At 45.7% G+C, this 72089-nt stretch overlaps 4 protein-coding genes and 1 pseudogene across 4 annotated transcripts; 3 read left to right on the plus strand and 2 right to left on the minus strand.

The window, feature by feature from the left end:
* Window positions 1-505: 505 nt before the first annotated feature.
* Window positions 506-8023, minus strand: LOC144485371 (uncharacterized). Its single transcript, XM_078203566.1, has 2 exons — window positions 7103-8023; window positions 506-2190 (listed from the first exon to the last, which is right to left on the minus strand). The coding sequence occupies exons 1-2, from the start codon at window positions 8021-8023 to the stop codon at window positions 1756-1758; spliced, it is 1356 nt and encodes a 451-aa protein (XP_078059692.1). The 3' UTR covers window positions 506-1755.
* A 7427-nt stretch (window positions 8024-15450) lies between these two features.
* LOC144485372 (uncharacterized) lies at window positions 15451-16353 on the plus strand (annotated as a pseudogene).
* Window positions 16354-26390: 10037 nt separating this feature from the next.
* On the plus strand, window positions 26391-28156 carry LOC144485373 (uncharacterized). The gene is made up of 2 exons (XM_078203567.1): window positions 26391-26449; window positions 26566-28156. The coding sequence occupies exons 1-2, from the start codon at window positions 26391-26393 to the stop codon at window positions 28154-28156; spliced, it is 1650 nt and encodes a 549-aa protein (XP_078059693.1).
* A 12251-nt stretch (window positions 28157-40407) lies between these two features.
* Window positions 40408-41082, minus strand: LOC144485374 (uncharacterized). The gene has a single exon (XM_078203568.1). The coding sequence runs from the start codon at window positions 41080-41082 to the stop codon at window positions 40408-40410; it is 675 nt and encodes a 224-aa protein (XP_078059694.1).
* A 9813-nt stretch (window positions 41083-50895) lies between these two features.
* LOC144485375 (uncharacterized) lies at window positions 50896-52194 on the plus strand. Its single transcript, XM_078203569.1, has one exon. It carries the CDS (start codon window positions 50896-50898, stop codon window positions 52192-52194), a length of 1299 nt encoding a protein of 432 aa, XP_078059695.1.
* The last annotated feature ends 19895 nt before the right edge of the window (window positions 52195-72089 follow it).

Consider the following 72089-nt stretch of genomic DNA (forward strand, 5'->3'; position numbering starts at 1 on the left):
CATTTTGATGGGAATTAAATGGCTAGTTTCATTTTTTAAAACTTTTATTCACATTGCATGTGTCAGAAAGGATCATTTAATTAACAACTTTTCTGTAAAGTTCCATAAAATGAGGTTGGAACATGTCTGTCTGGTTTTTCATTATTATTGACATTTGATGAACAGCAATACAACTCAAACGATATTGTATTGGTGACTAATGTTTAAAAATGGCTCTTCCTTGTATTAAAGTTCCCGCCCCCTTGCACTAACCCCTTGGTTCCCCATTATTAGAATTTTTCTTTTGTCTTCTACCATGAAGACAGATAGATACAAAGTATTTGTTGCATTTCTCTGCCATTTCCTTGTTCCCCATTATATGTTGACTTTTATCTGCCTCTCATAGAGAATGTTTACTTTCACTCGCTTCTTCCTGTTCACATACCGACAGAAACATTTAAAAATCTACTTTCTAAACTCTTACTGGTCTGCACCCAAAAAGGGAATTGAGCTCAGAAGCGATTTTAAAACAGTTTATTGAGAAGCAACAGTTAAAACAAGATGTGTGAGTTAAATAGATAGGAAAAGCACCTGACCTGTGACAGGTGAGAGAGATTTACAGATCCCAGAGGACAAGCAGACGGATGAAGCCAAGTGAATGTTGATGTCCATAACTGGTGCCTATGGAAGGTTCACTTCAATGAGCCTGATTGTGGGTGTTGGGGAGAAGACAGTCAATTTGAAATCTCCTTGCTCTTGAGGGCCTGTTTTAACCTTTACATGGAGTTAGTTACTATAAGAGCCAATGGTATCAGGATTAAAAATGTCTTGCTTCAGGGCCTGTGCTAGAGACAGGTCCTTGGCAGGGAGAAAGGCTTGTCCTGTGTTTGTCAGCCAGCAAGCTTTCTTCCGAAGACAGAGGGAAAGCTCTTTCTATAATATTCCATCAGTATCCAAAGATTTTATAAGGCTATTAGATGGTGATTTCTTACAATCTGTTACTTGGATTTGACTTTTCTCCATTCCTGTGCTGAGGGGATTTCTGTATCAGACGGGAAGGGTGATATTTGGAGACTCTCGATTCTCCACCAATTCCCATTCCCCTTCTTTCTGGGGGATACTGGAGGTGTCACTGTGTGTAGGTCAGTAAGAATTCTCAGCAAGGATTAATCAGCACTTTCTAATTGGAGATGTTCATCAGTGGAACCTCTCAGACACTGAATTGTAGAATTCGGGCCAAAGATAAATAGGGCGGCAGAGTGGTTCGCACTGCTGCCTCACAGCGCCAGGACCCGGGTTCGATTCCTGATTTAGGTCACGATCAGTGCGGAGTCTGCATGTTCTCCCCGTGTCTGTGTGGGTTTCCTCCGGGTGCTCCGGTTTCCTCACAAGTCCGAAAGATGTGCTGGTTAGTTGCATTGGCTATGCTGAATTCTCCCTCAGTGTACCCGAACAGGCAACTAGTGTGGCGACTCGTGGATTTTCACAGTAACTTCATTGCAGTGTTAATGTAAGCCTACTTGTGACACTAATAAATAAACTTAACTTAAACAATTTGAGATTGAAGTAAAAGTTCTGAATCTTGTTGTAAACTAATTTCAGATGGACCGCGGTAACTGCAGCCCCAGGAACACAATCACCTCTAGATCCAGAATATTAAACTCCAGCCCAGTTACCGGCTGTATTAACATCAGCAGAAACAAACTCCAGCTGTCAGAATGAAAGGGCCTGGTTGTCATTAACAGCAGCAATAACAGCAGAATCCAATCCCCGCCCTCACTTGTGAACTCGCTGGTGTTTCAGCAGCTGAGATGAATCAATGAATCCCTTCCCACACTCGGAGCAGGTGAACGGCCTCTCCCCGGTGTGAACTCGTTCATGTCTCAGCAGTTGGCATGAATCAGTGAATCCCTTCCCACACTCGGAGCAGGTGAATGGCCTCTCCCCAGTGTGAGCTCGCTGGTGTACAGTGAGACTGCCTGAGTGTCTGAAACTCTTTCCACAGTCAGTGCAGCTGAATGGCCTCTCCCCAGTGTGAACTCGCTGGTGTTTCAGCAGGGTGGATGAAAGCCTAAAGCTCATTCCACAGTCAGTGCAGCTGAATGGTTTCTCCCCGGAGTGAACTCGCTGGTGTGCCACTAGGTTAGAGGAATTAATGAATCCCTTCCCACACACGGAGCAGGTGAACGGTCTCTCCCCAGTGTGAACTCGCTGATGTAATGCTAGATTGTATGACTGAATGAACCTTTTCCCACACACAGAGCAGCTGAACGGCCTCTCCCCAGTGTGAACACGCTGATGTAATGCTAAGTTGGATGACTGAGTGAAATCCTTCCCACATATGGGGCAGGTGAAGGGTCTCTCCCCAGTGTGGGTGCGTCGATGAGTTTCCAGTTTGGATGGGCAAGTGAATGCTTTCCCACAGTCCCCACATATCCACGGTTTCTCTGTGGTGTCAGTGTCATCATGTCTCTCCATGTTGATGATCAGTTGAAGCTTCGTCCACACACACAACACGTGTACAGTTTCTCCTCACTGTGAATGGTGATGTTTTTTCAGGCTGTGTAACTGGTTAAAGCTCTTTCCACAGTCAGTTCACTGGAACACTCTCACTCGGGTGTGTGTGTGTCTCGGTCCTTTTCCAGTCACACTGATGTTTGAAATCTTTTCCCACAGACAAAACAAGCAAACATTTCTCCTTCCACTTTCCAAGTACGATGATATCCAGGTCCTAATGAATCGAGTGATTCTGTCAGATCTTGATGTGATGTCTAGTTTGAGATTCCCGTCTGCAATCCTCAACTTCTAATAGCTGTAAAAACCATCAATAAAAGTCATCACTGACAGTCCAGGATAGAAATTCTCAACAGACAATTCTAGTTTCTCTGGAATTTTTTCCTCTCGAATCTCCAAAGTTGCAGATCCCATCCCACACACTCTCCCTCCTCCCTGAACTGAAATCCAAATAAATAGACAGACAATCATTTCAGTTTCCTCTTAAAAAATTCATACAACTAGAGATAGTATTTTTGATGTTTCACCTCATTCATAACACATGAGAAAACATTAATCTGAATCACCCTGACCCGATCAGTCAGAATAGCAGATGTTAACTTTGTGTCCAGAACTGACTGTTTAGAGATTTGATGAAAAATTGTGAAGGGGGTTTCTCCAAACCGCCCTCTCTAACTAAGTTAAACCTGGTATCAGTGTCAGGGCCCATTCTGCTTCTCTTCCTGCTGACTATTAACCTCAATAAAATATCAAGAATTGGGTTATAGAATCATAGAATCATAGAAACCCTACAGTGCAGAAGGAGGCCATTAGGCCCATCGAGTCTGCACCGACCACAATCCCACCCAGGCCCTACCTCCACATATTTACCCGCTTATCCCTCTAACTACACATCTCAGGGACAATTTTTAACCTGGCCAATCAACCTAACCCGCACATCTTTGGACTGTGGGAGGAAACCGGAGCACCCGGAGGAAACCCACGCAGACACGAGGAGAATGTGCAAACTCCACACAGACAGTGACCCGAGCCGGGAATCGAACCCGGGACCCTGGAGCTGTGAAGCAGCAGTGCTAACCACTGTGCTACCGTGCCATTTGGTTTTGCCCTTAATAAAGATGGCAGATGTTAACGTCTGAGGATTTTGCCTCACAAATTGAGGGATTAAAGTTTAATTATTAGTGTCACAAGTAGTCTTACATTAACACTGCAATTAAGTTACTGTGAAAATCCCCCAGTTGCCACACTCCGACACCTATTCAGGTAATACTGAGGGAGAATTCAGCATGGCCAATGCACCCTAACCAGCACATCTTTCAGACTGTGGGAGGAAACCGGAGCACCCGGAGGAAACCCGCGCAGACACGGGGAGAATGTGCAGACTCCACACAGACAGTGACCCAGGCTGGGGATTGAACCCGGCTCCCTGGAGCTGTGAGGCAGCAGTGTTAACCATTGTGTCACCCTGACCCGAGATCCGGCATCTGGCCGACACCGGGTGTTTATGAAGCCTCACCGCCCGGATCCATTTATGTTTTCTTTCGGGCTCTGGATCCGGGCCATTGAAAACCCGCCGGCTCGAGCTCCTTCCCGCCTGCGGATCCACAAAGTGTTTCCAAATCCTCCCAGCCATCGCCTAACGCTGACTCCGCTTCTCCGGGACAAACAAGCGCCAAGGACAGCAATGACACTGCGCATGCTCCATATCACTATGCCCGGGGACTGATTGACGGCAGCTCCTGACCAATAGGAAGAGGGGGCGGGGCTGGAGGACCGAGCGGGAGCGGCTGGTCCTCCAACCAATTGGAGTGAATGAGGGGCGGGATTGGAGGACCGAGCGTGAGCGGCTGGTCCTCCAACCAATCAGAATAAATGAGGGGCGGAGCTGGAGGACTGAGCCGGAGCGGCTGATCCTCCAACCAATCGGAGTGAATGAGAGGCGGGTCCAGGCTGGGAGTGGAGCATGCGCAAAGATGATCAGGCGCTGGGGAGCCTGGGAACGCACTGCGCAGGTGTGGTGTGCACAGTAACAAGTCACAACACCAGGTGATAGTCCGACAGGTTTATTTGGAATCAGGAGCTTTCGGAGCTCCGCCCCTTTATCAGGTGACTCACCCAGTCCAACACCGGCATCTCCACATCAGGTGGTGTGGGTGCACGCTCTGAGCATGCTCAGTGTCAGTCATGGTATTGGTGAGGGTTCGGGAAGGAAGGAAACCCTGGGAGGTGGGCGGGGAGGATTCACAAACACCCGCTGGAGGCCCCAACACCCCCAATAAGACCCATTGGTTTTATTGTCAGTCTGCAGACAGCAGCTGGAGAACTGAACCCAGACAGAGGAGAGGGAGGGAGAAAACTGGGAGTGGAGTTTGAAAACTGCTTTTACACATTGTTACAAGTTGACGATTTACACAAGAGGAATGTTTGTCTCTCTGTGATTTCTATTCTGCATTGACTGTGATTATTTTTGTAACAAAAGCCACACAAGCTTTCGAAGCTCTAAGCCCCTTCTTCAGGTGTTTACCCCAGTCCAACGCCGGCATTTCCACACTCACCTGAAGAAGGGGCTTCGAGCTTCGAAAGCTTGTGTGGCTTTTGCTACCAAATAAACCTGTTGGACTTTAACCTGGTGTTGTTAAACTTCTTACTGTGTTTACCCCAGTCCAACGCCGGCATTTCCACATCATTATTTTTGTAAACAGAGATTACAGCTTTCAGGAAAGATTAAATGGATTGAAGTTTTTTCTTATAGAGCAGTGACCTGTTAGAAGTCTTTAAAATTATTAGTGGCTTGGACAGGGGAAATGTGGGGAGAATGTTTCCACTCATGACAGAGTCTAAAAGAAGGAATGATCAATAAACAAAGAGTCATAAATGCCAGATAGTTACTAATAAATCCAAGAAGGCAATAAGGACAAATTTCATCACTCACAGGTTTAGAATCACCATAGAAATGATTGAAGAAAGTGCTGAGATTGTTTCAAAAGGAAATGGGAGAAACACACGAGAGAAAAAGAAATAGAAAAATCAACTGAAAGGCTGAGATGAGGAATATGGGACAGGAGAAGACGTGTCAAGTATAAAGAATTAAACTGAATGGCTTGTTTGTGTCTTGTATATTCAAAGTAATTCACTGTAAACTCCTTTTCCAGAATATCTGCAGACGGGCGATTCAAACCAAACGTCTCGGGATCTGACAGTGTGACATGGTTCTTCAAGATCTGAATTTCAAAGGCCTATGAATGTGGAAGGAGAAACGTTTGCCTATTTTGTCTTTGGGAAATTATTCAACATCAGTGTGACTGGAAAAGCCCCGAGACACAGACATCTCAGTTATTTTTCCACAGTCAGCTGGAACAGAGCTTTAACCAGTCACACAGTGTGAAAAGAAATAGCACATTTACACCAGGGAGACACCATACTCGTGTTCTCTGTGTGGACCTGGTTTCAACTGATTATATAACCTGGAGAGACAGGAGGACACCGGCACCATGTGAACAAGGAGCAGCAATAGGCCATTCGGCCCCACGAGCTCTATTTAAATAAAATGCTGATTTTCTATTCTTCCCAACAATGCGGATAACCTTTATCCCCAAATTATACTTTATCATTCCCACGTTCCCATTTACTTATCCTATAGTGTGATGTATTTTCAGGCTGTGTAACTGGTTAAAGCTCTTTCCACACTCAGTTCACTGGGACACTCTCACTCGGGTGTGTGTGTCTCAGTGTCTCCAGTCACAATTATATCTGAAATCTTATCCCATGGACAGAATAGATGTAACATTGCTCCTTCCACATTCAAAGGCCAGTGATGTTCAGGGCTGTTACGGGGTTTCTTTCAGAGAGAAAGTATTGCCAAAACTTTAGTTAATACAAAGACTTGCGATACAGCATCCTGGTGAAAGGCATTTTTATTGACCAATATGAAACAAAACACCTGGAAAATGTGTACAAGGAAGGCCCGAGATGGCACGGGTGGATAGTATCAGAATGTGGACTGGCCTCTCGATGGGACAGGCAGTGAGAGCAGCTGAGAAATCAGTGGAGAAAGATTGTTCAGAGTGCGGCCAACCCTCAGAACGAGGACGGATAAAAGACAAGACACCTGTAGTGGGAGGAAAAAGACTATTTATTTCCAGGATAAAATTAATGTACTCGATAGAAACTAGGAGCAGGCCATTCGAGTCTGCTCCACCATTCAATATGATCATGGCTGATCCTCGATCTCAATGCCATATTCTCCCCACACCGCTTGAAGCCATTAAAATCTAAAAAAAAATCTATTCCTTGAACATATTCAGTGACTTGGATTCCACAGCCTTCTGTGGTGGAGAATTCCACAGGTTCACTACCCTTTGAGTTAAGAATTTTTTCATCATCTCAGTCTCATCTGACATCTGCTTTTGTGGATCATTTCAGTGGAAATGTGCCCTCGCTCAAAGGGAATCAGCCACTGGAATGAAAATTGAGAGACTGGCCAGTCCAGCAGAAAGAAATCCTTCGACCCTCCCACTTCACCAACTGTCAGAATGAACATGGTTCAGTCCTGGATGTGATCAACAGCAGCAATAACAGCAGAATCCAACCCCAGTCATCACTTGTGAACCCGCTGGTGTCTCAGCAGGTGAGATGACTGAGTGAATCCCTTCCCACAGTCAGAGCAGGTGAATGGTCTCTCCCCAGTGTGAACTCGCTGGTGTGTCAGCAGGTTGGATGACCGATTGAATCTCTTCCCACACACGGAGCAGGTAAATGGCTTCTCCCCGGTGTGAACTCGCTGGTGTGTCAGCAGGGTAGGTAAATCACTGAATCGCTTCTCACACTCTGAGCAGGTGAAAGGCCTCTCCCCGTCCCCGCTGTGAATTTGCTGGTGTCTCAGCAGGTTGGCTAACTGAGTGAATCCCTTCCCACAATTGGAGTAGGTGAACGGCCTCTCCCCAGTGTGAACTCGTTGGTGTGTCAGCAGGGTGGAGGAATCTCCGAATCCTTTCCCACACACGGAGCAGATGAACGGCCTCTCCCCAGTGTGAACTCGCTGATGTGCCAGCAGGTCAGATGAATCTCTGAATCCTTTCCCACACTCTGAGCAGGTGAATGGTCTCTCCCCAGTGTGAACGCGATGGTGTCTCTGCAGACTGGATAACCGAGTGAATCCCTTCCCACACTCAGAACAAGTGAACAGCCTCTCCTTGGTGTGAACTTGCTGGTGTACCAGCAGGGTGGATGAATCTCTGCATCTTTTTCCACACACTGAGCAGGTGAATGGTCTCTCCCCAGAGTGAACTCGACGGTGTCTCACTAGATTGGATGAAATACTAAATTTCTTCCCACAATCAGAGCAGGTGAATGGCCTCTCCCCAGTGTGAACTCGCTGGTGTGTCAGCAGGTCGGATGAATTAGTAAATCTCTTTCCACACTGATAGCAGGTGAATGGCCTCTCCCCAGTGTGACTGCGTCGATGTGTTTCCAGCTCAGATGGGGATCTGAATCCCTTTCCACAATCCCCACATTTCCACGGTTTTCCCATGGTGTGGGTGACTGTGTCTTGGTGCTTTTCCTGTCACTCTGATGGTAAAATGGGTGATGGTTTTCCCCGTCCTAATGAGAGACTCTGTCAAAGCTTGACGTGAAGTTTCGTTTGAGATTTCTTCTGGCAAATCCTCCCCTTTTAATATCCTGTAAAAGGAGTTTACAAATGTCATCACTGTCAGTACAGCTCAGAAACTGAGAACAGACAATTCTAGTTGCTGTGGAACACTCTTTCCTCACTGGCTTAGAGTGAATAATGAATTTGAAACATCATTGCGAGCCATCAAATCAATCAAAATGCTCACAAAGGAGTGGAATTTATCTCCAGATGTACGGAAATCAGAAATAGTGAAATTATCTTCAATTCAGACAGAATTTTAAGAATCCGTGGAACCCCTGCAGTGTAGAAAGAGACTATTCAGCCCATCAAATCTGCATCGATGATTCAGATTAATGAACATGGTTCAGTCCTGAATGTGATTTAACAGCAGCAAAACAGCAAAATCCAACCCCTGTAACCACTTGTGAACTCGCTGGTGTCTCAGCAGGTGGATGACTGACTGAATCCCTTCCCACACACAACGCAGGTGAACAGCCTCTCCCCAGTGTGAACTCACTGGTGAATCACACCAGCCCCAGAGCCATGAAACCTCTCGCAGATAACAGAGCAAAGCACTAAAAACTCTAAACTGTAGATGAATGCGCAATAATACTCACCTCTGGAACAATTTCACTGTTTTCAAATTTAAAACCTCCTGCTGGAGCCTGCAGCTGGAAAGATGCCAGAAGCACTGGAGTCGGAGAACAATTGCAGTCTTCAAATCTTCTAATTCCCTGTGAAAGGAGGCTGGAGGAAAACTGAGTTATGACAATGAACAGATGAGCTCTGACGAAGGGTCATCCAGACTTGAAACTTCAGCTCTATTCTCTCTCCACAGATGCTGTTACACCTGAGATTTTCCAGCATTTTCTTGATCAGATGAGCCATGAGTTTATTGAATCGCAGAGCAACCTTGATGGGTCGAATGGCCTCCTCATGCTCCTAATTCTGATTATATTTTCTTCTGTTATTCGGATGGCCGCACATTCGCCCTGCAGCACCTTCCCTCTCTGAAGAGAGCGCCAATTAACCCGCTCTGTCAGTCAGTGAGTCAAACCTTTCCTCTCCTGGTCACCGGGACCCTGAAGCACCGCCTACTGGCCGCGCATGCGCCCTCTGCTCCCCGCTGAACAAAGATGGCGGTCGCTGCACTGGGCCTGATCCCGGATAAAATCCCCGCAGCTGCAAACCCGGGACCCGCAGGCTCTGATTCGGACCTTGCGGCCTACAGCAGGTGTTTGTGAAGCCTCCGCTCCCTCCCCACCCCGACTCCCAGCTCCATTCCTCCCTCCGCCCCACAGACTCTCACCCGTTGAAAAAAGCAACTCCCGCACTCGCAGGGCTCCGAGCAAAGTGACATTGCGCATGCTCCACATACAACACCGCGCATGCGCTGTGGGCTCCTGTGGAGTGAATAGGGTACTTTCACAACCGCAAGGAATGGTGGTTAACAGCAGCGCCATTGTAACCTCAAACAGTGAATATAAAATAACATTGTTAGGTATTGAGATAAATTAATTTTAAAAAAACGCAAATTATTGCGAATTGATGATCTGCTATGTTAAATTACTCAAATTCTCCTGTGGGAAGCTTTTACACTGTCTCCTCTCTTTCCCTTTCCCTGATGGTGCTGACTCTGTCTGGATTCAATCGCACAGTCACTGGTTCCTCTCGTTCTGTCTCATCCTGATTCTGAATATTCATTGTTTTACAGAATGATACAGATGGATGGAAACCATTCAGCTCAGTATGTCTGTGCTGGCCTTTGGAAGATCTATCCAATAAATTCCACAGCCCTGTTGGCAAAGTCAGAACAATAAGACCCCGTTTGGAATACTGTGTGCAATTCTGGTCACCCTATTATAGAAAGGATATGATTAAACTAGAAAGATTGCAGAAAAGATTTACTCGGATGCTACCGGGACTTGATGGATTGAGTTATAAGGAGAGGCTGGATAGATGGGACTTTTTTCTCTGGAGCATAGGAGGCCGAGGGGTGATCTTATCGAGGTCTATAAAATAATGAGGGACACAGATCAGCTGGATAGTCAATATCTTTTCCCAAAAGTAGGGGAGTCTAAAACTAGAGGGCATAGGTTTAAGGTGAGAGGGGAGAGATACAAAAGTGTCCAGAGGGGCAATCTTTTCACACAGAGGGTGGTGAGTGTCTGGAACAATCTGCCAGAGGTAGTCATAGAGGCGGGTACAATTTTGTCTTTAATAAGCTTAGAGAAGTTACATGGGTACGATGGGTGTAGAGGGATATGGGCCAAATGCGGGCAATTGGGATTAGCTTTGGGGTTTTTTAAAAAAGGGCAAGTTGGGCCGAACCTGCTGTAAACCTCTCTGACTAATATATATATGCTCTCGTGAACTGAGAGCTTAATGGAAAAGGTATTCCAGGTTGATGCATCTCAGACACATTCATCTGTGCACGCGGCCAAAGCCATCCTAGACCTTAGGACGGTCGTGCTCGGCCCCGAAACTGCACGCAAACTTGAGACGGCGCAGGCGTGCGGTGGGATCCCGCCCGAGCGTTCCCCTGTTCGGGCGGAATTCCACATTGGCCCAAAGCCTCAGCCCCCTCCCCTGGGTGAGGTACCCCACAGCCTGAGCCGTCTCGCGGAAATGCCCTCCGTGCCTTTTTCTACCGCGCGGAGGCGTTTCCTGTGCGGGCTGCTGCTGCACACCTTCCATCACTGCCTCCTCGCCTGTCGCCCGGATACACCTTGGCGGGCCTTGTTGCCGCCGGGCGGCGGAGGTCCCCGCTGGAGGTCCCTCTACGGAGGGATCTCCCCCAATTACGTCGGGGACCTGGGGTGGAGGGTGATGCATGCAGCAGTTCCGCACAACCGTAGGGTTCACTGGTTCACGGGCTCCGAAGACTGCCCTTTCTGCGGCCGTGTGGAGTCCGTGGACCACGTCTTTGTTGTGTGTCTTAGGCTGCACTCCCTTTATGTTCTCCTGAAGAACCTTTTGTTGATGTTTTGTCTGCACTTCAGTCCCACGCTCCTGATCTACGGACACCCGGTGCGGAGAGGGGAGGGTCGGGATGGCGACCTCCTCGTGAACCTGCTCCTGGGCCTGGCGAAACGCGCCATTTACCGGTCCAGGCTGCGGGCGATCGAGGGGGCCGTCCATCCTGACTGTCTTCCCCTCTACCGCGGCTACGTTCGCGGCCAGGTGTCCCTGGAGAGGGAGCATGCGGTGTCCACGGGCGAGGTTGACGCTTTCCGCGCCCGCTGGGCACCGCAGGGGTTGGGGTGCATCATTGACCCCAATAATCACATTTTAATTTGATATTTTTAAGTTTCCTTTGTACTTTGATTTCTGTTCGGGCTGTTCCCCCTCCTTTTTGGGGAGCTGCCCCTTTTACTTTGTCCTGATTTAATCTGAGTTTGTTTACTTGGTTTGGTTTGACCTAAAAAGAGGGCAAAGATTGATTGTCCCGTTTATTAAGCATATATTAAATGCTCACTTGAGTGAAATGCACAGAGTACCTGTTAGACTTTAATTGGATGATTCTACAGATTGGACAAGCCCTGGTAACATTGTGAATAAAGGGAGTGTTCCTGGTGTTAAAGAGTAGACGAATTGTGAGATTACAAAGTAAAGACATTAATATCCTGAAACTTCACAGTTATCACTAGGCTGGGACATTGTAGCATGAAAGAATTCCACATACCTAACAGAAGAAAGAGACAAAGTCCAATCCTGTTAAAGCCATATCCCTGTTTGACTGTATTAGAGTTCGTAGATTGATCTGGGTTTTATGAATCAGGTCCATATCAGTCTGGCGCTGTGTCTTTGATTTCCAGTGACAGTATGTGGCATCCTTATTAAATTGGCACCACAATATTTAGCCCAGAAATCTGAGGACATCATCAACACAGCCCATTACTGATAGAATCACCAACTATTCTGAAAGTTTCATTAGTTGGACCTCCTTCACTGGAAACAACTTCTCTGGCAAAAAAAAAATCGCCCACCATTTCAAACTCTGAATGATTGGGGATGTTGCTGGTAAGTGTCCGGGACAAATTGCTATTTGTAAGGTGAAGGTAGATCAGCAGCAGGAGTTAGTGAAGAGGGTGATGGTAAGAACCAGGCAGACTGACTCACCAAGAAAGCTGCTTTCGAGGAGATTCCATGGGCTTCACCCAAAACATAATCATTGGCACTGGTCTGACAGACTCCAGTTAAACCTGATTTTAAAACTCGTCACGATCCTGACTCTGACGTGACTGTGGTCAGATAGGCCGTACACCATAGGAACAACTTTCTCTTATGGCTCACAGCGAGTAAGGACTGGACAATCCAACAAGGTGGATTGAATTTAACTTGCTGCATTGTGATGTCTTACAAAACAACTAGTTTAGGGATTATATTATATTAGGAAGTGTTTCTCTTTTGATTCATCCTGATGTTCATAATTACTACCGGTGGCTGAGGAAACAGGAGGATGTTCCTTACCACTTGAATCTGTGTCCAAATTAATCTGGCTCTGTGAAATATAATGTCCAAATGGACACATCCCATCTGAATGATATTCCCTGGGAAACTTTGCAGGTTGATTATACAGGCCCATTATCCACAGTAAAAGGAGGGAGCGGGTATATCCTAGTAGGTCGCTTGGTGGATTGAAGCTTTTGCAGTCTGAAAAAAAAGAGACCCAGCTTGTCAATCCTTTCCTAGTATCTAGTACCTACACATTTCTGATATAATTATTGTAAATTTTCTCTTCCCTTTCTAATGCCTCAACTTTTTTTTAATATGGCAACTAGAAGTGCACGCAGTGTTTGGTAAGACGTGATCCAGGGGAATCTGATTACCCAAAAGAGGGACTTCAGCTCATGTGTGAGTTTTAGATTGGTTTATTATGAAACAACAGTTAATAATGATGCATAATGGAATGAAAACAAAATTGATCTATGACAGTGAGAGCGGTTTCCCAGTTCCCGAGGACAAACCAATGACACAGATTAAATGTTGGTCTCCATTGCTAATAGCTTCAGTCTACTCTGAACTGTTCACTGGTGTGAACCAGAGAATGGATGTTGGGCTGAAGCCAGTGTGGATCACTTTGAAATCTCTTCCTTGTCCAAAGTGATGGTTATTTTCCTTGAGAGCGTGTTTTAACCTTAACACAAATAGGTTAACAAAGAACAATACAGCACAGGAACAGGCCCTTCGGCCCTCCAAGCCCGTGCCGTTCCCTGGTCCAAACTAGACCATTCTTTTGTATCCCTCCATTCCCACTCCGTTCATGTGGCTATCTAGATAAGTCTTAAATGTTCCCAGTGTGTCCGCTCCACCACCTTGCCTGGCAGCGCATTCCAGGCCCCCACCACCCTCTGTGTAAAATACGTCCTTCTGATATCCGTGTTAAACCTCCCCCCCCCTCAACTTGAACCTATGACCCCTCGTGAATGTCACCATGGACCTGGGAAAAAGCTTCCCACCGTTCACCCTATCTATGCCTTTCATAATTTTATACACCTCTATTAGGTCACCCCTCATCCTCCATCTTTCCGGTGAGAACAACCCCAGTTTACCCAATCTCTCCTCATAACTAAGCCCTTCCATACCAGGCAACATCCTGGTAAACCTCCTCTGCACTCTCTTTACTTGTAGAAACAGAGAAAATAGGAGCAGGAGGAGGCCATTTGGCCCTACAAGCCTGCTCCACCATTCATGAGGATCATGGCTGGCCATCCAAGTCATGAGATCAAATCGTATCAGAGTTAGAAATATCTTGTTTCATTGTCTGTGAGGGAGACATATCCTGGACAGTGATAACAGGCCTGTCCTGTGTTTGTCACCCAGCAACTGCTATGGAAGCTTTCTTCATAAGCGAGAGGGGGAATGAACCATTCCTGTAATATTAAATAAATGCCTTCATATTTTATCAGTTATCAATCTCCCCACCTTGAGAAGGGAAAATCCTTATTGATTCTCACAAACTGATTTCTGATTAATGCAGCTATTCCGAAGCTACAATTGTTTTTCCCTAATTTCTTGATTACTTAATATTGATGACATATTAAAGCAACGAGAATGATCAGAATCAGTAACAGAAACACATTTTCACTAAAATGTGATACCGGTTGATGTTGATTCATCCTCAACTGTAGATCATCACTTGCAAATCTATATTACTGATTTGTGGTAAGTCCCTCTGGTTGAAACAAAAGTTCAACTTTAAAGATTCTCAACTCCCTTTTCACCCAAATCCATCTTGTGGATATTTTCTATATGCCTCTTCAGTTTAATTTTACTCTTCTGATCGATTTCAGTGTCTTTAATTCTGTCCTGATTATTTTAAAGTCAGTTTGTCTGTGGAGTCTGTGTCAATACCTTGATGATTTAAAATGTTGCCCCATTCTACTGACCACATTAATCAGTCAATGTTGTTCTGTTAGATCAGCTGAGCATATCAGGGACCCGTTCTTCAATGCAGCTTCACCAGGCATTTCCACAGGTTAATTACACCACATATAACATATCACATCTACACACTAACACTGCTATCCCAGTATAATGTCCCATGTGCCACCTGATAAAAGCCAGCTTCTGGGGTTTCAGGAAATCTTACCAACAGATCATGAAGTGCATGTGTGTGCGGGTGCATGTGCGCGTGTGTGTTTGGGGGTGGGGGGGTGGTGTCTCTGTCTGAAGATCTTATCATCCCTGCGTGGTTCCAATACTTCAGGCAGTGGCCAGATTTTCAAATTCAGTTTTTTTGTTCAGAGGTATCTAATCCACGCATCCCAGGACACTAAGGGGCAATTTTAGCATGGCCAATCAACCTAACCCGCACATCTTTGGACTGTGGGAGGAAACTGGAGCACCCGGAGGAAACCCATGCAGACATGAGGAAAATGTGCAAACTCCACACAGATGGTGACCCGAGCCAGGAATCGAACCCAGGTCCCTGGAGCTGTGAAGCAGCAGTGCTAACCACTGTGCTACTGTGTCGTTAGAGGGAGAGGAGTTCCAGATGGGAAAGTCAGAACAAACGTCATGTCAAAATCTGACAGAATCACTCGATTCATCAGGGACTGAATATCATCGACCTCTGAATGTGGAAGGAGAAATGTTAGTTCTGTCTGCGGGAAAAGATTTCAAACATCAGTGTGACTGGAAAAGCATCAAGACACACACACTCACCTGAGAGAGAGTGTTCCAGTGACCTGACTGTGGAAAGACCAGTTACACAGCCTGAAAAAACATCATACCTTTCACAATGCGGAGAAATGTACATGTGTCCAGTGTGAGGCTCCAACTGAACATCCAACCTGGAGAGACAAATGAATAACTGAATTATGGAGAAAGCATGGACATGTGGTGATTGTGGGATGGGATTAATGTTCCCATTTGAACTGGGAAATGATCAATGCAGTCACACTGCGGAGGGACCGTTCACCTTCTCCATGTGTGGAGATGGATTTACTCAGTTATCCAGTCTGTCGACACACCAGCCAGTTCGTTCCGGGGAGAGGCCGTTCAGATGCTCCATGTGTGGGAAGGAATTTGCTGACTCGTGACCTGCTGGCGCATGAGCAAGTTCACACCGAGGAGAGCGCATTCACCAGGCCTGTGTGTGGCAACGAATTCACTCAGTCATCCCAGCTCACTGAGCATCAACATGTACACAGTGATCAGAGACTTTTTAAATGTTCTGACTGAGATAAGAGCTTTAAGAGCAAAAGGTATCTGCAAATACACCAACGACTTCACACTGGGGAGAGACTGTTCATCTGCTCTGAGTGTGGGAAGAGATTTGTTCAGTCATCTGACTTGCTCACACACCAGCGAAGTCACACTGGGCGAGGCCATTCATCTGCTCTGTGTGTGGAAAGTGGTTCACTCAACCACACCACCTTCGGACACACCAGCAGGTTCACACTGGGGAGAGGCCATTCATCTGCTCTGAGTGTGGGAAGGGATTCACTCAGTCATACCAGCTTCTGTTGCACCAGCGAGTTTACACTGGGGAGGGGCCATTCACCTGCTCCGTATGTGGGAAAAGATTCTCTCAGTCATCCCAACTCCTGAAACACCAGAAAGTTCACACTGGGGAGAGGCCGTTCACCTGCTCTGACTGTGGGAAGGGATTCACTCAGTCATCCCATCTGCTGAGACACCAGCGAGTTCACACTGGGGAGAGGCCGTTCACCTGCTCAATGTGTGGGAAGGGAATGGAGGGATACAAACGATTGGTCTAGTTGGACCAAGGAGCGGCACAGGCTTGGAGGGCCGAAGGGCCTGTTTCCTGTGCTGTACTGTTCTTTGTTCTTTGATTCACTCAGTCATCACAGCTTGTGACACACCAGCGAGTTCACAAATGACTGCAAGAATTAGATTCTGCTTTCAATCATATTGAAGACTGAATGTGTGGGTTAATCCTGATGTGTGTAAGAAAGCCACTCTCTTCCATGGTTTAGAGCTCTTAGATATGGAACAGAAGCTCCTTTACAACTATATTTAGAGTCAGAAAGAATGCTGGAAACATGATGTCAAATCAGAGATTGGTGTAAAACTGGGATCTGTTCCTGACAAAGTAAAACGGCAGGTTTAACTTTACAGTCTGAAAATAGTACGAAGATTGAAAATGTTTGTGTGACATTCCTGAATCTACCAATGTAAGGTAATGATAACATCAAGTTACATTTCTATCTGGAACCTTTGGCCATCTCTCACCTGCCATTGACTTCAGTGATAGAAACTGACTTGAAATCTGTCAACATTAGAAAACTATTTATAAATAATTTGAGGGTTCTTTACAGTTGGGATCTTTCTCTGTTCTCTCCACTCAAGGTATTAGATGACAGACTTTCTCCTGTGAATATCCAGCTGGAGTATTGGGCCCTGATGTGTTTCTTTGTTCATCGTATTGACTCTAAATATTGAACCTTGTGGTTTCAGCCGCTGATAATCAAGCTCCCAACAACAGATTGTCTTTTACTGACTTTATTAACAGCGCTGCAATAATACAGACAGAGTAATTCCTCACATGGTTCCAGTACTCAGTGAAGTACTTTTTAAAAATTCATTCATGGGATGTGGATGTCACTGGCTTGGCCAGCATTTAGTAGCCACCCTAATTACCCTTGAACTGAGCGGATTGCTAGGCCATTGCAGAGGGCATTTAAGAGTCAACCACATTGCTGTGGATCTGGAGTCAAAGATGTGCCAGACCAGGTAAGGACGGCAGATTTCCTTCCCTAAACACATTCGTGAACCAGATGGTTTTCTTTTATAACAATCGACAACAGTTTCCTGGTCATTAGACTTTTAACTCCAGATTTTTATTGAATTCAGATTTCGCCACCTGCCGTGGTGGGATTCGAACCCTGGTCCCTGAAGTATTACCTGGGACTCTTGATTACTAGTCCAGCGACAATATCACTACGCCACTGCCTGCCTTTTATATGAAATTTATATGCATCTCCGAGCCTGTAATGGTGTATTGGTCTGTAATTTTAACATAATCCTAATTCAATATTCCTTCTTTAATATCCTGTTTACCACTTTCCTATTACCTGATGAATTTGTTAATTGTTATTATTACTGGATTGTCACAGTTTCCATGTGTTTAACATGATTATTTAGTCTGTACCTGAATTTTATGATTTTTTGATATAAGTTACAAAGCAATTCAGCCTTTTGGCTGTGATCCTGTTTCTTGAATGAAATATCATTCGATTTAAAAAGTTACCCAGTCTGGAGAACAGAGATAATACAGTGGATTCAGAACTCTCTCCTCCTCAGCTCTGATCTAACAAGCTGCAGCTACATGAGAGATATTCATGTTTAAATTGTTCACGACAGTTGTGATCTGACCCTGTTCAAACTGTAACCAGAATGATATCTGTGCATTGTTCTGAGTGTGAGCACAGGCTGTGTCACTGTCACAAACACATACCATTTCCTTGGTTCACATCTTCACACAAAGACCAGCTCTTTACACATCCCCTTTCTGCACAATCACAGCAACATGAGCAAGGATATGAGGCTCATTACTTTTCACCCACATTTCATAACAGCAAAGGCTCCACCGTACAGGAGCACACTGACCGGAGAAGAGTCTAATCAGCCTGCAGGCTCCTGTTAAATACAGAGCAGTACAGGAACACACTGACAGTGTAACACTGTCTCATCAGCCTGCAGGCTCCTGTTAAATACAGAGCAGCAGAGGAACACACTGACAGTGTAACACAGTCTCATCAGCCTGCAGGCTCCTGTTAAATACAGAGCAGCAGAGGAACACGCTGACAGTGTAACACTGTCTCATCAGCCTGCAGGCTCCTGTTAAATACAGAGCAGTACAGGAACACACTGACAGTGTAACACAGTCTCATCAGCCTGCAGGCTCCTGTTAAATACAGAGCAGTACAGGAACACACTGACAGTTTACACTGTCTCATCAGCCTGCAGGTTCCTGTTAAATACAGAGCAGTACAGGAACACACTGACAGTTTACACTGTCTCATCAGCCTGCAGGCTCCTGTTAAATACAGAGCAGTACAGGAACACACTGACAGTGTAACACTGTCTCATCAGCCTGCAGGTTCCTGTTAAATACAGAGCAGTACAGGAACACACTGACAGTTTACACTGTCTCATCAGCCTGCAGGCTCCTGTTAAATACAGAGCAGTACAGGAACACACTGATAGTGTTACACTGTCTCATCAGCCTGCAGGCTCCTGTTAAATACAGAGCAGTACAGGAACACACTGATAGTGTTACACTGTCTCATCAGCCTGCAGGCTCCTGTTAAATACAGAGCAGTACAGGAACACACTGACAGTGTAACACAGTCTCATCAGCCTGCAGGCTCCTGTTAAATACAGAGCAGCAGAGGAACACGCCGACAGTGTAACACAATCTCATCAGCCTGCAGGCTCCTGTTAAATACAGAGCAGTACAGGAACACACTGACAGTGTAACACAGTCTCATCAGCCTGCAGGCTCCTGTTAAATACAGAGCAGTACAGGAACACACTGACAGTGTAACACAATCTCATCAGCCTGCAGGCTCCTGTTAAATACAGAGCAGTACAGGAACACACTGACAGTGTTACACTGTCTCATCAGCCTGCAGGCTCCTGTTAAATACAGAGCAGTACAGGAACACACTGACAGTGTAACACAGTCTCATCAGCCTGCAGGCTCCTGTTAAATTTGCTGAGACAATTTCAATTTAAACCAGGTTTGCAGGCATCATGTTCCATTCACATGTCAAAGAAGAGAGAGATGTTTTGGGACAGGGGTGAAGTCCAAGAGTCAAAAACAACAAGCAGACTTGGTTTTAGCTTTATTGATCACAGGACTGTGACCGATAACTTCCCTGGATCCCAGCACCAGGAGAGACACTCTGGAAAATATGGGGAGCTGAGAATTGTCCACGAGAATAACCGAAGGCGTGAGAACTGAAATAATCTAGAGTTCGAAATGAGCAAAGGCCCCAAATGAAGCTGGTAGCAGGACATCAATTCGTCTCCTCTTCCATTGGAGAAATATTAACACAGCACTGCGCATTTCCATAAAAACTGACTTAGTGACATTTATCTAGAATATCAATAACTCCTATAACAGGGTTGGAGTTTAACATGAGCAGAAACACACAATGGAAGTGATTGACAGAATCCCACCCTTGCACAAAAACTTACTGATGTCTCAATAGGTGTTGTGACTGAATAAGTCCCTTCCCACAGACAGAGCAGGTGAGCATCCACTCTTCAACACAAATGCATTGGTGTGTCTGCAACTCACTCTTCTCTCATTCGTAATGTTTAAAAAGTAATTTTTCAGTGTGAACATGTTGATGCAAACTGAGAGTGTCTAACCGAGTGAATTCCTTCCCACACTTGGAGCAAGGGAACGGCCTCTCCCCAGTGTGAACTCGCTGATGCCTCAGCAGGGTGGATGACTGAATGAATCCTTTCCCACACACTGAGCAGGTGAACGGCCTTTTTCCCGTGTGAGTCTGCTGGTGTCTCATCAGTGTGGCTGACTGAGTGAATCCCTTCCCACACACAGAGCAGATGAATGGCCTCTCTCCAGTGTGTGTGTGTTGGTGCTGTTTCAAGTGCTTTTTGCTCTTAAAGCTCTTCTCACAGTTGGAACATTTTAAATGTCTCTTATTGGAATGAGAGCGTTGGTGTGACTGCAGGTGTTGTGACTGAACAAAACCTTTTCCACACACACAGCAGATGAACGGTCTCTCTCCTGTGTGACTGCGACGATGAGTTTCGAGATGGGAAGGATAATTGAATCCCTTCCCACAGTCCTCACATTTCCATGGTTTCTCCATAGTGCCAGTGTCCTTGTGTCTCTCCAGGTTGGATGATCAGTTGAAGTCTTGTCCACACACACAACATATGTACAGTTTCTCCCAGCTGTGAATGGTGTGATGTTTTTTCAGGCTGTGTAACTGGTTTAAGCTTTTTCCACAGTCAGTTCACTGGAACACTCTCACTTGGGTGTGTGTCTCAGTGCTTTTCCAGTCACATTGGTGTTTGAAATCTTCTCCTCCAGGCAGAACAGACAAACATTTCTCCTTCCAAGTTCAAAGTCTCAGGATATTCAGGTCCAAATAAGCCGATACTCAATCTGATTTTTATGTGATGTTTTCTCACCTCACCTGTAAAAGGAGTTAACAAAAATCGTCATGGTCAATCGAGATAGAAATTCAGTCCAAAGATGTGCGAGTTAGTTTGATTGGCCATGCTAAAAAAAAATTGCCCTTCGTGTCCTGAGATGCGAAGGTTAGAGGGATTATTGGGTAAATATGTAGGGATTTGGGTGTAGGGCCTGGGTGGGATTGTGGTCGGTGCAGACTCGATGGGCCGAATGGGCTCTTTCTGTACTGTAGGGTTTCTATGATTCTATGAAATTCTGAACAGACAATTCGAGTTTGTCTGGAACATATTTTCCTCTCTTGTTCCCCCAAATCAGTAAATCCCTGTACCACACACTCTCCCTCCTCCCTGGGCTGAAATCCAAACCCATCTCACCATTTCTTTCCTCCACTCCCAGTTTTCTCCCTCCCTCTCCTCTGTCTGGGTTCAGTTCTCCAGCTGCTGTCTGCCGAATGACAATAAAACCAATGGGTCTTATTGGGGGTGTTGGGGCCTCCAGCGGGTGTTTGTGAATCCTCCCCGCCCACCTCCCAGGGTTTCCTTCCTTCCCAGAGATCAGAGTCCTCATTGATTTGAGGCCAAAGTGTAACCTCTTATTTATTGTCCCCCTCCCCCATCCTCTGATGTGAACCATCCTCCAGTGGCTGAGCCAGGATGGGGCCGTTAACCTGGGCCTGTTCTCGGGAGGGAGAAGCCCCGCAGCTGCAAACCAGGGAGCTGACAATGATTCTGAAGGGTTTCCGGATCCACAAAGTGTTTCCAAATCCTCCCAGCCACCGCCGAACGCTGACTCCGCTTCTCCGGGACAAACAAGCGCCAAGGACGGCAATGACACTGCGCATGCTCCACATCACAATGCCCGGGGATTGATTGACAGCAACTCCGGACCAATAGGAAGAGGGGGCGGGGCTGGAGGACCGAGCATGAGCGGCTGGTCCTCCATCCAATCGGAGGGAATGGGGGGCGGGGCTGAGGTGTCCCCATGGAACGCACAATAAGGGGTTCGCATGCGCAGTAATGTTAGTCTGGAGCATGCGCAGTAAGCAACGGCGTTTGCAGCACGCCGTGTGGGTGATAGCAATCGGAGAGAAGTTCCTCTGTCTCATCAGCAGCCGGTAAGGATGCAGAAACGTAGAGGGAGCAATGGAACCGGCGGATGGACGTAGAGGGTTTCTAAATACCTGGTCAAGGCCCCAAATCTCGAAAATGAGCCCGTCGGTCTGTGTTTGCAGCTTCCGGTCTTTTTTCCGAGACGAGACTTAGGTTAACGGCCGCCATCTTGATTCAGCAGGGAGGAGAGCGCATGCTCTCGGTGACGCAACACAGTGGGCGGGGCGTCATGTTTCTGCTTCCCCTCCAGGTCCTAGCTCCCGGCCCTATAATACAATGACCAATAGGTTTCCAAACAGCTTCACCCACCCTCAGACTGTAGCTGCTGTTTGCAGCCTCGATGAGTCCATGGGCCATGTACATATTCAGTGTGAGAGGTTGCAAACTCTGTATAGTTACCTAAAGCGGTTACACAGCTTTTGGTTACACTTCAGCCCCAGGCTCCTCATGTTTACATAGAAACATACATAGAAAATAGAAGCTGGAAGTCGGCCGTTCGGCCCTTCGAGCGTGCGCCGCCATTCATTATTGTCATGGCTGATTATCAAATTCAATACCCTGATCCCTGTCACCCCAAGATATTTATCTCATTGAAATCAGGCTCTACTTCCACTTTTGAAGAACGTGAATCCAAAGATTCATGACCCTCTGAGAGAAAAACATCTCGTCTCTGTTTTCAATGGGCAATGCTGTTTTTAAAAACAGCGACCCCCGAGATTCTCCCCTGAGAGTAAACATCCTCTCCAGATCCAAAAGAGAAAATGCTGGAAAGTCTCAGCAGGTCAGGCAGCACCTTTTCTCCCCCTTTGCTTCCCCTTTCCCCCTTTTTCTCAATTTTACCTCCCTCCAATCCACCCCCCCTCCCCCACATCTTCATCCATCACAACTGATGAAATTCAACATGGGCAAGTGCGAGGTCTTGCACTTTGGAAAAAAGAATAGAGGCATGGACTATTTTCTAAACGGTGACAAAATTCATAATGCTAAAGTGCAAAGGGACTTGGGAGTCCTAGTCCAGGATTCTCTAAAGGTAAACTTGCAGGTTGAGTCCGTAATTAAGAAAGCAAATGTAATGTTGTCATTTATCTCAAGAGGCTTGGAATACAAAAGCAGGGATGTACTTCTGAGGCTTTATAAAGCACTGGTTAGGCCCCATCTGGAGTACTGTGAGCAATTTTGGGCCCCACACCTCAGGAAGGACATACTGGCACTGGAGCGGGTCCAGCGGAGATTCACACGGATGATCCCGGGAATGGTAGGCCTGACATACGATGAACGTCTGAGGATCGTGGGATTGTATTCATTGGAGTTTAGGAGGTTGAGGGGAGATCTAATAGAAACTTACAAGATAATGAACAGCTTAGATAGGATGGACGTAGGGAAGTTGTTTCCATTAGCAGGGGAGACTAGGACGCGGGGGCACAGCCTTAGAATAAAAGGGAGTCACTTTAGAACAGAGATGAGGAGAAATTTCTTCAGCCAGAGAGTGGTAGGTCTGTGGAATTCATTGCCACAGAGGGCTGTGGAGGCCGAGATGTTAAGCGTCTTCAAGACAGAAATTGATAAATTCTTGATTTCTCGAGGAATTAAGGGCTATGGGGAGAGAGCGGGTAAATGGAGTTGAAATCAACCATGATTGAATGGTGGAGTGGACTCGATGGGCCGAATGGCCTTACTTCCGCTCCTATGTCTTATGGTCTTATGGTCTTAACTTCTTCAGCTTCTCTGCTGTTTGGCCATTCACACTTTTTATTCTCTCTATGGATTGCCATTAGCATCTTTTCCCCTGGTTCCTGTGGCTTGGACCCATCTTTCCTTCCCTCACAGTGTAAATATCTCCCACTTTCTATGCCTTTTCTAAGCTTTGACAAAAGGTCATCTGGACTCGAAGCTTCAGCTCTTTTCTCTCCTCACAGATGCTGCCAGATCTGCTGAGATTTTCCAGCATTTTCTCTTTTGGTTTCAGATTCCAGCATCCGCAGTAATTTGCTTTTACCCTTCTCTCCATATCCATCCTGTCAAGAGTTTTCAGAATCTTGAAGGTTTAAATTAAGTTGCCTCTTACTCTTTTGAAGTCGAGCAGAAGCGAAACTCAAGCAGAGACTGTCTCACTGCTCCTCATCAGACAATCCACCTATTCCAGGTATTAGTCTACTAAACCTTCTATGAACTGCTTCTCATAAAGCAGTTAAGGAATAATATGCACTCATATTTTTCCTTAAATAAGGAAACCAATAATGTACACACTGCTCCAGATATGTCTAACCAATGCCCTGTGCAACTGAAACATAACTTCCTTGCTTTTACTCAATTCCCCTCATAATAAATAATAGCTTTCTGAATTACTTGTACCTGAGACAATCTTGCGATTTTCTATCGTGATGCATTTTGGACACTTTTTAAACAGGGAGTTAGAAAGGGAGTTAGAAGGGCGGCACGGTAGCACAGTGGTTCACACTGCTGCTTCACAGCTCCAGGGACCTGGATTCGATTCCCGGCTTGGGTCACTGTCTGTGTGGAGTTTGCACATTCTCCTCGTGTCTGCGTGGGTTTCCTCCGGGTGCTCCGGTTTCCTCCCACAGTCCAAAGATGTGCGGGTTAGGTTGATTGGCCATGCTAAAATTGCCCTTAGTGTCCTGGGATGCGTAGGTTAGAGGGATTAGTGGGTAAATATGTAGGGATATGGGGGTAGGGCCTGGGTGGAATTGTGGTCGCGGCCGAATGGCCTCCTTCTGCACTGTAGGGTTTCTATGATTCTATGATTCTGCTCACCTCAACTCAGCTTTTCAGCTCAACTTTTTAATCCTTTTTCTCTCATGTTCTCATCTGGTTTCCTTTTTAAAGCATCTAAAGTATTTGTCTCAACCACTTCCAGTCGCAGTGAGTTCCATATTCTAACAACTGTCTGAAGAAATAAATATCTCCTCCTGTTTGATTTATTTGTCTCTGTTGTCTGTTCATGGTTCCCAGTATTGGAAACACCAACAAGTGGAAACATTCCATTCACATCGACCTACTTATCCCATTCAGAAAGCCTATATCAGAAGAGACAACATTTTACTCTTGGTTTGAGCTTGTTGTGTATAAATCTTAGAATCTTAGAAACCCTACAGCACAGAAAGAGACCATTCGGCCCATCGAGTCTGCACCGACCACAATCCCACCCAGGCTCTACCCCCATATCCCTACATATTTACCCACTAATCCCTCTAACCTACGCATCTCAGGACACTAAGGGCAATTTTAGCATGGCCAATCAACCTAACCCGCACATCTTTGGACTGTGGGAGGAAACCGGAGCACCCGGAGGAAACCCACGCAGACACGAGGAGAATGTGCAAACTCCACACAGACAGTGACCCAAGCCAGGAATCGAACCCGGGTCCCTGGAGCTGTGAAGCAGCAGTGTTAACCACTGTGCTACCGTGCCGCAGAATGAGAGGAGATTTGTGTGGAGTAGAAATTCCAGTACAGATCAGGGCAGGGGTGGGAGGGTGGCGGCGGAGGCAGTGGCACAGTGGAACTATCACTGGACTAGCAACGCAGAGACCCAGGATAATGTTCTGGGGACCTAGGTTCGAATCCCACCACAGCAGATGGTGAAATTTAAATTCAATTAGAAGTCTGATATTGACCATGAAACCATTGTTGATTGTCGTAAAACCCCATCTGGTTCACTGAGGTCCTTTAAGGATGGAAATCTGCTGTCCTTAACTGGTCTGACCTACATGTAACCCACAGCAATGTGGTTGACTCTCAAATGCCCTGTGAAATGGAGGGCAGTTGGGGATGGGCAGTAAATGCTGTCCCAGTTGGCGACGCCCACACCCCGTTAAAAATGAATTAAAAAAAATAGACTGGCCTGTTTGTGTTTTGTGTATCTCATGTATTCATAGAATCCCTACAGTGCAGAAGGAGGCCTTTCAGACCACCCCACCCAGGCTATTCCCGTAACCCCACATATTTACCCCGCTAATCTCCCTAACCTACACATCTTGGGACAGAAAGGGGCAACCACCTAACCCGAACATCTTTGGAGAGTGGGAGGAAACTGGAGCACCCGGAGGAAACCCACACAGACATGAGGAGAATGTGCAAACTCCATACAGACAGGTAACCAAGGCTACAATCGAACCCAGGTCCCTGGTGCTGTGAGGCAGGAGTACTAGCCACTGTGCCATCCATGTAATTCTTTGTAAACTTATTTTGCAGGAAATTGAAGAGAAGGATTTGCAGTCTGGATGATCGAATCTCACGTCAGACAGAGTCAATCGGTTCATCGGGATCTGAAAATTTGTGCATCTGAAGGGATTTAATTGACCATCTCAGTTGGAAACTGGTGAGAATCTGTTTCCTTGCTCCTCCTGTGGGGAGGGATTGATACAGCTGGAAAACATGCTGACACGACAGCGAGCTCGCAACAGTGAGAGTTCATTCACCTGCTCCGTGTGTGGGAAGAAATTCATGTGTTCGTCCAACCTGCTGGCTCACCAACTCGATCACATTGATGAGAAGCCTCTTCAAAGCTCTGGCTCTGGGGACAGCGTTGAGACGCCTGAGGAACAGGCCCAACACCAGCTCCTTCACACTGACGAGAGACCGTTCAGCTGCTCCCACTGCGGGATGAGGTTCAGCCAGTCCTCCCGCCTTGCAGAGCACCAGCTCCTTCACACACACGAGAGACCGTTCAGCTGCTCTCACTGTGGAGAGTCGTTCAGCAACTCAGTGCATCTCACTGAGCATCAACCAGTTCATACCAAGGACAGGCCATTCAGCTGCTCCCAGTGTGGGAAGAGATTCACTCAGTCCTCCCACTGCACCGTTCACCAACTGGTTCATTCTCAGAAGAGACATTTTAAATGTTTTAAATGTGAGAAGACCTTCAAAAGAAGCATTAGTCTGCTGAGACACCAGGACACTCACACCGGGGAGAAGCCGTACCCCTGTTCTGTTTGTGGGAAGAGATTCGCTCATTCATCTCATCTTCTGACACACAAGCGAGTTCACACTGGGGAGAGGCCTTTCCTCTGCTCCCTGTGTGGGAAGAGATTCACTCGATTTTCACGCCTTTTGACACACAAGAGTATTCACACTGGAGGGAAACCATTCACCTCCTCAATGTGTAGAAAGGAAGAAGTTCAATCAACTGACCAGCTGACACACCAGCGAGTTCACACTGGGGAGAAGCTGTTCACCTGCTCGGTGTGTGGGAAGGAATTCACTCAGTCTTACTATCTTCTGAGGCACCGGCGAGTTCACACTGGGGAGAGGCCATTCCTCTGCTCCGTGTGTGGGAAGATGTTTCCTCGTTCATCCCAGCTTGTGATACACGAGCGTGTTCACACAGGGGAGGGGCCTTACGCTTGCCCTGTGTGTGGGAAAGCATTTGCTTCTTTACAACACCTGCTGAAACATCGGCCTGTTCACACCGGGGAGAGGGCGTTCATCTGCTCCGAGTGTGGGAAGGCTTTCACCGAGTCATCCAGCCTCCGGACACACCGCCGCACTCACACAGGGGAGAAGCCGTTCTCCTGCTCCATATGTGGCAAGAGATTCACTCAGTCATCTGACCTGCTGAGACACCAATACATTCACACAGGGGACAGGCCGTTCACCTGCTCTGTGTGTGGGAAGGGATTCATTGGTTCATCCCGCCTGCAGACACACCAGCGAGTTCACACTGCGACAGAACCGTTCACCTGCTCTGTGTGTGGGAAGGGATTCACTGATCCATCCCACCTGCAGAGACACCAGCGAGTTCACACCGGGGAGAAGCCGTTCACCTGCTCTGTGTGTGGGAAGGGATACACTCAGGTATCGAACCTGCAGAGACACCAGCGAGTTCACACTGGAGAGAGGCCGTTCCTGTGCTCTGTGTGTGGAAAGGGATTCGCTCAGTCGTCCAGCCTGCTGAGACACCAACGCATTCACACCGGGGAGAAGCCGTTCACCTGCTCTGTGTGTGGGAAGGGATTCACTGATCCATCCCGCCTGCAGAGACACCAGCGAGTTCACACTGGGGCAAAACCGTTCACCTGCTCTGTGTGTGGGAAGGGATTCACTGATCCATCCCGCCTGCAGAGACACCAGCGAGTTCACACCGGGACAGAACCGTTCACCTGCTCTGTGTGTGGGAAGGGATTCACTGATCCATCCCGCCTGCAGAGACACCAGCGAGTTCACACTGGGGCAAAACCGTTCAACTGCTCCATGTGTGGGAAGGGATTTAATCAGTATTACAGCCTGCTGAAACATAGACGACTTCATGTGTGACCGGCAAAGTTGGATTCTGTTGTTTCTGCGCCCTGAGATAAACAGTAACAATTGGATCAATAGTTGAGGCAGTGGCACAGTGGAATTATCACTGGACTCAGGGTAAGGCTCTGGGGACCCAGGTTCGAATCCCACCACAGGCAATGGTGAAATTTGAATTCAATTAAAATCTCGAATTAAAAGTCTAATGACAAACCTTAACCATTGTTGATCGTCGTCAAAACCAATCTGGTTCAGTAATGTCGTCCTTACTTGGTCTGGCCTACATGTGACTCCAGACCCACAGCAATGTGGTTGACTCTCAAATGCCTTCTGAAATGGAGGCAGTTAGAGATGTGCAAGAAATGCTGGCCCAGCCAGTGACGCTTATATCCAGTAAAAATGAATTTTTAAAAAGTTCCTCAGTATCTCAGTAACCTCCTCCAGCCCCACAACACTCTGTGTAAATACAAGTTGTTGATGATTATGCCCTGAGATAGAAAATGTGAACCCGATTCCCCTCGTCCACCAACACAGCAACTTCTTCATAAAAATTGAAGCACATGGGATTGGGGTGAATGTATTGAGATTGAAAACTTGTTGGCAGACAGTAGAGTAAGATTAAACAGGTCTTTTTCCAACTGGCAGGCAGTGATTATTGGGGTAATGCAGGATCAGTGCTGAGACCCCAGTTAGTCACCTGCCATGGGTCTTCTGTTTTTATCCCCCCTGTTTACAATGCATCATTTCTCAATTGTTGCTTCTTAATATTCTAATTTAAAACCATGGATAAGCTCAAACCACTTTTGGATAACCTGTGACTCCCTGATCAAGAATCTTACCGACCACTGCATGCCATTCTGGTCACCGTATTATAAAAAAGATATCTCGGCACTGGAGAAAGGTACAGAGATGATTTTTAATGATGATACCAGAAATGTAGAAAGCAGCTCACCATCACCTTCTCAAGGTCAATCAGAGGTTAGCAATAAATGCTGGCCAAGCTCGCGATGTCCACATCCCATAAATGATTTTTAAACTGTGTGTTTGGTTATCTATCAGGAAAGGATTGACACGCTCACGCTTTCTTGAAAAATTAAGGCTGAGGAGTAACCTAATAGAGGGCTTCAAAATTATAAAAGGTTTTGAAATAATGTTTCCTCTTGTGCAGAAGGGCAAAACTGGAGACCATCAATACAAGACAGTCGCCAAGAAACCCAATAGGAAATCCAAGATAAATTTCTCCACCCAAAGAGTGGTGAGAATATGGAAATCATGACCACAGGGAGTGAAATGAACAGTATAGATGTCTTTCAGGGGAAGCTCAACAAGTATTTGTGTGTGATTTTATAATTCATTCAGGATTTATTTCAAAAAAACTAAGAACAGTAAGGTAACAGGAGATATTTTGAGGCATCTGAGAGTCTTTCTGTGTGTGAGGGTGTCTGTGAGTGTGTGTGTTACTTCTCATTGGTTTCACACCAACATTCCTCTTTCTGAGCAGACATTCTGGCCCCTGATAAACCCATTGAGTGATTTGAATGGTACAATTCAGAGATTCTTCATCCAGGGTGAAACCACAGGCTGACTGTGTGCTGTGTAAAACCTGACATCTACACAACCTAATCCCACTTCTCCTGGAACAACTTGAAGTGACTACAATTTTCCAGATTGATTTCTTTGCTCTCAATATTATTTCAGATAGTTCATAAATTCCATGAGTACGTTATCCTTTAACACACCTATGGTGTCCAGTTTAAAAACTTCCCTCAGTCTGACCAACATATAGCAATGGGATTGCTGCTATTACAGGAATCCATTCTGTAAATCTGATTCCTGGCTCTCTGGATTAATGCATTGATCCAGACCTTCCCACTTAACACCAATCCATACCCCATCTGAGTTCCAGATTTTAACATGATTTCTCAAAACGCAGGCAGCAGGGTGGCACAGTGATCAGCAGCGCCAGGGACCTGAGTTCAATCCTGGCCTCAGGTATTACAAGGAAGCTTACATTAACACTGCAATGAAGTTACTGTGAAAATCCCCTAGTCGTCACACTTGGCACCTGTTTAGGTGCACTGAAGGAGAATTTAGCACGGCCAATGCAGCTAAGCAGCATGTCTTTCGGACTGTGGGAGGAAACCTGAGCACCCAGAGGAAACCCATGCAGCTACAGAGAGAATGTGCAAACTCCACACAGTCACCCAAGACTGGAATTGAACCGGATCCCTGGCACTCTGAGGTAGCATTGCTAACCACCGTGCCACAGCTCTCTGTGTGGAGTTTGCACGTTCTCCCTGTGTCTGCATGGGTTTGCTCAGAGTGCTCCAATTTCATCCCACACTCCAAAGATGTGCAGGTTAGGTGGATTGGCCATGGCAAATTGCCTCTTAGTGTATGGGTTGGGGGAATTAATGGGGTAAATACATGTCACACAAAATCCTTCTTCATCTCAAACTATAAATCTCTGTCCCCACAGACTTCCTCCTTCCTAAAGTAAAGTTTATTTATAAGTCACAAGTAAGGCTTACATTAACACTGCAATGAAGTTACTGTGAAATTCCCCTAATTGCCACCATCCGGCGCCTGTTCGGGTCAATGCACCTAATCAGCATGTCTTTCAGACTGTGGGAGGAAACTGGAGCACGTGGAGGAAACTCATGCAGGCCTATTGATACGATTGATTGTAACACTATCCTTCACCTTCTTTTTCCCCAGTTCTCCTCCCCTGAAGGTGCTGACTCTCGGGATCAGTTTCACACTCACCTGCTGCCTTCCCCAATGTCACCCAAGTGTCTAAATCTTTCCACCTGAAGTTAACAAACTGTTTTGTAAAGGGGACATCCCAATGCAATCCAGTGACTCCCCACATGTACTTTGTGTCAGGGTGGGGTCACTGCGCCCCCCACTCCCACTTTCCATCACAGTCCCGGGAGTTTAGAGACTGGGATCCGCATGAGTAATGGCGGCCGCAGCTCCCACAATCGCCCACGATGGAGAAACCGCTCTATCCACCACGCGGGCGGGCCACATTGGGCTGCGCATGTCCAGAGGAGAGAGGAGGCTGCGCATGTGCAAAGAGATCTCACCCACCCCCCCACCCCATGACGTTCATGCTGAAGTGTTGACCAATGGAAAGAGTTGGAGGACCGGAAGGACTCTGGTCCTCCAGTCAATCAGAGTGCGGGCGTTTTGTGAATGAACATGGAGATGCAGTCAGACAAAATTTTCCCGCTCTCCCTAATATCTGTGAGTAAAACACTTTCTTTTCTCCCCCTTTCAATTTATTTTCTCATTCTGGGGAAAATTGGGGACTTGCGGCAACTGAAGGGAATGAAGTGAATCCAGTCTGTACATTCCACACATTTTTACTCCAGTCATATAGACATTTATCTGTCTGGCAGCCTGCATGGAGGTTTTCAGCTCTCTGTGTCCAGGACAGGAAGCAGTGAGCATGGATTTGTCAATCAGCCTCAATCAGCACCTTCAGGAGAATTGGGAGGGTGAATATTAGATACAGCGGAGTGAGAATGGAGGGAGAGTGTGTGGGATGGAGATTCACAGCTTTTGGAGAATGAGGGAGGAAAGAATGTTCCATAGAAACTAGAACTGTCTGTTCTGAATTTCTAACCTGTACTGACAGTGATGAATTTAATAAATTCCTTTTACAGAATATCAGAAGGTGAGGATTTACAGACAGTAATCTCAAAGCAAATGTCACATCAATATCTGACAGAGTCATTTAATTCATCATGTCCTGAACATCATCAGCCTTTGTACCTAGAGGGAGAAATATTTCTCTGTTCTTTTTGCTTCTGGAGATTTTAAACATCAGCGTGACTGAGAATTTACCAAGTCTCACGCACACACCCGAGTGAGAGTGTTCCAGTGCACTGACTCTGGAAAGAGCTTTAACCAGGGACACAGTCTGCAAAAAACATTGCGGCATTCACAGTGGGGAGAGACTGTACCCGTGTACTGTGTGAGATTTAACTGATTGTTTAACCTGGAGAGTCACAAGGACACCCGAACCATAGAGAAACCGTGGAAATGTGGGGACTGTGGGAAGGGATTCAGGTTCCCATCTGAGCTGGAAATTCATCAACGCAGTCACACTGGGGAGCGGCCGTTCACCTGCTCTGTGTGTGGGAAGGGATCCTATGATTCATCCAACCTGCAAACACACCAACGAATTCACACGGGGAAGAGACCATTCACCTGTTCTGATTGTGGTACTGGATTTACTCAGTTATGTCATCTGCAGACACACCAGCAAATTCACACTGCAGAGAGACCATTTACCTGTCCTGTGTGTGGGAAGGGATTCACTGACTTATCCAGCCTGCGGATACACCAGCGAGTACATTCCGGGGAGAGGCCGTTCAACTGTCCTGTGTGTGGGGAAGGATTCACTTGGTTATCCAGCATGCGCAGACACAGAGTCACTCACAGCAATGAGAGACCCTATAAATGCTCTGAATGTGGGAGCGACTTCAAAAGCTCTCAGGTTCTGATGTCCCACCAGCGCATTCACACTGAGGAGAGACCGTTCAGTTGCTCTCACTGCTCAAAGAGATTTAGAATGTCATCCTATCTGCGGGTACACCAGCGAGTTCACACTGGGGAGAAACAATTCACTTGCTCTGCCTGTGGAAAGGGATTCACTCAGTTAACCAATCTGCAGAGACACCAGCGAGTTCATACTGGGGAGAGGCCATTCACCTGCACCTTGTGTGGGAACGGGTTCACTCAGTCATCCCACCTGCAGACACACCAGCGAGTTCACAAGTGATCACAGGGGTTGCATTCTGCTGTTATTGCTGCTGTTAATCACATCCGGGACTGGGCTCATTGGCAGGCTCTTTAACAGAAAGTGAGTCCCTCTAAGGTAATTGGCAAAAGAGCCAGAGGGGGAGATGAGACTTTATTTTTGACACAGCGATGTTAGAAAATGGGGTTCAGGGAGTCAATTAGCCCTTTCTCCCCTTTTCCCAAACTCTGAAATGATTGCCAGTGATAACCCTTATTGGTGACAGTGGTTAGATTTTATTCAGTATCAATAAGAGCTGACACAGGCTAATGTCTGAGCAGTCGTATCAAAGTGCAGCAGCATTACCATTACACTCTGGGTAGAAGCAGCATCTCCACGGAAATGCTCCCTGCTCTGCCCCAGATGCCATGGCACCAGTCAATGCAATATGTAAAACCTCGACAAACCTCTGTGCTCGGGAATCCCTTCTCATACTTTTTTACATCACAAAGTCTATGGAGACTGATATAACCCAATCATTGCCCGGCTAACATTTGAACGGACCAATTACAAAACCAAATGGTGCAAAGGGACAAGAGGGACATGAGTCTCTGGAAGGTGTTGAAGATAATTTTCTGCAGCAGTGTGTTTCTGCTCCAATGAGAGGGCAGGCACTGCTGGACCTGGTTCTGGGGAATGAGTTGGCCCAAGTGGATCAAATATCAGTGGGAGAGCATTGAGGGGAGAGTGACCATTGTATCATAAGGTTCAGGTTGGCCATGGAAAAGGACAAGGAACAATCCATAAGAGAGATCATTAATCTAGGGAAAGCCTCACCTTCGATAGGATGAGAATGGATCTGAGTCGAGTGAGTTGGAATCAAATGTTGGCAGAAAAGCTGATGGCTGAACAATGGGTCACCTTTAAGGAAAATCTATTGCGGGCGATGTCAGGGTATATTCCCTTAAAGGGGAAGGTTGGAGAACTAAATCCAGGGAACCAAATCGTCAAACCTGGAGAGTCACAAGGCCGTCCATACCCTGACGATATGGTGGAAATGTGGGGATTGTAGGAAAGGACTCCATGCCCCCTGTGAACTGGAAACCCATCGACCCAGGCACAGCAGAAAGAGGCGCCCATCTGCTCTGTGTGTGGGAAGGGATTCATTGATTCACCCACTCTGCAGCAACACCAGCGAGTTCACACTGGGGAGAGGCCACTCACCTGCTCTGTGTGGGGGAAGAGATTCAGTAATTCCTCCATTCTGCTGATATACCAGCAAGTTCACACTGGGGAGAGGCCGTTCACTTGTTCTGAGTGCGGAAGGGAGTCAATGACTCATCAACCCTGCTGATACACCAGCGCATTCACACGGGAGAGAGGCCATTCCCCTACTCTGAGTGTAGGAAGGGATTCACTCAGTTATCCAATCTGCTGAGACACCAGCGCACTCACACCAATGAGAAAACATTTAAATGCTCTGATTGTGGGAGTTGCTTCAGAAACTCTGCCGACCTGAAGATCCACCAGCACATTCACACTGAGGAGAGACCGTTCTGCTGCTCTCACTGCACAAGGAGGTTTCGAACATCATCCAAGCGACTGAGCCATTGGCGAGTTCACACTGGGGAGAGGCCTTTCACCCACCCTGTGTGTGGATGGGATTCACTTGGTCATCGGAGCTGCTGGGACACTCGGGCAGTCACACTGATTGGAGCCTTTCTTGATGCTCTGACTGTGGGTGTTAATTGTATCGATTAAGGTGAACTACATGGAGGTTATTGATTGGATCTATAAAGGGACAGTTAGTGACGGTGCCTGGAGTTAGGAGGTATACACCTGTAATGTTTCACTCCGTGAATAAATCTACACCAAATAAAGATTGACTCCACCCTAAGGCTGTCAGGATTATCACATTCTTTGCAGCACAGGTTTCTTTCCTCAACTCCAGTAGATGTTCCGACAGTTTCAGCATCCACTTCTTGTTGGGAAGCAGCATCTCAGTAAGTTTCCCTTTGGATCATCGGTTATCCTCACCCGCTCTGTTGTGGGGTATTTTGAGATGGCCAATTATGTTTTAACTTAATGTCAAACTCATGAGGCAGGTATCTCTGTATAAAGATGTAACATTTATTTTAAAAAGACAAACAAACAAGCAGCTGCCCGGAGACCATCAAAGGGTTAAGTAGCTCCAGAGCGGCAAAACCTCTCAGCTGGTTCTGACATGTACAATCAAAAACAGATCAATTATAGATTTTCTTATCAATAATTCCTGCCTTATATTAGCTTAAAATCAATTACATTCAGTATACACACATCAATATAAATCTCTATCAAGTACCCCAGCCAACCACATTCTGCCAGTCAGCATAATGATATCTCATTAGCCATTCAATGCCAGGCGCTCACACCCATCTTGGCTGAACTCATCCCTATTGCTAAGTAACTATAACCGCTCATCATAGAGGTCAAAGTGAACAGACATGTGTTCCTGTGTCCAGGTACATATCTATTCTATGTCCAGACAATGAATATCTCTTTTCATAAAGTTTCAATGTGTGTTCCCTCATAAGAAACTTTCTGATATAAATTCTGCGAACTAAAGGGATCCCAGGCCTTTGGCTCTGAACTTTTAGCTGATACCATCATACTTTGCAGCATCTTTGCTTTTGGGTGATGTGAGCAATACTTAGAACATTTTCAAAATACATTAAAAAATATCAGCATATGTTTTCAAATTGTAATTGTTTAATCTTACTGCATACACATATGTCTAGTCTATTCCCCTGTTAGCTATCAACTAGTTTCAAGAATCATTCTGAGGGGCTTGGATAGAGTGGACGTGGAGAGGATGTTTCCAAGAGTGGGAGAGACTAGAACTCGAGGGCACAATCTCAGAGTGAAGGGACGCTCCTTTAAAACTGAGATGAGAAGGAATTTCTTCAGTCAGAGAGTGGTGAATCTGTGGAATTCATTGCCACATAGGGCTGTGGAGGTCGGGTCATTGAGTGTCTTTAAGACAGAGATAGATAGGTTCTTGATCAATAAGGGGATCAACGGTTACAGGGAGAAGGTAGGAGAATGGGGATGAGAATCATATCAGCCATGATTGAATGGTGGAGCAGACTCGATGGGGAAACGGCCTATTTCTGCTCCTATATCTTATGGTCTTATTTAACTCTTTATTACTATTCTGTCTGAAAATCTTATGAGCTGGTTAGGAATCCCCCTCTACCCGCTCCCTGTGAGGAGGCCGGATGTGGATTATTACCAAAAGTCTGATTGTCGGTGGGGGGTCTGGTGGGTGGAAGCAGAACCTGGAGTTGGGCAGTGGGTGTTACCGTACTGGTATTGAGGCTCCTGGGTGGTCACACTGTGTTCCCCTTCTCCATGGGATGCCACCTGCGTGGGTTCATGGTGGGCACTGGAAATTTCCAGCATACAGTTTAGTGTGGTGTTACATCCCCCTCCCTACAGGGTGTGGGCGGACAACATTCCTCCCTTTCTCCCAACACCCCACAAACAAGATTCCCGGAGAGAGGGATCCACTGAGTTATAGTCAGTACATTTAATCAATGCAGTAGATTGTGTGGACATAAAAGATTCTCCAGCTCTCCATTCACCTGGATCCATCTTGTGGATAAATGTTATGAAATAGTATTTCTCCCGAGCCTTCAATTGTCCCAATCCAAAACTCCTTTAAGCTTCAGTCCATCTTCATTGTCTTAAAGTCCGTTTGTCTATGGGGTTTGTGTCAGTGCCTTGATCATTTCAAAATGTTTTCTTACTCTTCAGGCCATGTTTACCACTGCATGCCGTGTATTCTGAAGGAGTCTGCATCAGTGTCCTGTACACCCTGTCCTAATGGGTAAGTACTGTTAGGAGGCTGAGGAACCACTTCCACCTCTTTCCTGTGCTATTTCTCACCTGTACCCAGTCTGATCCTTCGTGTTGCTATTTCAAGCTGACATCTCTCACGACTGTACTAATATCATCCTTCATTAACAGAGCTACCCCACCTCCTTTTCCAAGCTTCCTATCTTTTCAAAGTGTCAAATACTCTGCAATATTTAGTTCCCAGCCTTGGTCACTCTGTAACCATTGTTAGGACACCAGGCCGGAACTCCAAGTTATATTAGGAAGCCAGACTAGACACCAACATTTATCTTTTTGGGAAAAATGTGAGGAGAGGAGACTTTGCTCCAGGAGTGATGAGAAAATAGGGATTTTTTAATATTAAAATAAACTTTATTCACAACAGTTTAAATACAACACGAACAACGCAAACAATTAACAGCTGAACAATACTTAAAATGAAAGGAAACAATTTAATTTCTAACTTAGCAACATCCGTTCAGAGGTTCAAATCCCACTTTAAATACAGTTAACAAGCACAGATCATAGAGTCATCGAGGTTTACAGCATGGAAACAGTGTCTTCGGCTCAACCTGTCCATGGCGCCCTTATTTTTTTAACCACCAAGCTAGTCCTAATTTCCCACGTTTGGCCCATATCTCTCTATACCCATCTTACGCATGTAACTGCCTACAACGTTTTTTGAAAGACAGCATTGTGCCCGCCTCTACTACTACCTCTGGCAGCTTGTTCCAGACACTCACCACCCTCTGTGTGAAAAAATTGCCCCTCTGGACCCTTTTTATCTCCCCTCCCACCTTAAACCTATGCCCTCTAGTTTTAGACTCCCCTGCCTTTGGGAAAAGATGTTGACTGTCTAGCTGATCCATGCCCCTCATTATTTTATAGACTTCCATAAGATCACCGCTCAGCCTCCTACGCCCCAGAGAAAAAAGTCCCAGTCTATCCAACCTCTCCTTATAACTCAAACTACCAAGTCCTGGTAGCATCCTAGTAAATCTTTTCTGCACTCTTTCTAGTTTAATAATATCCTATCTATAATAGGTTGATCTGAACTGTACACAGCATTCAAAGTGTGGTCTTACCCAATGTCTTCTACAACTTCAGTAAGATGTCCCAACTCCTGGACTTAATGTTCTGACCAATGAAACCAAGCATTCCGAATACCTTCTTCACCACCCTGTCCACCTGTGACTCCACTTTCAAGGAGCTATGAACCTGTACCTCTAGATCTCTTTGTTCCATAACTCTCCCCAATGCCCGACCGTTAACTGAGTAAGCCCTGCCCTGGTTTGATCACCTCACATTTATCTAAATTAAACTCCATCTGCCATTCATCAGCCCACTGGCCCATTTGATCAAGATCCCATTGCAATCCTAGAAACCTTCTTCACTGTCCATTATGCTACCATAATACTGGCTACAATACATGCCGAAAATCTAGGAGCTTTCAGAGAGAAAGGGAGTTTCAGAACAGCTTCCAGAAGTTCGCGTCTTCAACCAGAACTCCAGCTCAACTCCAAACCTCGCCTCACTCCTCCCATTAACCCCATCATCACAAGACCCAGCATTCCTAAACCCACATTCCAATCCTTTTAGCAAAACCCCAGGGCACCTCCTTTTAACATACACAAGTCCATTGAGATAAACAACTGCATGGCTGAAATGAGTAATTATCCTGCTGGTGGTCCCCTGAGAAGCATTCTTCCGCGAAATAGCACTGCTTGTAGAATAAACCAGAAGTTTTAAACATTCTCCCAGAATAGATTAAAAGAAAATATATGTCAGTATATATTGAACACATTCATTGCCCACCCCTGAAAAACAATGAACCAACAATATGAATACTCACAGAATACTGCAAGACCTGGACAGAGCAGACATGGGGAAGATGTTTCCATTAGTAAGAAAGACTAGGAACCGAGGGCACAGCCTCAGAATAAAGGGACAACCCTTTAGAACCAAGATGAGGAAGAATTTCTTCAGCCAGAGGGTGGTGAATCGATGGAATTCATTGCCATAGATGGCTGTGGAGGCCAGGTCATTGACTGGATTTAAGACGGAGGTAGATAGTTCTTGATTGGTAAGGGGATCAAAGGTTACAGGGAAAAGGTGGGAGAATGGGGTTCAGATACTTATCAGCCATGATTGAATGGTGAACAGTCTTGATGGGCCAAATGGCCTAATTCTGCTCATATATCTTATGGTATAAAACTTGGCCGCGTTAGTGAAGAATGATTGAAGACAAATTGCTCGACACACTGGTCTGTTCCAATCATCAAATGGTCTTTATTTTACAGCGGCGGGGAGGAAGTCGCTGATCTCACCTTGCAACCTCTACCCTGAACATAGAAAATCACACATTCTTATCCATTTACTGCAGCCCATTCCGGCTGGTTACAAACTAATCACAATATGAATCGATTCCAGACATATCCAATCAAGCTAACAATTAGGCATCATGTGGCTGTGTGATCAGCTCATGGACAGCTCTGGACCATCTCATCATGTGGACCAGACACCTTATAACAACTGACCTTGTGACATCACAATGACTCACTATACTCAGGACTTTCTGATCTCCACCACATCCCAGCCTATTCCGTTAGCAGTCGGTTACTCAGTGCAGCTGCCTGTGTGCTGATAAGAGGGGCCCTGCTGAGCAGCTTTAATGGTCCGTGATTGCAGAAACTGAGCAGTCACAGGAATGTGGTCAAGATAGTCCAGTCCCATAATGCCTCACATTCAATCTGCAGTCCTTCAATTATAACAGAATATGTGGCTGTATGTAGCTGCCTCGGCCGTGGTCAACCCCAACACTGCCTTCCTGAACTGCTACATTGCCTGAGGTGTAAGTACACCCACAGTGCTGTTAGGGAGGGATTTCCAGCTACACATTCCAGTCTTTCACTAGACTGTCGATGGATACCAGATTGATATATTCCATTCAACCACACCCAAGGTGAGTTATTCCAATTCCTTTATTGTCCAGGACAATATATTCACAATATCTTTAAAACAGAAATTAAACATTCCCATTTGATTTCAGGCAGTAACATATTCTGTTAGTTTGTTCTTTATTGTCAATGTGAGACTGGGATTGTTCCCCTTGGAGCAAAGGAGGTTGAGGGGAGATTTGATAGAGGTGGGCAAGATTCTGACAGGTTTAGATAAGGTGGACAAAGAAAAGCTGTTCCCATTAGCTGATGGGACAAGGACGAGGAGGACAGAGATTTATGGTTTTGGGTCAGAGATGCAGGGGGGTGATGTGAGGAAGAATATTTTGATGCAGCGAATGGTAATGACCTGGAACGCGCTGCCTTCGAGAGTGGAGGAAGTGGAGACAATAAACAATTACAAAGGAAATTGGATGGGCACTGGGAGGTTTCAAACAGAAATTCTGACTAAATATCTCTGAACTTCCTCACACCCTGTCACTCTGTGATCCTTGTGAAATTTGAAACCAGGTATTCGCAACAAGACTCAGAGCATCAGCCCACTGGAGGCAAAGTCATGAGACCGACCAGTCCAGCAGAAAGAAACCCTCCGACCCTCCCCATTGGCCAACTGTGAGAATGAACAAAATGCAGTCCTGGATGTAACTGAGAGCAGAAACAATAACAGCAGAATCCAACCCCTGGAATCACTCATGAACTTGTTGGTGTCTCAGCAGCAAGAATGAAACTCTGAATCCCTTCCCACACTGAGAGCAGGTAAACGGCCTCTCCCCAGTGTGAACCCGCTGGTGTCTCCACCAGCTGGATGACCGAGCAAATCCCTTCCCACACTGAGAGCAGGTGAACGGCCTCTCCCCAGTGTGAACTCGCTGGTGTGTCTGCAGATCGGATAACTGAGTGAATCCCTTCCCACACTGAGAGCAGGTGAATGGTCTCTCCCCAGTGTGAACTCGCTGGTGTCTCCGCAGGTTGGATGACTCAGTAAATCCCACCCCACACACAGAGCAGATGAATGGCTTCTCCCCAATGTGACCTCGTTGGTGTCTCCGCAAGTTGGATGACTGAATGAATCCCTCCCCACACTGAGAGCAGGTGAATGGCCTCTCCCCAGTGTGAATGCGCTGGTGTGTCTGCAGAGTAGATAACCGAGTGAATCCCTTCCCACACTGAGAGCAGGTGAACGGCCTCTCCCCAGTGTGAACTCGCCGGTGTCTCTGCAGGCTGGATGACAGAGTGAATCCCTTCCCACACTGAGAGCAGATGAATGGCCTCTCCCCAGTGTGGCTGCGCCGATGAGCATCCAGCAGAGATGGAGATCTGTATCTCTTCCCACAGTCCGCACATTTCCATGGTTTCTCCATGGTGCAGGTGTCCTTGCCTCTGTCTTGTTTGGACAATCAGTTAATGCCTCGTCCACCCACAAAACACGGGTACAGTCTCTCCCCACTGTGAATAGTGTGATATTTATTCAGGCGGTGTAACTTGTTAAAGCTCTTTAGTCAGTGCACTGGAACACTCTCACTCGAGTGTGGCAGTGTGTTGCTGCTTTTCCAGTCACACTGACATTTGAAATCTATTCAAATCGACAGACCGGATAATCATTTCTCCTTCTAGATTCAAAGGCCAATGATATTCAGATCCCAAGGAATATGACTCTGTCGGATCTAGACATGACGGTTGAGATTTCGGCCTGTGATTCCTCTTTCAATATCCTGCAAAATGAGTTTGCAAAAGTCATCAGTGTCAGTACAGGATAGAAATTCAGAACAGACAATTCTAGTTTCTGTGGAACATTCTTTCCTCTCTCATTCCCCAAAAAGCTGTGAATCTCCATCCCACACACTCTCCCTCCATTCTCACTCTGCTGTATCTAATATTCACCCTCCCAATTCTCCTGAAGGTGCTGATTGAGGCTGATTGACAGATCCAGGCTCACTGCTTCCTGTCCTGGACACAGAGACCATAACAAATAGGTGCTGCAGTCGGCTATTTGACCCATCGAGCCTTTTAAACTATTCAATGAGATAATTCATTCATCTCCCTCAGCATCATTCTCCCCACACTAAACCCATATCCCTTGACATCTTCAATATTGAGAAACCAATCAATCTCTCCCCTGAAAATAGTTGATGACTGAGGCTTCACTGTCCTCAACGGTTGAGAATTCCAAAGCTTCACCACATACTTGAGTGAAGAAATCCCCCCACATCTTATCTTTTGCTCCATCTTCTTGTCTGTTCCCCATAACCATTAATGCCCCTGTCAGTCAAAAATCTGTCTAACTCATCCTGGAATATATTCAATGACCTTCAGCCTCCACTGGTCCCTGTGGAAGACAAATCCAAAAGACTTACAACCCTCTGAGGGAAGAGATGTCTGGAAATATATAATGTAGCTACAGTTCCATATTACAAGTCTATGGATTCTATTTAAAAATGAAAGTGGATGGGCACTTGAAGGAAATAAACTTTCAGGAGAATGGGGATATAGAGTGGGAATGGGACTGGAACGTTATCCAGAGAGTCAGCATGGACTCGAGTTACCAAATGGACTCCTTCTGTGCTGTAATGACTATGGCTGGAAATGTATAAGATAGCTACAGCATTATATTACAACACAAGAAATAATAATAAATGCACTTTTTTACAGAACCATAAATAACATATCTAATCGGTACCATATAACAACACTCGACATATCTCTGTCTTATATTAATGTACTGTCCCCTTAAATGTCAGCCATCTCCTGGGGAAAGATGCCCTTTAATTGTGAACATTTAGCCAGACAAATAAATGTCCTTTTAGCCAGACAAATAAATGTCTCAAGCTGAGGGAGCAAAGGATGTTCACCAGGCTGATTCAGGGAATCGCGGGACTGATGTAGGAGGAGAGAGTGACGAGGTTAGAATTGTTTTCGTTGGAGTTCAGATGAATGAGGGGGAGTCTCAAAGAGACTTATAAAATTCTAACAGGTCGAGACAGGATAGATGCAGGAAGGATGTTCCCGATGGTGGGGGAGTCCAGAACCAAGGGTCACAGTCTGAGGATTCAGGGTAGACCATTTAGGACAGAGGTGAGGAGACATTTCTTCACCCAAAGAGTGGTGAGCCTGTGGAATTTATTACCACAGGAAGTAGTTGGTGCTAAAACATTGAAGGTATTCAAGAGGTGGCTGGATATAGCAGTTGGGGCAAATGGGATCAAAGGTTATGGGGAAAAAACAGGATTAGGCTACTGAGTTGGATGATCAGCCATGATCGTAATGAATGATGGAGCAGGCTCGAAGGGCCAAATGGCCTCCTCCTGCTCCTATCTTCTATGTTTCTACATCAATGTCTTGAAGAGAGAGAGACCTGGGCCAACCTTTCCAGAGTCTGCAGCCTCCCTGGATTCACTTCCTTTCCCTTCAGTTGCTGCAAGTCCCCAATTTCCCCCAGAATGAGAAAAGAAATGGAAAGAGGGAGAAAAGACAATGTTTTACTCACAGATGTGAGAGAAGGAGGAAGTTTGAGTCTGTCTGCAGCTTCATCTTCATTCACACAAAGCCCGCGCTCTGATTGGCTGGAGGACCAGAGTCCTTCCGGTCCTCCAATTCTTCCCATTGGCCAGAGCTGCGCAGTGAATCAAAAGTGCGCATGTGTGGGTTTTTAGGAGGAATGCGCATGTGCGGGTGTGGAGCGGGGTCCGGGACTGAGCCGGCGCACTGACCATTGTCTGTCCGGATCTTCCAGCCTTTTCCAATGGACAACAGCTCAGCGCGGCTGGAGGACAAAGTCCCGTCCACCCCCACGAGGGGCTCCGCCCCTCATTGTCTGTCTGCAGGGGATTGCACAGTAAGAAGTTTAACAACACCAGGTTAAAGTCCAACAGGTTTATTTGGTAGCAAAAGCCACACAAGCTTTCGGAGCTCCAAGCCCCTTCTTCAGGTGAGTGGGAATTCTGTTCACAAACAGAGTTTATAAAGACATAGACTCAATTTACAGAATAATGGTTGGAATGCGAATACTTACAACTAATCAAGTCTTTCAGAAACAAAACAATGGGAGTGGAGAGAGCATCAAGACAGGCTAAAAAGATGTGTATTGTCTCCAGACAAGACAGCCAGTGAAACTCTGCAGGTCCACGCAACTGTGGGAGTTACAAATAGTGTGACATGAAGCCAATATCCCGGTTGAGGCCGTCCTCGTGGGTGCGGAACTTGGCTATCAGTTTCTGCTCAGCGACTCTGCGCTGTCGTGTGTCGCGAAGGCCGCCTTGGAGAACGCTTACCCGAATATCAGAGGCCGAATGCCCGTGACCGCTGAAGTGCTCCCCAACAGGAAGAGAACACTCTTGCCTGGTGATTGTCGAGCGGTGTTCATTCATCCGTTGTCGCAGTGTCTGCATAGTTTCCCCAATGTACCATGCCTCGGGACATCCTTTCTTGCAGCGTATCAGGTAGACAACGTTGGCCGAGTTGCAAGAGTATGTACCGTGTACCTGGTGGATGGTGTTCTCACGTGAGATGATGGCATCTGTGTCGATGATCCGACACGTCTTGCAGAGGTTGCTGTGGCAGGGTTGTGTGGTGTCTTGGTCACTGTTCTCCTGAAGGCTGGGTAGTTTGCTGCGGACAATGGTCTGTTTGAGGTTGTGCGGTTGTTTGAAGGCAAGAAGTGGGGGTGTTGGGATGGCCTTGGCGAGATGTTCGTCTTCATCAATGACATGTTGAAGGCTCCGGAGGAGCAATCGGGCAATGGGACCCTGTGCGAGAACCTCTCCGGCTATGTCGAGGGCATCCTGAAACCCATTGTACAAAGAACCCCCAGCTTTTGTCGCGACACGACGGACTTCCTACAGAAACTCGGCACACATGGAGCAGTTGAACCAGGAGCGCTCCTCGTCACAATGGATGTCTCGGCACTCTACACCAGCATCCCCCATGACGATGGCATTGCTGCAACGGCCTCAGTGCTCAGCGCCAACAACTGCCAGTTTCCAGATGCAACTTTACATCTCATCCGCTTCATCCTGGACCACAATATCTTCACCTTCAACAACCAGTTCTTCATCCAGACACACGGAACAGCCATGGGGACCAAATTTGCACCTCAATATGCCAACATCTTCATGCACAGGTTCGAACAAGACTTCTTCACCGCACGGGACCTTCAACCGATGCTATACACTAGATACATCGATGACATTTTCTTCCTTTGGACTCATGGTGAACAATCACTGAAACAACTCTATGATGACATCAACAAGTTCCATCCCACCATCAGGCTCACCATAGACTACTCTCCAGAATCGGTTGCATTCTTGGACACGCGCATCTCCATTAAGGACGGTCACCTCAGCACCTCACTGTACCGCAAGCCCACGGATAACCTCACGATGCTCCGCTTCTCCAGCTTCCACACTAAACACGTTAAAGAAGCCATCCCCTACGGACAAGCCCTCCGTATACACAGGATCTGCTCGGATGAGGAGGATCGCAACAGACACCTCCAGACGCTGAAAGGTGCCCTCATAAGAACAGGATATGGCGCTAGACTCATTGATCAACAGTTCCAACGCGCCACAGCGAAAAACCGCACCGACCTCCTCAGAAGACAAACACGGGACACAGTGGACAGAGTACCCTTCGTTGTCCAGTACTTCCCCGGAGCGGAGAAGCTACGGCATCTCCTCCGGAGCCTTCAACATGTCATTGATGAAGACAAACATCTCGCCAAGGCCATCCCCACACCCCCACTTCTTGCCTTCAAACAACCGCACAACCTCAAACAGACCATTGTCCGCAGCAAACTACCCAGCCTTCAGGAAAACAGGGACCACGACACCACACAACCCTGCCACAGCAACCTCTGCAAGACGTGTCGGATCATCGACACAGATGCCATCATCTCACGTGAGAACACCATCCACCAGGTACGCGGTACATACTCTTGCAACTCGGCCAACGTTGTCTACCTGATACGCTGCAAGAAAGGATGTCCCGAGGCATGGTACATTGGGGAAACTATGCAGACGCTGCGACAACGGATGAATGAACACCGCTCGACAATCACCAGGCAAGATTGTTCTCTTCCTGTTGGGGAGCACTTCAGCGGTCACGGGCATTCGGCCTCTGATATTTGGGTAAGCGCTCTCCAAGGCGGCCTTCGCGACACACGACAGCGCAGAGTCGCTGAGCAGAAACTGATAGCCAAGTTCCGCACACACGCGGACGGCCTCAACCGGGATATTGGGTTCATGTCACACTATTTGTAACTCCCACAGTTGCGTGGACCTGCAGAGTCTCACTGGCTGTCTTGTCTGGAGACAATACACATCTTTTTAGCCTGTCTTGATGCTCTCTCCACTCCCATTGTTTTGTTTCTTAAAGACTTGATTAGTTGTAAGTATTCGCATTCCAACCATTATTCATGTAAATTGAGTCTGTGTCTTTATAAACTCTGTTTGTGAACAGAATTCCCACTCACCTGAAGAAGGGGCTTAGAGCTTCGAAAGCTTGTGTGGCTTTTGCTACCAAATAAACCTGTTGGACTTTAACCTGGTGTTGTTAAACTTCTTACTGTGCAGAAGGAGGCCATTTGGCCCATCGAGTCTGCACCAACTCTGAGAGAGCATTTTATCAAAATTCATTGATTGTGACAAGGCAAGTTGACAAGGCTGTTTTTTTAAAAAAAGCTAATGGGGTCCTCAGTTTATGAATGGAGATATGGAGTGCAAAGCAGGGAGTTATCCTGAATCTTTATAAATTACTGATTACCCAGCAGTGAGGAAAATTGATCAGGCACACCCTGTAAACAAAAAGCAGGACAAATGCTACCCGGCCAATTACTGGTGCATTCAACCACCCTTGATCATCAGTAAAGTGATGAAAGGGGATATCTGCTGTCAAGTGGCACTTGCTTCAGCAGAAACTACTCACTGATGGTCAGTTTGGGTTCTGCAAGGGTCACTGAGTTCCTGACCTGATTACAGCCTTGGTTCAAACATGGAGAAAAGAGCTGAACTGCCTCATAGAGGTGAAAGTACCTTATTGTATCAGCTGATGTTACTACTGGAAATGTCAGATTCCAGGATGGAAGATGGCTTGATAGATCCTCACTATTATTTTGTTCAGATAGCTGGATGAACAGTCAGAGATTTTTGGTAAACTTTTATTAAACAAGAAAACATTAAGTAGAATTAACTCTCCTTCACCCCAGCAATACCTTGACAGATATAAACAGACTTCTACCATTACACAAGTTACAAACTTTATCTTACACTCAAATATTCTCAGTAAGTTCACAGTCCATGCAAACTAATAGGTGAAATGTGGCCAAACACCCCACACTCTGAAACCAAGTGATAGATGTCACCGAATAGAACTTCTCTGGATTTCTCATCATTTCCCCAGATGGTTGTCAAACTGTGAGCCAACTGATCTCACTGAAATTCTGTCTTCCACATGAGCATTTCCAATCTCACACTCTCGAAGATCACACTTTGGAATCTTCTCCGATACAATTCTTTCTATTGGATGCCTTCACCAAGGATCCACTGCCAGGATTTCAACTTCTTTCTGTATTCATCTGGCCTCGATCTCCATGTGCATTCAAGCTTCCAAACAAACTCTCAGGTACCCAACCACGCTAACAGAACACACTTGCTTCACAGGCTAGATTATGGTGTCAGCAACCTTTTGATCACCTCGGATCCCAAAAGGCCAATATACAGGAACAGCAAGTAATTCGGAAAGCTAATAGAATGTTATTGTTCATAGTGAGGAGAAATGATTACAAAAGTAGGGAGGTTATGCTCCAGTTGTACACACAATTGGTGAGACTACATCTGGAGTGTTGTGTACAGTATTGGTCTTGGTCTCCCTACTTAAGGAAAGATGTAAATGTATTGGAAGCAGTTTTGAGAAGGTTTTCTAGAGTAATACCAGGACTAGACAGGTTGTCTGATGAGGAAATGTTGCACAGGGTCAGCTTGTATCCACTAGAGTTTAGAAGAGTAAGAGGTGAATCGATCAAAACCTGAGGGTCTTGACAGGGTGGATGTGGAGAGAATGTTTTCTTTTAATGGAGAATCTAGAACTGGCAGGGGTGGAGCATATGTTTACAAATAAGAGTTTGCTCATCTATGACCAAGATTACTAATGTTTTCTCTAAGAGGGCTGTGAGTCTCTCGAACTCTTCCTCAAAAAACAATGGAAGCATTGTCTTTGAATAAGTTAAAAGCACAGCCAAATAGATTCTTGATTAATGAGGGACTGAAAAGTTATTAGGAGTAGCCAGGATTGTGGGGTTGAGGCTAAAATCAGATCAGCCATGATCTTATTGAATTGTGGAGCAGGTTAGAGGGACTGAGTAGCCTACTCCGAGTTCATTTGTTCATATATTCTTATGTCTCTTTCCCTGGAAATCTCTCTCTCTCTCTTGGGAATGTGCGTCACACAACTTTTCCATTCGCACTGATGAATGAAATCTTTTTGAACAGGGCATCAGTGTTCCTCTGACATTTGATCACTGATCATAGTCGTGTCCAAATGAACCAAGATATTTCTGACTGAAAATCCTTCCATTCTAATCCCTTGTAAATAAAAACATCTATCAAAGCAATGAATGTAAGCACAGGATAGAAATTTGAAACTGATATTCTGGTTGTCACTTAACATTCTCCTCCCTTTCTGGAAAGCATTCTTTCTGATGTATCACAACTTGATATTGCTCCTGCTCTGTCCAAGACCACAGGAAACTACAAAGGTCATGAATGACCCAATCCATCATGTAAACCAGCCTCCTATCCATTGACTCTGTCTACATTTCCCACGGTCTTAGAAAAGCAGCCAGCATAATCAAGGACCCCACGCACCCTGGACATTCTTTCTTCCACCTTCTTCCATCGGGAAAAAGATATAAAGGTCTGAGGACATGTACAACCAAATCGAGAACAGCTTCTTCCCTGCGGCCATCAAACTTTTGAGTGGGACTACCTCACATTAATTTGATCTTTCTCTATATCCTAGCTATGACTGTAATACTACATTCTGCATCCTCCTCTTTGTCAGTAAAACGTACAAGAAACAGTACTTCTCACTGTCTACTAATACATGTGACAATAATAAATCAAATTTCAAACTTTAAACATCTGCCTCCTCCCTATCAATTGTAAGCCTAATGCTTTTGACCATCCTCCTTATTTTTCCCCAGTTCTCCCCCAAGGAAGCTGCTGACTCTGGGGTTCAGTTTCACATTGAGCTATTCCACTCCCCAATATGTCACCCAGGTGTCTAAATTTTTCCACCTGAATTTTGCTAAGGTGGCGTCGCTATCAATTCGAGTGACTACCCAGATGTACATTATATCCGGATGGGGTCACTTCGCCTCCTTCCCATCCCATCCATCGCAGTCCCAGGTGTTTGGAGACTGGGCTCCGGCCGAGTAATGGCGGCCGCAGCTCCCACAATCCCCCGCGCTGGAGAAATCGCTCTATTCGCCGGGTGGGACTGCGCATGATTAACCCAGAGAAGTTCTGCGCATGTGCGGGGGATAGCGTTTCCCATTGGCCAATAACTGAGAGCGACCCGGGGTCAAAGTGTCTTCGACTCACTTCCGCTGCACCACTGTCTTCATGAGGGGTATTGACCAATGGAAGGAATTGGAGGACCGGAAGGATACTGGTCCTCCAGCCAATCAGAGTGCGGGCTTTGTGACAATGCAGATTGGATTTCAGACAGACTGAAATCTCCTCCTGTCGTCAACATCTGTCAGTAAAACACTTTGTTTTCTTCTCTCCTTTTTCTTCTCATTCTGGGGTTAAATTGGGGACTTGCAGCAACTGAAGGGAAAGGAAGTGAATTCAGGGAGCTGCAGACTCTGGAAAGGTTGGCCCAGGTATCTCTCTCCCTCTTAAAGACATTGCCATCCTTTGCTTCCTCAACTTGTCACATTTATTTGTCTGGTTAAGAGGATGGTCTCTTTCCTAATGTTCACAATTTAAAGGGATGATTTCCCGAGGAAATAGCTGAAATTTAAAGGGCAGTAAATTAATATAGGACAGAGATGTGTGCAGTCTTGTAATATGGTACAAATTAGATATATTATGCATGGTCCAGTAATAAAGTTCATTTTTTATTATTTTTAGTTTTGTTAATACTGTAACTAAGTAGTTTATTTTCAGTAATCGGGTTATCGTATCACACAAGGAGTCCATTCAGCAACTCAAGTCCATGCTAACTCTCTGTCGAGCAATCCAGTCAGTCCCATTCCCCCTTAAGTTCGTAAGATAGAGGAGCATAATTAGGCTATTTGGCCCATTGAGTCCACTCCGCCATTCAATCATGGCTGATATGCTCCTCATCCCGTCTGTATCCCTGTTCCCCTGCCAGTCTATTTTGACTGCCATCTAATTTCATTTTGAAATATTGAATGTATCAAAATGCACCACCCTCATAGCCAAACAATTGATATTCAAGAACGTTCACTGTCGAAATAATGTTCTATCTCATAGCCTTGCTGTACTTCTAATTATTAAACTGGTCCCCTATGTTACATACATTTTACTTCGCTAAGTATATTTAGGTATTTAGACTAGCAGCCTGCATGAAGATATCTCAGTGCTGGAGAAGAAGCAGTGAGCATGGATTTGTTGATCAGCATGAATCAACACCTTCAGGAGAATTGGAAGGGTGTATTATACATACAGCAGAGTGAGGAGACAGGGATAGGGTGTGGGATGGAGATGTACAGATCCAGAGGAACGAGAAAGGAAGAAATGTTCCACAGAAACTAGAATTGTCTATTCTGAATTTCTGTTTGATACTGACAGTGATGACTTTTGTAAACTCATTTTACAGGAAGTTATAAGGGGAAGATTTGCTGCCAGCAATCTCAAAACATGTTAAGGCTTAATAGAGTCACTCAAATTATCAGAACTTGAATATCATCAGACTTTGAATCTAGAAGAAGAAATATTTATCTGTTTTTTCTGTCACATCAGTGTGACTGGAAAGGCACCAAGGAACACAGACCTGAGTGAGAGTGTCCAGTACACTGACTGTCAAAAGACCAGTTACACAGACTGCAAAAATATCACATCATTTACAGCGGGGACAGACAGTACACATGCTCTATGTGTGGATGAGGATTTAACTGATTGTTAAACCTGGAAAGACACAAGGACATCCACACCATGGAGAAACCGGGAAAAGATGAGGTTTGTGGTAAGGAATTCCATATCCCGTCTGCACTGCAAACTCATCAACATATTCACACTGGGGAGAGACTGTTCCCCTGCTCCAAGTGTGGGGAAGGAGACTGCTCCCCATCTGCCCTGAAGATTCATCAATGCAGCCACACTGGGGAGAGGCCCTTCATCTGCTCTGAGTGTGGGAAGGGTTTTCTCCAGGCAGCCGACCTGTGGAATCACCAAGCAGTTCACAGTAGGGAGAGGCCGTACACCTGCTCTGAGTGTGGGAAGGGATTCACTCAGTTATCCCACCTGCTGACAAACCAGCAAGTTCACACTGGGGAAAAACCGTTCAACTGCTCTGAGTGTGGGAAGCAATTCAATCATTCATCTGAACTTTTGAATCACCAACAAATCCACACCGAAGAGCGACAATTCACCTGCTCCGACTGTGGAAAGGGTTTCACTCAGTCATCTCACCTGCAGATACACCAGCGAGCCCACACTAAGGAGAGGCCTTTCAACTGCTCTGAGTGTGGGAAGTGTTTTATTCAATTATCACACCTAGTGAATCACCAGGAAGTCCATAGGGGGGAGAGGCCGTTCCCCTGCTCCGAGTGTGGGAAGCGTTTTATTCAGTTATCACACCTAGTGACTCACCAGGGAGTCCACAGGAGGGAGAGGCCATTCCCCTGCTCCGAATGTGGGAAGCGTTTTATTCAGTTATCACACCTAGTGACACACAAAGGAACACACACAAGGGAGAGGCCATTCAGCTGCCCCGAATGTGGGAAACGTTTTATCCAATCGTCACACCTAATGTCACACCAGGGAGTTCACAGCAGGGAGAGGCCATTCGTCTGCTCCGAGTGTGGGAGGCGTTTTATTCAATCATCCCACCTAGTGTCGCATCAGGAGGTTCACACCAGGGAGAGGCCATTTACCTGTTCCGAGTGTGGCAGGGGATTCATTCAGTTATCCGACCTGCAGAATCACCAGCAAGTTCACACCGGGGAGAGGCCATTCACCTGCTCTGAGTGTGGGAAGGGATTCACTCGTTCAGCTAACCTGCAGGCACACCGACGTGTTCACACCAGGGAGAGACCATTCACCTGCTCTGAGTGTGGGAAAGGATTCGCTCTTTCGTCTTATCTGCAGAGTCACCAGCAAGTTCACACTGGAGAGAGGCCGTTTATCTGCTCTGAGTGTGGAAAGGGATTCATTCAGTCATCCCACCTGCAGACACACCAACGAGTTCACAAGGATTCACAAAGGGATTCACTCAGTCATCCCACCTGCTGAGACACCAGTAAGTTCACAAGTGATGACAGGGGTTGGATTCTGCTGTTATTGCTGCTGTTAATCACATCCAGGACTGAACCATGTTCATTCTGACAGTTGGTGAAGTGGGAGGGTCGGAGAGTTTCTTTCTGCTGGACTGGCCGGTCTCACAACTTTGTTTCCAGTGGACTGATGCTCTTTGAGTTTGGGAGAGCACATTTCCACTGAAATGATTCGCAAAAACAAAGCTGATGAATGTGCCAACTCGACACAGCCACCCAAGGCCGGAATCGAACCCGGTCCCTGGGGCTGTGAGCCAACTGGTCTAACCACTGCACCACCATATCATGGACACCGAGCAAAACTGGAATCAATGGATATCAAGGGGCAAACTCTCTGCTGGCTGGACTTATACTGGCAATTAGGAAGATGGTTGTGGTTGTGGAGGGTCAGTCATCTCAGCTCCAGGACATCAATGCAGGGATCTCTCAGGGTCGTGTCCGACGCCCAACCATCTTCAGCTGCTTCATCAATAACCTTCCCTCCATCATAATATCAGAAGTGGGGATGTCCGCCAATGAATACACAATGTTCAGCACCATTTGTGACTCCTCAGATACTGAAGCAGTCCATGTCCAAATACAACAATATCCAGGCTTGGGCTGACAAGTGGCAAGTAACATTCATGCCACATAAGTCCGAGGCAATGACCACCTTCAATAGAAGAGAATTTAACCATCACCCCTTGACATTCAAGGGTATTACCATCACTGAATCCCCCTTCCATTATCAACATCCTGGGGGGTTACATTGACCAGAAACTCATAGATACTGTGGCTACCAGAGCAGGTCAGAGACTGGCAGCCCTGAGGAGAGTAACTCACTTTCTGACTCTCCCACCCAAAGCCCGTCCACCATCTCCAAGACACAAGTCAGGAATATGATGGAATACTCTCCACTTGCCTGAATGAGTGCAGCTCCCAACAACACTCAAGAAGCTCAAAACCATCCAGGACAAAGCAGCCCCACTTGATCAACACAACCACAAACATTCACTCCCTCTACCACCGACGGACAATAGCAACAGTGTGTACCATCTACAAAATGCACTGCAGGAACTCACCAAGACTCCTTCGGCAGCATCTTACAGACCCAGGAACATTACCATCTAGAAGGACAAGAGCAGCAGATACATGAGAATGTCACCACCTGTAAGTTCCTCTCTAAGTCACTCATGTCAGGAAAACAGAGGTAGTTTTAAGTGATCTATGTTTCTATTGTTAAATATTAGAAATAAAGTATAGATTTAAGTAAGTTTGATTTAGTGTTTCTGTAGGAAGAGGAGAACTTTGGTTGGATTCTTGTTGAACAAAGGTGTTTGCATGTGCGGGGGATGGGTTTCAATTCAAATTGTATTCCTGTTGTGCTGAGAGAGTTTATGGCGTGAAAAATAAACATGAAGTTGGAGAAATAATGCATTGTTGCATAGCAACCAGCAGCACCTTTAGGGTGAGAAGGTTTTTTGAGTGTAGTTTTAGTTGAATTTATAGCAGTTGGGGTGAGGAAACGAGAGGGTGAGCAGCTCTCAGCTCTACTAGAAGCAGGAAAGCCATACAATGGAGTAATGTGTCCGAAAGCAAGTTCCAGAGGAACTACAGGACAGTTCGTTTGAGAAACCCGGGAATGGAAGGGAAGTGTCAGGAATATTTAAGTAAAAAAGGAACAGCATTGTCTTTGGAACAGGATACTATTCATGGAAGTTAAACTCAGACCTGGGAAGAAAAGAACTGATGAGGTTGGTGACAGAGAAGCCACATATCTGAAATAGTGGGAAGGTTTGATGTCCTTAAATCCAGTTTTTGAAGCAATTGTATTCTGTTAGGGACTGATGATCTGAGTTTATGTAGAATTTTGGAAGCATGTTGCAATTCAAGGCAAAGGAATTCTGAGAGTTAAAAACCTAGAGGCAGCTTCTTGCTAAAAGAGTGGAGAGGAAGCCTTGTTTGAAAGGATAATTGAAAGACCTGGAAGTGGATCTTTGTTGAAAGCAACGGAGAGAAACTTGGTTTGGAAGGAGATATTAACACGTGTCTTTCTGAGAGCGGTGTTTGGAAACACTCGTGACAATCATCTGGAGGGAAATTTGAGGAGAAATCCACAGAGGATTGATTGAGTTGCATCTGCCACTTGGTTTCAGAGTGGGGGTTGTCTGATCACAGCTAACCTGTGGGTTTAAAGGAACCATGTGTTTACTGAGAACATTATAGCATAAGGAATTTTAAATCTATGTTATCCTTGAAATCTGGATACATTTGTGAAGGTAAGTGTGAGTCAAGGAGTATTTTGTTATCGTCAAACTCTTCGTGTTTAATAAATATTTTATTAAAAGCTAATTGGCAGTCCTGTGATTCTGTTCCTTTATGTTTTCTCCAAAAAGTAAAAGTTGCGGTCTTTTGAGCCAGTGTTCCATCCGGGAATCATCCTGTCCAATTATAACATCAACTGGGATCGTAACACTCACCATCTTGACTTCAAAATATATTGCTGTTCCTTCGCTGTCACTGGGTCAAAATCCTGGAGCTTCCTCCCAAACAAGTGTGGGTGTCCCTACACCACAGGGAATGCTGTGGTTCTAGAAGGCAGCTCAACACCACCTTCTCAAGGCCATTTAGAAATGGACAATAAATGCTGACCTAGCCAGTGAGGCCCACCTTTTATTATTCAGGGCAGACTGTGGGCTTTGACCTCTGTAAACGAATAAAAAATAAGGTAATACCTGTTTTTAGCCCATTGAATTGGTTTTCAATGACAGCATTGTCTTCTTCCTTGTTCTTATGTCCTGGGCCTATTACACAGATTTACTTGAAGGAATAGAGCCAGCCTGACTCCACTGTGTTATCTCTGACACTGTTATCATTCCCCAAGCTGCTACAGACAAGTTCATTAGCTCAAACAAACACATCTTTCTCACAGTGTGAGGCCAGCTTCCTGCACAATTTAATTCATTTTGCAGACATTGCTAATTCCAGCAAGGCTGCGACTTGATTACATTGACCAGCATGCTTTGCACATTGAACCCACAATGCAGTTCAGTGCAGTTCTTCAGACATGCTCAGTCTGGGTTCTTCTATCACCCTCGATATTCCATGTTACCACCATGAGAGACTCCACACACAGCGTTACACCACAACCCGTGAACGCTAATTAATATAAAATAAATAAAGTTACAAACTGACTGCACATTAAAAAGGTCCATAATACATTGGTTTCCAACAGAGCCATTGTAATAAAAGCCAATGAAGTTATGCTGAAGCTTTATGAAGCACTGTTTAAACCACAATGGGAATATTGTGTTCATATCCAGACAGCACGCTTTAGGAAGGATGGGATGGTCCTTGAAAAGGTGTGGAGGTTCACCAGAATGGTTCCAGCAATGAAGGATTTTAACTCCAAGGTCAGGTTCGAGAAGTTGGAGTTATTCTCCCTGGAATGAAGGAGGCTAAGGGAAGATCTGATAGAGGTGAGCACTATTATGACAGGTTTAGATCAAGTGGATACAGAAATTGGCCAGGATTGACAGAGACTGCTGGAGGCAAGGCTATTGGTTAATATAACTTTTTATTGCACCTTCTTCTAAATATGTACAGCACAAGGCTCAGCAAACAACCATCTCTCAGCAAACTCTTATCACCTGATCTTACATCACTGGGTAGAATATTTACAAATTTAACATTAACCCTTGACACTGCACCAAGTCTTCAGTCAGCCTCCTAACATCCCCTCAGTGCCAGTTGTCTGATTTATCAATTGATGTTTCTGAGATTCACCTTGGGACACTCTCCTACATTGAAGGTCTGATGTAAACAAAAGTTATTTTTAAAATCTCATTGTAACAGACTGAGGAAGTCAGGATTAAAACAATATCTGGGTAAATGGAGTTAGGTCACAGATCAGCCATGACTTCAGTGAATGAGAGAACAGGCTTGAGGGATAAATGACCTCCTCCTGTTCCTGGTAAACTTGGACTCAGACACCAGCTGATGAATGGAAAGTGATGGGAGACCTGGGGAGAAGAGACTTCATCAGAAACCAGCACTGGAGCAGAGTTAGAGCGTGGGAGAATCCTGGGGAGAAACTACACAGGAACTGGAGTAGGTTGTTCAGCTCTTCCAGTCTGCTCTGTCATTCAGTTAGACTCTGGCTGATCAATCAGATTATCAAGATTTATTTGATTCTATTCTGTAGATTAAGCTGCAGCTCAGTTTTATGGGAAATTAACATCAGCAGAAACAAACTCCAACTATCACAATGGGAACATGTGAATTAGGAGCAGGAGAAGGCCACTCGGCCCCTCGAGCCTGCTCCACTATTCAATAGGATCCTGGCTGATGTGATTATAGCTTCAACTCCAGTTTCCTTCTTACCCCTCACACCCTTTGACTCTCGTTAATCAAGAATCTATTAAATTCAGACTTCAGAATATTCAGTGAGCCAGCCTCCACCACTCTCTGTGGAAGAGAATTCCACACTGTAACAACCCTCTGAGAGAAAAGGTTTCTCCTCATTTCAGTCTTAAATGGGAGACCCCTTATTTTTAAACTGCCTCTAGTTCTCCTCTCTCTACAATCAACATCCACTTTGTCAAGTCCCCTCTGAATTTTATATGTTTCAATCAGATCCTCTCTCATTCCTCTAAACCCCAATAGATACAGGCCGAACATGTCCAACTTTTCATCATATGACAACCCCCTCATCCCAGGAATCAGTCAAGTAAACCTTCTCCGAACTACTTCTCACACAAGTCCTCTCTGAAGTAAGGAGACCAAAACTGTACACAGTACTCTTGATGTGGTCTCACCAATACCCTGAACAAATGCAGCAAAACATCCCTGCAATAAACAACAATTCATTTACCTTTCTAATCATTTGCTGTGTCCACACACTAACGTTTCCTGATTACAGTACCAGGACACCCAGATCCCTCTGTACCTGCAATCGCTCTCTTTAAATAATCAACTGCTTTTCCATCCTTCCTGTCCAAATGGACAAGTTCACATTATCCAAAAATCTTGTTCCAGCTACCAACTTTTTACCCACTCACTCACTATGTCGCTTTGCAGGCTTGTTATGGTCATTCACATCTCACTTTCCGACCTACCCTTTGTGTTATCAGCAAATTTTGATCCTGTCATCCACGTCATGAAAATAGTTTGTCAATAGTTGAGGCCCCAGCACTGATCCCTGTGGCACTCCACAAGCTACATCTTGCCATCCCAAAAGTTACTCCTTTCTCCCTCCTCTCTGTTTCCCATTAGCTAATCAATCCTCTATCCATGCTAATACAAAGAACCGATGTGGATGGGATGCTAATATGTTATGCCTTATGCTACGAATTCTTATTTTGTGTGGTAAACTTTGATGTGTCAAATGCCTGCTGGAAATCTAAATACACCACATCCACAGGTTCCACTTTATCCACATTGCTTGTAACTTCCTCAAAGAAATCCAATAAATCAATTAAAGGTGATTTCCCTTGCACAAAACCATGTTGACTCTGCCTGATTGTACAGAGATTATCTCTGTGTTCCACCCTCCCAGCCTCCTTAATAACAGAATGAACATGATTCAGTCCTGCATGGGGTTAGCAGCAACAGCAGAATCCAATCCCTGCAGTGACTTGTGAACTTGCTGGTGTCTCAGCAGATTGGCTGACCGAGCAAATCTCTTCCCACATACGGAGCAGGTGAACGATCTCTCTCCTGTGTGAACCTGCTGGTGTCTCAGCAGGTGGGATGACTGAGTGAACCTTTTCCCACACATGGAGCAGGTGAATGATCTCTCCCCAGTGTGAATTTGCTGGTGTCTCAGCAGGTCCTTCGTGCTTTTAAAACTTTTCTCATAGTCAGAACACTTAAAAGGTCTCTGATCAGTGTGGACCAGTTGATGTGCAATGAGCTGGGGTGGCTGAGTGAATCGTTTCCCACATGTGGAGCAAGCGAAGGGTTTCTCCCCAGTGTGAATTCGCTCGTGTATCAGAAGGTGGGGCGAATCAGTGAATCCCTTCCCACACACACAGCAAATAAATGTCTTCTCCCCGGTGTGAACTCGCTGGTGTCTCAGACAGTGGGATGAATGGGTGAATCCCATCCCACACACCGAGCAGGTGAACGGTTTCTCCCCAGTGTGAACTCGCTGGTGTGTCACCAAATCCTGTTTACTTTTAAAGCTCTTCTCACAGTCAGAACACTGAAATGGTCTCTTATCAGAGTGAACTCGCTGGTGTGTTTGCAGCTGGGATAAACGTCCGAATCTCCTCTCACACACGGAGCAGGTGAATGGCTTCTCCCCAGTGTGAGTGCGCTGATGGACTTGTAAATCATTTTTACTTTTAAACCTCTTCTCACAGTCAGAACATTGAAATGGTCTCCGATCAGTGTGAACAAGTTGGTGTGTCAGAAGGTGGGATGACTGAGTGAATCCCTTCCCACACACTGAGCAGGTGAACGGTCTCACCGCCATGTGAGTGCGCTGGTGTCTCAGGAGGTCCTTTGTGCTTTTAAAGCTTTTCTCACAATCAGAACATTGAAACGGTCTCTGATCGGAGTGAACTTGCCGGTGAATCAGGAGGCTTGATAAAGCATGACATCCCCTCCCACATTCGAGGCAGGTGAACGGCCTCTCACCAGTGTGAACACGCCGGTGTGTATAGAGGCTGGATGAGTAAGCAAATCCTTTCCCACACTCAGAGCAGGTGAACGGCCTCTCTCCAGTGTGAATGCGACGATGAATATCCAATTCGGACGGGTAATTGAATCCCCTCCCACAGTCCCCACATTTCAATGGTTTCTCTGTGCTGCCGGTGTCCTCGTGTGACTCCAGGTTGGATGATGAGTTGAAGCCTCGTTTACACAGAATATGAGTCGGGTCACTACTCACTGAGAATGATGTGATTATTTTTCAGACTTGTTCAACCACTTTCCACATTCAGCACATTGGAAACCCTCAGGTGTGTGTGTGTCTCGGTGCTTTTTCAGTCACACTGATGTTTGAAATCTTTGCCCGCAGACAGAATAAACATTTCTCCTTCTGGAGACAAAGGCTGATGATATTCAGTTTCTGATTAATCAAATCACTGAAACAGATCTTGATGTGAAGTTTGGTTTGAGTTTCATATCTGTAAATCTTGCTTCATAATACTCTGCAAAAACAGTTTACAAATACAGGGTACCATCACTGTCAGTCCAGGATAGAAATTCTGAAATTTCTCTGCAACATATTTTCCTCTCTTGTTCCCCGTCCCACACACTCTCCCACCTCCCCTGGGCTGAAATCCAAACCCATCTCAACATCTCCACCATTTCTTTCCTCCACTCCATTTTCTCCCTCCCTCTCCTCTGTCTGGGTTCAGTTATTGATGTGGAAATCTCACTAACTGTCCTGGCTGGAGACAATACACATCTCTTTAACCTGTGCTCAACTCTCCCTCCACTCACATTGTCTGTACCTTTAAGAATTGATTACCTGTAAAGACTCGCATTCCGACCATTATCTTGTAAATTGAGTTTGTGAACAAAACTCCCACTTACCTGACAAAGGAGCAGCGCTTCGAAAGCTGGTGGCTTTTGCTACCAAATAAACCTGTTGGACTTTAACCTGGTGTTGTTAAACTTCTTACTGGGTTTAGTTCTCCAGCTCCTGTCTGCAGACTGACAATAAAACCAATGGGTCTGGGGCCTCCAGCGGGTGTTTGTGAATCCTCCCCGCCCACCTCCCAGGGTTTCCTTCCTTCCCAGAGATCAGAGTCCTCATTGATTTGAGGCCAAAGTGTAACCTCTTATTTATTGTCCCCCTCCCCCATCCTCTGATGTGAACCATCCTCCAGTGGCTGAGCCAGGATGGGGCCGTTAACCTGGGCCTGTTCCCGGGAGGGAGGGAGGGAGAAGCCCCGCAGCTGCAAACCAGGGAGCTGACAATGATTCTGAAGGGTTTGCGGATCCACAAAGTGTTTCCAAATCCTCCCAGCCACCGCCTAACGCTGACTCCGCTTCTCCGGGACAAACAAGCGCCAAGGACAGCAATGACACTGCGCATGCTCCACATCACAATGCCCAGGGGCTGATTGACAGCAGCTCCGGACCAATAGGAAGAGGGGGCGGGGCTGGAGGACCGAGTGGGAGCGGCTGGTCCTCCAACCAATCGGAATGAATGAGGGGCGGGACCTGAAGCATGCGCAGTGCGGGTGAACCAGATAAACCTGTTGGACTTTAACCTGGTGTTGTTTGACTTGTTGCTGTGTTTACCCCAGTCCAACGCCGGCATCTCCACATCAGTGCGGGTAATGGCGACGGCCGGTTTTAGTTTGGAAGCGAGATCAATGAAGGGAAAGGAATGACTGGCAATTGGGAGGTTTTAAAAGTGTGATATCAAGAGTCCAGGGGCAGTATATTCCTGTTAAGATGCAGGGAAAGAATGGTAAATTTAGGGATCTCTGGCAGACAAGGGACATTGAGGCTCTGGTCAGGTAAAAGAAGGAAGCATACATTGGGTTTAGGCAATCGGGGACAAATGAATCACTCTGACTATAAAAAGTGTAAGAAAATACTGAAGAGGGAAATCAGGAGGACAAAAAGAGGGTATGATATGGATCTGGCAGGTAAGATTAAAGAAAATTCCAAGATGTTCTATAGCTATATTAAGAGGAAAAGGGTGGCTAGAGAGAGAATAGATCCCCTGAAAAATCAGTATGGCCATCTGCGTGTGGAGCCACAGGAGATGGGTGAGATTTTTAATGAATACTTCTCTGTGTTTACTGCGGAGAGCACCATGGGTGCGAAAGAAATAAGGGAAACAAGTGGTGATGTGTTGGGCACACGCATGTTACTTGGGAGGAGGTATCTGCAGCCTTATAAAAGCAAATTACTGCGGATGCTGGAATCTGAAACCAAGAGAGAAAATGCTGGAAAATCTCAGCAGGTCTGGCAGCATCTGTAAGGAGAGAAAAGAGCTGATGTTTTTTGTCTAGATGACCCTTTGTCAAAGCTCTGAAACATCAGTTCTTTTCTCTCCATACAGATGCTGCCAGACCTGCTGAGAATGGGGAGAGAGTGTGTGGGATGGAGATTTACAGCTTTTGGGGAATGAGAGAGGAAAGAATGTTCCATAGAAATTGTCTGTTCTGAATTTCTATCCTGTACTGACACTGATGACTTTTGTAAACTCATTTTACAGGATATTGAAAGAGGAATCACAGGCTGAAATCTCAAACGTCACGTCTCGATCTGACAGAGTCTTATTCCTTGGGACCTCAATATCATCGGACTTTGAACCTAGAAGGAGAAATGATTGTCCAGTCTGTCGATTTGAAAAGATTTGAAATGTCAGTGTGAGTGAAAAAGCATCAACACACTACCACACTCGAGTGAGAGTGTTCCAATGCACTGACTAAAGAGCTTTAACCAGTTACACAGTCTGAATCAATATCACACCATTCACAGCGGGTAGAAACTGTAATCTTGTTCTGTGTGTGGACGAAGTTTCAACTAATTGTCCACCCAAGAGAGAGGTAAGGACACCTGCACCATGGAGAAACCATGGAAATGTGTGGACTGTGGGAAGGGATGCAGAACCCCATCTCAGCTGGAAGCTCATCGGCGCAACCACACTGGGGAGAGGCCGTTCATCTGCTCTCAGTGTGGGGAGGGATTCACTCGGTCAACCAACCTGCAGTCACACCAGCGAGTTCACACTGGGGAGAGACCATTCACCTGCTCTCAGTGTGGGCAGGGATTCATTCAGTTCTGCAGCCTGCAGACACACCAGCGAGTTCACACTGGAGAGAGGCCATTCACCTGCTCTCAGTGTGGGAAGGGATTCACTCGGTCATCCCACCTGCAGAGACACCAGCGAGTTCACACTGGGGAGAGTCCATTCACCTGCTCTCAGTGTGGGAAGGGATTCACTCAGCCATCCCACCTGCAGAGACACCAACGCATTCACACTGGGGAGAGGCCGTTCACCTGCTCTCAGTGTGGGAAGGGATTCACTCAGTCATCCAACCTGCGGACACACGAACGAGTTCACACTGGGGAGAGACCGTTCACCTGCTCTCAGTGTGGGCAAGAATTCACTCAGTTATGCACCCTGCAGACACACCAGCTAGTTCACACTGGGGAGAGGCCATTCACCTGTTCTCAGTGTGGGAAGGGATTCACTCGGTCATCCACCCTGCGGACGCACCAGCGAGTTCACACTGGGGAGAGTCCGTTCACCTGCTCTCAGTGTGGGAAGGGTTTCAGCGTTTCATCCCAGCTGCTGAGACATCAACAGGTTCACGAGTGATGACAGTGGTTGGATTCTGCTGTTATTGTTTCTGCTCTCAATTACATCCAGGATTGCATTTTGTTCATTCTCACAGTTGGTCAATGGGAAGGGTCAGAGGGTTTCTTTGTGCTGGACTGGCTGGTCTCAGCCTCCAGTGGGCTGATGCTCTTTGAGTCTTTTTGTGAATACCTGATTTCAAATGTCACAAGGATCACAGAGTGACAGGGTGTTAGGAAGTTTAGAGATATTTAGTCAGAAGAAAACAGAGGTTCGCAGTGCAAAGGTACATTTCTGAATGGAGGGCTGTGACAAGTGACATTCCTCAGGGATCAGTGCTGGGACTTTTGCTGTTTGTAATATATGTAAATGATTTGGAGGAAAATGTAACTGGTTTGATTGGTAAGTTTGTGGACGACACAAAGGTTGGTGGATTTGCGGATAGCGATGGGGACCGGCAGAGGATACAGCAGGATAGAGATCAGTTGGAGACTTGGGCGGAGAGATGGCAGATGAAGTTTAATCCGGAAAAATGTGAGGTAATGCATTTTGGAAGGTCGAATACAGATGGGAAATATACAGTAAATGGCAGAACCCTGAAGAGTATTCATAGGCAGAGGCATCTGGGTGTGCAGGTACACAGGTCATTGAAAGTGGCAATGCAGGTGGAGAAGATAATCAAGAAGGCATATGGCATGCTTGCCTTCATCGGCCGGGGCATTGAGTTTAAAAATTGGCAAGTCTTGTTGCAGCTTTATGGAACCTTAGTTAGACCGCACTTGGAATCTAGCGTTCAATTCTGGTCACCACACTACCAGAAGGACGTGGAGGCTTTGGAGAGGGTACGGAAAATATTTATCAGGATGTTGCCCGGTGTGGAGGGCATTAGCTATCAGGAGAGGTTGGAGAAACTTGGTTTGTTCTCACTGGAACGACGGAGGTTGAGGAGGGCGACCTGATAGAAGTCTACAAAATTATGAGGGGCATGGACAGAGTGGATAGTCAGAAGCTTTTTCCCAGGGTGGAAGAGTCAATTACTCGGGGCATGGGTTTAAGGTGCGAGGGGAACTCCACCAGGCTCGTAAGGCACGATCTGCCCTTGACAAAGCCATGCTGAGTATTCTTGAGCATACTAAACCTCTCTAAATGCTCATATATCCTGTCCCTCAGGATCTTCTCCATCAGTTTACCAACCACTGAGGTTAGACTCACTGGTCGGTAATTACCTGGGCTATCCCTATTCCCCTTCTTGAAAATAGGACTAAAACCTCTCAAAAGTTTGAATATCACTATTAAATCTTTCCTTAACCTTTCTTGCTCTATAGAGTGCAATTCCAGCTTCTCTAATCTCTCCATATGGATTATCCATCCTGAGGTCCCTAGTATCACAGATGCCCATCTTCAGCCAATTCGATTCACTTCAAGGGATATCAATCACCAGCTGAAGGCAATGGATAAGGAAAAATCCAAACTGGCCAACTGCCCTCCAATGTCTCTCGTCTCGATCATCAGCAAAATGATGGAAGATGTTGTTGCCAACGGTGCGATCAAGCAGCATTTATAGCAACAACCTGCTCACTGATGCTCATTTTGGGTTCCACCGAGGACCACTCACCTCCTGCCTCATTTACAGCCTTTGTCCAAACATGGACAAAAGAGTTGAACTGGGTGATGTTGGAGTGATTGCCATTGACATCAAGACAGCATTTGACTGTGCGTGGCATCAAGCAACCCGATTAACATTGAAGTCAATGGGAATCAGGGGGAAACTCTCCACCGGCGAGAGCCACATCCCGCACAGAGGAGGGTGATCGCGGTTGTTGGAGGCCAATCATCTCAGCCCTAGGGTAGTGTCCTCGGCCCATCCATCCTCAGTTGCTCCACCAATGACCCTCCCCCCATCATAAAGTCGAAAGCGGAGCTGTTCATTGATAATTACAGTCCTCATGGCTGAGAATGATACCAGGGATGAGGAATTTTTTTATTCTTTCAGGGGATGTGAATGTGGCGGCAAGGCCAACATTCATTGTGCATCACTAATTGCCCTTGTGAAGAAAGTGAGCCAATTTCCTGAATCACGGCAATGCATCTGGTGTAGGTATACCCACAACGCTGTTAGGGAGTTCCAGGAATTTGATGCAGTGACAGAGAAGGAATGGTGATTGATTTTCAAGTCAGAATGGTATGTGATGTGGAGTACAATTTGCAGATGGTGGCATTCCCAAACGCTGGCTGCACTTGTTTTTCAAGTGGTAGAAGTTAGGGTTTGGAACATGCTGTGAAAACAGCCTTGGTGATTTCTTGCAGTGCATCTAATATGTGGGATACACTGCCACCACTGTGGGCTAATGGTGGAGAGTGAATGTTTAAGGTGGTATTTGAGATGCTGATCAGGCGAGCTACTTTGTCCTGGATAGGATCTACAAAATTGTTGCAGATACACTCATCCAGGTAGGGAATATTCCACCTTACTCCCGATTTATACCTTGTGAATCATGGCAAGCCTTTGGGGAGTCATTAAGTGAGTAACCTGCCACAAAACTCCCAACCTCTGATCTGCTCCTGTAACCACAGTATTTAAATGACTGGTCAATGGTAACCCCAAAGTTATTGCTGGTGGGACATTCACTGATGGTAATGCCATTGAATATCAAGGGAAGATGGTTAGATTTTCTTGCTGGAAATAGATATTTCCTGATAATTATGTGGTATCAGTATGAATTGACAATCAGCTCCAACCTGAATATTGTCCTGGTCCTGCGCTGCATGCGGGCAGCTTCAGTATTCAGAGTTGTGAATGGTAATATACACTGCAATCATCAGTGAACATCCCCGTTTCCCACCCTACGGTGGGGAGACGGTAATTAATGAAGCCGCTGAAAATGATTAGGCCCAGGAGACATGAGGAACAACAAAATATATTTATATAGCGCCTTAAAGTAATAAAACATCCAGGGAGCATTGTAAAATAAAGTATGATATTGAGCCACAAAGAAGATATTAGGTTAGATGACCAAAGGTTTGGTCAAAGTGATAGATTTTAAGGGGTGTGTTAAAGGTGTAAAGCGAGGTGGAGAGTTGGAGACGTGTAGGGATGGTATTCCAGAGGTTGGAGCCTAAGCAACTGAAGGTAGAGCTTGCAATGGTGAAGCAAGGTCAGGGACAAACTAAAGACCAGAATTAGAGCAGTGTAATATATTGAGGGTTGTGAGGCTTATAGGAGATTATAGATATTGGGACAGGCAAGGTCATGGAGTGATTTGAAACCAAGGATGAGAATTTTAATATTAAGTTGTTGCTTTACTGGGTGGATCATCGTGCACGAGGGTGATAGTGGAATAACACTTAATGTGAGTTTAAACATGGCCAGCAGAGTTTTAGATGAACCCTGCAGTGACCCTTGCAGTGATGACTGACCTCCAACAACCACAGCCATTCTCGTCTGTCCCTGGTATATCCCCAACCGGTGGAGAGTTCCCCCCTGAATCCCACTGCCTCCAACCCTGTGGTCCCTTTCTGCCACACTCAGTCAAATGATGTCTTGATGGATTTTCTTTGTTCTTCATTCTGTTTGGAACCCCCCAATGTCCATCCAATTTCCTTTGTAATTGTTTATTGTCTCCACTTCCTCCACCCTCGTAGGCCGCGAGTTCCAGGTCATTACCATTCGCTGCATCAGAATATTCTTCCTAACATCTCCCCCCCCCCACTCCTCCCCTTGCATCTCTGACCCAAAACAAGGAATCTGTGCCCCCTCGTCCTTGTCCCATCAGCTAATGGGAACAGCTTTTCTTTGTCCACCTTTCTAAACCTGTCAGAATCTTGTCCACCTCTATCAAATCTCCCCTCAACATCCTTTGCTCCAAGGAGAACAACCCCAGCCTGACATTGACAATAAAGAACAAACCAACAGAATATGTTACTGTCTGGAATCAAATGGGAATGTTTAATTTCTGTTTTAAAGATATTGTGAATATATTGTCCTGGACAATAAAGGAATCAGCTACAACTGAGCAAGAAGAAGACAGTTTCAATGTGGAATTGAGTGGAATATTCTCTCTGGATTTAAACAATGGAGGAACTACAAACATGGAAGAAAATAAATTTCAAAATGTGAACTCTGTACAGACTGTTTTCAAAATAGAACTTGAAAATTCACAAATGAACAGCAATGAAGACTCTCCTTTTGCAGGAGGAACTTTGGACTATAATTATTGTAAAAAGAAAACTTTCAGAAAAGACTGCAAGCAGTAATTTCCATCTTCAGTGGACTGAGATTCCTGGACATGGAACCCAGCAGTGTGCTGTTACCAAGCTGGACTTGTGAATGTGAAGTGGACAATGGAGGGATTATTATGTCTATTGCAGGTTATAAGATAGATCAACAGAGGAAAACAGTGGACTTATGAACAGGAGGAGGCCATTTGGCCCTTCGAGCCTGCTCCACCATTCAATAAGATCATGGCTGTTGTTAAGATATACAGCATGTTATATATTGTAATATTCTAAATGGGATATTATGAAGGTGATACATTTCCATTTCTTCCTGTTTTTGTTACAGAAATCTAATTTCATAATTCCTATGTTTTAGAAATATGAATTAGTTGCAAGAATTGCTTTTAAAAAATGGAAAACCTGGATTGAGAATCTGACAAAAACACCCTCAGGGAATTCGCAGTCACAAAGCATGGCCCATGTTGGTTTAAGAAGTCAAAACTCGAGAGGTAAGAACTGTAAAAGGTCAGCTGGATCTTTTAGCTGGAGACATTGGGACTGACAATTATTGTACTGTTTTTGTTAGGTGAATTCTTCATGAAGACCTCAGGAAAAAGGTTTAGTTTTGAAGCTAAATATCTGTCAGATATTCCACCTGGTCTCTGTTACCATGGGGATATGTGATTCAGGGTGGAGCCTTGGTTAGAATTAGACCATAAGATATAGGAGCAGAATTAGGCTATTCGGCCCATCAAATCTGCTGTGTCATTCGATCATGGCTGATAAATCTCAATCCCATCCTCCTGCCTTTTCCCCGTAACCTTTTGAGTCCTTTCCAATCAATGACCTGGTTCCAGCGGACAGTCTGCAGTTAGCTTGGAAGCCACCACTTGTGGGACCAGGAGCTGTGAACCAGCTGTGGGACTAGAAGCCTAGAGGACCATTAGAAACCAGGGGTGTTTCCAACATTTAAATCCGTCAGCAAGAATGCAGTGAAGCCCATGTTTGGACTGAGGAGTCCACAGTTTGAGAGCTTAAAGGAAAATTGGAGGCTTGTTTCGTGAAACGATAATGGATGGACTCCCATAAACTCTTGGAGCTTGGAGAATACCTGGAGTACTGGGGAGAATTAAAGTGAATTGTGGAGAGCTTTGACATACCTTTGGGATGGTCCTAGGGATGGTTCCTAGGAACAGAAGTGAATGAACCTTCAAGATATTGTTAAGTATAAAGAAACTCTTGGGGTGAGGTAAAAAAATGGAACTAGGTTTATATCATAAATCTTTATTGAGTGTAGTATTCAATTTGTAGTGTTGTCTTTTTAAATTTTATTTAAACATACAATAAAGTTTGTTTTTGTTTAACAATGTGGAATCTTGTGATGTAATTCTTTCAGTTAATCACTGGGTGTTCGAATTTCTCTGCAAACGTTAACAGTCCTGACCGGGATCGCAAAAATTCACACAAACAGTGTTTCAAAACAAATCGAAGAGAAAGATGTTTTTTCTTCTTCAGTCCAAACGTTACACATGAAGAAACCCTCTTCTGGTATCTCCAATAATTTGTTGCTTCGAGCAATTCTTTTCATGGAACAATCAGATAATTGATGATTGAAAATGGAACTAATTGTATCCCTTTAAAGCAGGAGGGCGATTGCCCGGCACAGAGGGGAATTAGGGATTTCTCCCATAGACCAATTGACAGGGATTCTACCCTCCAACCACCTGAAGTGAATTCTTTACATGAATCATCCGTGCCAGTGCAGTTATCAACTTGCAGTTTGGCTGATCAGAAAATGCTTTGTTGCTGATTTTCCTTGTGTTAGGAAGTGACAATGCCAAGGCCAGATCTTGTTTCCTCCTTGATCGGGATGTAACCCGTGTCCACATCGCCACTTCATTCTTCCACTGGTTGTATGGTTCAGTCTCCGAGAGCATCAGCAGGTAATCAGACCCTGACAATTCCCACTGCCTTTCAGTCATTTCTCACAAAAGCTTGAGTGAATCCCCTCCCACACTCGGAGCAGATGAATGGCCTCGGCCCAGTGTGAATGCGTTGGTTTGTCAGCGGGAGGGATGAGTGAGTGAATCCCTTCCCACGCTTTGAGCAGGGGAACAGTCCCTCACCCGTGTGAAATCGCTGGTGGTTCTGCAGGGTAGATGACTGAGTGAATCCCTTTCCACACACACAACAGGTGAATGGTCTCTCCCCATTGTGAACCCGCTGGTGTGTCAGCAGGGCAGACGAATCGCTGAATTTCTTCCCACACTCAGAGCAGGTGAATGGCCTCTCCTGATGTGAAGTCGCTGGTGATTCCTCAGGGTGGATGAATCACGAAATCCCCTTCCAAACTCAGAGCAGGTGAACGGTGTCTCCACAGTGAGGCTGCATCGAAGGGTTTCCAGCTTCGAGGGACAATTGAATCCCTTCCCACAGTCCCTACATTTCCATGGTCTGCGTGTCTTTGTAATCTCCAGGTTCAGATGAAGGTTTGACCCCACAGATAACACGTACATGGTCTCTCTCCTCACTGTGAATCCTTCAATCTTTTCCAGGCTGTGTAACTGGTTAAAGCTCTTTCCACAGTCAGTTCACTGGAATACTCTCACTCAAGTGAATGTGTCTCAGTGATTTTCCAGTCACACTGATGTTTAAACAGTTTGAAGGAAAAGACAAACATTTTCCATTCTAGTTTCAAATGTCGATGGTATTCAGATCCTGAATAATTGTGTGACTCTGTCAGATCCTAACGTCATGTTTGTTGAGATTTGTGTCTGTAAATTCTCCCCTTCTAATAGCCTGTGAAAGAAATTCACAAAAATCATTGCTGTCAGTACAGGATAAAAACTCAGAACAGACAATTCTAGTTTCTGTGGAACATTCTTTCCTCTCATTCTTGAAAATTTGTAAATCTCCATCCCAAACACTCTCCCTCCATTCTCACTTTGCTGGACCTGAAATAGACATTGTCCTGAGAGTGCTGATTCATCCTAATCGACAGATCCATGCTGACTGTTTCATGTACAGGACACATATTCCTGAAATCTTCACACAGGCTTGTGTCCAAGCATATAAAAAATTTGCATATTTAGTGAACTAAAAATGTATGCAATATTCAGAACTCTATTACAAGATTAGAGATACAGATGGGTGCGGAAGAACTTGACATGGGAGCAAGCAATCATGTTCTGGAACTCACTGACGATGAGAGTGGTGGAAGTGGAGACGACCAGTGATTTCAAAATAAAATTGGTCGGGCACTTGAAGGAATTAAACGTACTGGGGAACAGGGATATCGAGGAAAAATGGCACTGAGTGGATTCCCCGACAGAGACTTGGCATGGACTCAAGCTGCTGAATTGATTTATCTTGTGCTCTGCTGACTCTTTAACTGGAAAATATACAGTGTAGTTACAATACTATTCTGGAATTAAACAACATCAACTGTAATACAAATCCATAAATAACATACCTAATATGCACCATATTGTAAGACGTCTCACAACACCAGGTTAAAGTCCAACAGGTTTATTTGGAATCACAAGCTTTCACAGCGCTGCCCCTTCATCACGTGAGAAGGAGCAGCGCTCTGAAAGCTCGTGATTCCAAATAAACCTGTTGGACTTTAACCAGGTGATGTGAGACTTCTTACTGTGCCCACCCCAGTCCAACACCGGCATCTCTACATCATATGCACCATATAACAACACCAGACATATCAATGTTTTTACGATCCTCATGGTCACCTTATAATAAACAAATTCCCACAAATCCCAAGGGAATAAACTGAAAGACAATGTTTTATTTATTAAATTTTTACTTTAAAAAATAATCTAAAATTATCACAACTGAATCATTCATTAAGAAACAGTATTTGAATAGACAGGATAAATTACACTTTAAAAAGCTCAGACAATAAAAACAGGTTCCACAAAATCACAAACATTTTCCCCCTCAGCATATTTAGCTCTAATTCCAGTTCCAGAGAATTTCTCTGTCTCTGTATTTCCCAGGGGACGAAAGAAAGTATTTTCCTCACAGATGTTGGCCAGAGGAGAAAGTTTGAGTCTGTGTGTGAAGCTAAAAACAGAAGCTGAGCTGTTTCAAATCAAACTGCGGGACTTGGAAGAAAATGATGGGAAGAGATTTTGCAATCCTCCCATGCAGCGTACTCCAGACTGTCACCACCCTCTGGGTAAACAGGTTTTCCTCACATTCCCCCGAAACCTCCTGCCCCTCACCTTGAACCTATTTCGCCTTGTGACTGACCCTTCAATGAAGGGGAATAGCTGCTCTTTATCCACTCTGTCCGTGTATCTCATAATCTTGTACACCTCGATCAGGTCGCCCCTCAGTTTTCTCTGCTCCAACGAAAACAAGCCAAGCCTACCCAACCTTGCTTCATAACTTAAATGTTCTATCCCAGGTAGTATCCTGGTAAATATCTTCTGCACCCCCTGCATTGCAATCACATCCTTCCGAGAATGTGGCGACCTGAACTGCACACGGTACTCAAGCTGTGGCCTCACCAAAGTTCTGCACAGTTCCAACATGAGTTCCATGCTTTTGCAACCTATGTCATGATTGACAAAGTGAAGTGTCACGTATGCCCTTTTCACCACCCTACTAACATACCCTTCCTCTTTCAGACATCTGTGGACAAACACGCCAAGTTCCCTTCGTTCCACAGAACACAAACTACCAAACTTGATGGTCACGTTCTTAACGAGGTCAACACGTTGATTATCAGCCTGTAAATCCTTTCGGTATTGCTGATGGCAGGTGATGGGAACGGAACCGATACCTGGTCAACAATACTGCAGAAGTCAATGACAGACCGCTGGAGTACTTTGAAATCACAGAGCGATCAAATGGACATCCATGGTCACCAATGCCCTCTTGGGGCATGGTAACTGGAAGAGGAGGAGGTGGACGACACAAGAGGCTTAGAGAGTGGACTCTATAAATCAATGTCACTCGGCAATCTGGATAACCAGGTTTGCGCAACGTTTCTCAGCAATAAACAAACCTTCTTAAAAATAACGGTGTCCAATGATCCTTATTTGTTAACCAACAAAACCACAGTCTTCCATTATAAGTTAATGTATGTACTTGAAACTTTGATTAAATTAACCCGTCAGCCCTGCTTCGATAGCACCTTCGAAATCCGGAATCTCTTTCATCTCTAAGGAGAAGAGGAACAGATGCACGGGAACACCACATTCTGCGGCACCACTTCAAGCCACACACCATCCTCATTTTGAACCATATCGCCGTTCCTTGCGTCAAAATTCTGGAAATCGTTTTCTGCTTAGGATTACAGGCAGAGGACAACCAATTAGAAAAGTATGGAAGGAGAAATGAAAGAAAGTGAGACATTACGA

Source organism: Mustelus asterias, unplaced genomic scaffold (assembly GCF_964213995.1).
Source record: "Mustelus asterias unplaced genomic scaffold, sMusAst1.hap1.1 HAP1_SCAFFOLD_192, whole genome shotgun sequence".
In the NCBI taxonomy this organism is placed as follows: Eukaryota; Metazoa; Chordata; class Chondrichthyes; order Carcharhiniformes; family Triakidae; genus Mustelus; species Mustelus asterias.

Bases quoted from the DNA above. Each gene is read 5' to 3' on its own strand.
- LOC144485374 (XM_078203568.1), bottom strand. From the start codon at position 41,082: ATGGAGAAACCATGGAAATGTGCGGACTGTGGGAAGAGATACAGATCT.
- LOC144485375 (XM_078203569.1), top strand. From the start codon at position 50,896: ATGGAGAAACCGGGAAAAGATGAGGTTTGTGGTAAGGAATTCCATATC.
- LOC144485373 (XM_078203567.1), top strand. From the start codon at position 26,391: ATGAGAAGCCTCTTCAAAGCTCTGGCTCTGGGGACAGCGTTGAGACGC. The intron at 26,450-26,565 runs GCCCAACACCAG...CACACACGAGAG, and splicing joins TTGAGACGCCTGAGGAACAG to ACCGTTCAGCTGCTCTCACT.
- LOC144485371 (XM_078203566.1), bottom strand. From the start codon at position 8,023: ATGGGAAAACCGTGGAAATGTGGGGATTGTGGAAAGGGATTCAGATCC. The intron at 2,191-7,102 runs GTTCACAAGTGA...GCATTACATCAG, and splicing joins ACCTGCTGAGACACCAGCGG to CGAGTTCACACTGGGGAGAG.